Source organism: Echiichthys vipera (assembly GCF_963691815.1).
Source record: "Echiichthys vipera genome assembly, chromosome: X".
NCBI classification, from domain to species: Eukaryota; Metazoa; Chordata; class Actinopteri; order Perciformes; family Trachinidae; genus Echiichthys; species Echiichthys vipera.
In genome coordinates this window covers 41,210,327-41,271,274 of record NC_139825.1, presented here as the reverse complement: position 1 = coordinate 41,271,274, position 60,948 = coordinate 41,210,327, and the positions used below count along the sequence as shown (strand labels likewise).

Below are 60,948 nucleotides of genomic sequence, written 5' to 3'. Positions count from 1 at the left end.
TGTTTGCACAATTTAAAAACATACATGGAAAAATAAATGACAAATGATTAACTCTGCAGGAAAGGGGAAAACCCACAGGGCTTATTTGATTCCTCCACTATAAGCCAATTCACAAAGTTATTGAGATTTCAAAATACACAAAATGCAGAAAAAAACAAAAGTGATGGTAAACTTATGACAAAGCATGTTTGGTAGCAACACAGATAAGAAAGAACAATAATGATTCATTCATCTTCAACCGCTTATCCTGGGGTCGGGGTCGCAGGGGGCTGGAGCCGATCCCAGCTGACATCGGGCGTGAGGCGGGGTACACCCTGGACAGGACGCCAGTCTATCACAGGACACATAGAGACAAACAGAGACAGACAACCATTCACACCTAAGGGCAATTCTTAGAGTAATCAATGATGATTTCCATTTAAAAAAAACTTTATCAGTACCTGGACCTCAGTTTGGGGACAAATGTATGTAACTTCTAGGTAAATACAATCATCAAACATTTCTTATCGTTACACTAACATTCATTTATTTGTATTATTCACATATTTGTATTATTCACATCTGTCTTAAAAAAAATAAAATAATTTTTTTACTGCCCGTTTACACTTTACATTACGGTAAAATACGGGCGCTACACCTAAGAGCTCCCGGGGAAGCTTGTAGGATAATTCAAGTGTTTTTCTGGTGAGTATGTTGTTCTTGCATACTGTATTTTATATGTGTTGTAGTGACAGGACAGTATAGTTACATATATTGGAATAAAAGCTGTAGGTAGCGTAACCTCCAGCTCGCACTGCTGCTGTGCTGTTAGCCCCAACACGAGGAGACCAATCATGTGTTAGCTAGTAGCGAGCTAACCGCACAACCAGACCTCCTCTAAACAACAGTGAAGTCAGTGTAACATCAAGCGTGTCGACACATTTGGTCGCTTTATTGGTCGCTTGTCAATGTCTTTTGATTGTTACAGTGTTAAGTCAAATTCGGGATGCACGTGGGTCAAATAAACAGACTATACACAGCATTAAGGCGATTTTTATGCATTATGAAACGGCACCCAACTTCATTAGAGTTGAGCAAATCTCCTTTAAACATGCATCTTAATGCCGGATATAATCACAGACCATTACATTTACTGTAAAGCGATGTTGTGAAACGTAGATTGGACCGCTTATTATTTTATATATTTTAATTTTTAGGCATCTTTTATATGGTATTTTTATGTTATTGTTTTGATGTGTCTGTGTGTAATGCTGCTGTTACACTGCAATTTCCCAGCTTGGGATCAATAAAGTATTTCTATTCTACTCTATAGACACGTTTGTCAACAAGAAAGCTATTTTAAAATCTACATTTATGAATGCAGTTTGGTTTAAACTGAACTAAACAAAAGAGGACGGAAGGAACAGGTTACAAGCTAAAGTTATGTCAAAGTAAAATACACATTTTGTAACCTGCTGCGGTCAGAAAGGAGTCGTTGTGTTTTACTCAGCTATGTTTATCATTGTGGCACACGTGGGCTGCTTCTTGTGGAGACCTGCTCATCTACAACCACAAGGTGGCATGCTACAGTCAGCTGGGCCGTCATTTAGCCTGGCTGCTGTGGAGTACAATCCAGTACATTGTAACTAGAGCTTGAAATCCTTTCTGTCATTGATGCTACAGGTTTGCATTTGCACAAGTATTCATAATGATAACTCCTGCATTCGACCTGAGCCAAGACCCGGAGTACCTAATCCTCAGCATCCGTGTGCCCTACACAAGAACATCAGAGTTTGACCTTTACATCGATGGATCAGACTTCAAGTTCTACGCCAAGCCGTACTTTCTCAGGTGAGTTAACCAATACACATGAACTGATACAGTAAAAGCAGGGGCAGTGAAATCAGTTAACTCATTCAGTTACGATTTGCAAAACATTTATTATCTGAAAATACAGCAAACAATAAGGTGTTTACTGACTAACAGTATGGGTCTATGTGTTGTTTTCAGATTATCTCTTCCTGGAAGAATAGTAGAGGATGGGAGAGAAAAGGCCAAATTTGACATTGATAAAGGTAGGTCACATTATGAAATGATTATAACCCTGTGGCTCTGGAGGAGATAGAGCAGAAATATCCTTGGGTAAAATACTGAATCCCAAATTGATGGCTTTGCTAATTTAGGAGTCGCTGTGCCGTCAGTGTTTTAGTGTGTATTTGAGTGTCTATCTCTCCTGATGAGCAGGTGTCACCTTGTATGGTAGCCTCTGTCACCAGTGTATGAATGTTTGTTTGGATGAGTGAATGCTGGCTCTTGTAGTGAAGCGGACAGCTACAGTACTCTTAATTTGTTCATTTTTTATTAAATAGTTTGGATTAACAAGTTACTGATCCGCTATGTAAGTACATGTTATGACCACTAGTTCCACCTCTGCTTCGGTTCAAAACAGTGTGAGATGGTAGAAAAACGTGTCTCAGACAAAGCTTGGAAAAAGGTGCTCCCTACAATTCCCTGTTACTTACTTAGTTTCGCTCATGCCGGATCCCGATTATAGACACTCAACAACTGAGCCTGATACCAATGTTTGACTTTACCTTAGACTGCACCAAATCCTGGGCATAAAAATGGACTGTCCTTGGGAAATTATCAGTTTCTGTCTCTGGGAAAGTGGGAAATACAATAAATGACCCACATATACTCTATCTCTGAACTATCTCTTGAACCACATCAAGCCCCCCTGTCTAGAGGGCGGATAGCCGTCTAATTGTTTGACAAATACTAGTTAAATAATTGATGATATAACACATAAAGAATTGCATTGATTGCACAGACAGGGGACATTCTCATTAGACGGCCTGCTTCACAAATCACCAGAGGCAGCAACTTGACAATTGCACAGTAAGCATTAAAAATACTTGCATTTCCGTATACGCTACACGGACACTTTTGGGCTTAACCAATGAACAAATTAATAAATTTTATCGTTTACACTGCACTTTTTTTTTTATAGCAGTTCATGATTCAGTAGATGAAATAACCCTAAAAACAGTCGGACAAGACGCACAAAAACTCCGAGGTCTATGGAAAGATTTGTAAACAAAGCGACGCATCGCGATGACGTCAATCAATGCGTGTGACGTGTTACGGCGTGATAACGTATGAACAGGCAAGAAGCATTTGCGCAAGGCCCAGGCAGTGTGAGTACAAATGGGCTAGCCAGCGGGGGGAGACGGAGGGGGGGGCAAGTACCCTAAAGCCCGGGGCGCGGTGCGGAATGACAGTGTGAGTGCGCCCTTAAGTCTAGTTTATTTGACCAATGTGAGTACAACTGTTTCGTGTCCAGGCACGGCTTGCTTCCCTGCCATGGCCAGGTTGAGAAAGGTGGGGTTTTGTAAAGCAGGGATGGACATGCAAGAGCACGAGCACTAACATCGAAGGTGTTCCCGAGACTATTTATATACGACTGTTCCCCACGACGGACATTTAAAAAGATGCCGCAGAAGGGTTCTCGGTGGTCACATGCGAAGGTGGAACGTTAACAGAATGAGAATCAGAAATACTTACAGTCCCAAAATACTATCCCAGGGGGTAATGGTTTACTGCAGATTTAGTCAGATGAAAATATTCAAGAGCAATTGGACAAAAGAAAAACTCTGAAATGATGACGTCTATACACAAGAATAGACGTCATCATTTCTTGAGCTGATATTTCTTAAACCGACTCTGTGTGGACAGAAACTTTTTAAGACCGACGGAGAGAAAAAAGGTTGTTTTCGATTGTGTGAACGCACCCTTAGTCAGCTCCCATCGTAAAGATTAAAATGTATGGCTGCACAAAAAAAAAAAATCAGGCACAAATAATTTGTCTTAAATGAGAGATCTGTGATCACTGACCTCCTAGTGTGTTATGTTTTCCTCGTCCTCTCCTGCAACACAATGTTAGTCATCATGTCATTGTCACATACTGCTCTCATGTTGGTTAATGATAAGCATTGAGTCATTTCCTTCTCTGCTTAGTATGCATGTAATAATTAATATGTGACTAAGGCACTAAAGTCTTTGCTCTATATTTAGGCAAAAAAGATAAATTAGTTCGTTAACGATATCTGAACAAACCCCTTTGTAAAAACCTAAAAGAATATAGATGGGGATAAAACTGGAAAGTCTGGTCTACGTGGGTGCTACTAAAGTGGAGATTATTGGCATAGAGTCATTTTGTAAAAATCAGTCATGTGAACTTTCATGCATTTGTATTGAAACCCAGTATTTACAGATACAATATTAAAACAAATCCAGTACACCTATGTCCTATGTTCTTAGGAAGGAGAAATTTACAGACGCAAATAGACATTCATTCATTCATTCATCTTCAACCGCTTATCCCGGGGTCGGGGTCCCGGGGGTGCTGGAGCCGATCCCAGCTGACATCGGGCGTGAGGCGGGGTCCACCCTGGACAGGACGCCAGTCTATCACAGGGCACATAGAGACGTACAGAGACAGACAACCATTCACACCTACGGGCAATTTTAGAGTCATCAATTAACCGAACATGTGCATGTCTTGGATTATGGGAGGAAACCGGAGAACCCGGAGAGAACTCACGCAGACAAAAAAATATTCAAGAGCAGTTGGACAAAAGAAAAACTCTGAGGGATGATGACGTCTATACACAAGAAGCATTTGAGCCGAGGCTCGGATCATTTCGAGTAATGTGAGTTAGTAGTCATGGAAGTTTTATTGGGGGATGTAATATCTCGTGTATGTGTCCTAACCTCTAGGCGACCAGGATACCTCAGAATGGTGTTACTTGACTGGCTCTCTTGTCTTTATTCATATACCTTATAAAAACTTGAAGTTTTTTCTTTCTTTTCACAGTTAATGATATCACATCAGTGAGGTGAAGTTAATTCTTGAGAGAGAGACACTGCCATGTTTGCTTAAATATGTAAAGCAAAAATTGTTGCAGCACTTTTCATCATGTTGATGACTTGGAATGATGTAAGTGAAGGTGTCAACTTGGATATGTCAGGTGGTTTACATGTGGATTATTTTCATGTGTTTGCATTAAGTAAAAAGAACAGTGTTGACAGTGTGTTTATGATTAGATTATACATCCTGGTCCTTATAAAAACATAGATTTGAATGATATTGTTGGCAAGTGACACTCTTCCAAGGCACCAACTGAAACATGGTTCTTGTTAGACAGTGATTGATCCCCAAGGTGTCTTTAGTTTGTACTTCAGTCAATCGGGAAGGGTAAATTAACCTACTGATCATGTTGTTTCATCCTACTTAAAGGGCCACTGGAGCCATCTGTACTATCATAATGATCACAGCCTACAGGCTGCCTGTAATATGTCTTTTCATAGTGGCAGTGAGCTCATGTTGGATTTATTTTCTATATATAACGAGCAAATTAAACATTTTAATGACAATCTGATAAACTACTGTCTGTCACTGAGATCTGTCTTTAAATTTGTGTTGCATATAATCGGTTCAAATGAAGTTGTCTCTATGGGGATATGTGCCTTATGGACTCTGACACCCGTCTGTCAGCATGGCCCCAGTCAACACTAAATAAGCCTGTAACATCTGTTTATAAAGCTCAGCTCATGAGTGTCCTTGTTTAGACTTATAATGAGCAATCATTAGGATCCCTCTTTCACGACTCTCCATTCTGCAAGGCCTGCAACTCAAGCAATTAGAGCCCATCCACATGAAGACACGTTTTCCTGTAACTGCCCAACTTTAGTATCGTTTTGGCCGACCATCCACACGCAGCTGGCGTTAACGGAGCCAGAGTGGGAAGATTTGAAAACGCCCCCCATGACAATGTCGTCTGGACAGCTAAACCGCATACTTTGTTAATGATGTTGTCATCGCCCAACCTCGAACCTCTAACCCCTGCGGCGTCACATAACAATAACAGTGCTGCTGCGTGGAGAGAGACACGGACCCACAGACTGAACTGTACTCTGAGTGACATGTATGAGAATGAATTTGGCCGACCAGATATTTCTCCCTTTTCCCTGATGCTCTGAATAAGACGCTAAATTGGTTGCTAGTAGATCTTTATAAATAAAGTTGCCAAGAGGGTCGCAAAAAGTAGCAAGACAGTGCCCGCCTGTGAGTGCTTTGGGATGGGAAAGGGCTCACAGCAGCACCCGCTGTTTGTTGAGATCAGTTACTGCAGAGTGATTCGTGCATCAGAGTCCAAAACACCACAAAAGTCTCCATTACCACCAGGAACAGTCGACAGAGTTCTCTCTAGGATGGATGACGTCTGATACGCTTCATTTAGCGCCTTTCGCTTTAAGACCCCCTACTGAAAGAGTTTGCTCTGATTGGTCATTGTTTCTGGGTGTCCTGCATCTGTTCTCTATGTGTCTCTGCGCTGCCGGGGAATGGCTGCAATGGCACAAATAGCCATGACATACCAACCATAGAGAAGTCCTGATGGCTCATTTAAAGACACGGTTTCTGAATTCAGGCGTTGTTTATTTCTCTGTAGATTGAGCGTTTTGATACTTTTCACAGTATTTATATAGCACCTCAATCTGCTTTATAATAAAAAGACATGGAAATCTGTCTGGACCTTTTTAAAGCAGAGATCTGTAATAGTTGAAAAAAAAAAACCCACCTGCTTCTTGTTCTATCTTGCTGCAGGTCTGGTCACTCTTCGGGTCCCTAAGGAAACAGCTGGAGAGCACTTTGAAGGTCTTCAGATGTTGACGACTCTCCTCGCCCCAAAAGGCTCCCGTTCAGCAAAACCACTGATAGAGGATTTAAGCACAGGTGAATCAAATCTATACATTGTGTAATTTAACTCATAATTCAATTTTTATCTAGAACCAAAAATAACTTCTTACCATTCCAAAGGATGCACTGAAGGTGCGGGAGATGATGAAGATGAAGATGAAGATGAAGATGAGGAAGAATTTGACTGGCAGGTTGAGCAAGAGGTGTACAAGGAGAACTGCGAGGAGGAGCTGACAGTCCTGCAGAAATATGGCTTTGGCAATCAGCGGTCTGGAGTGTTTGCAAGATTACAGGTGAGGTTACAGATAATTTCCTCATGTGTGAAATCCTTCTTTTCTGTTTTCTGTATATCAAACAAGTAAAGCAGGGCTGCATCTAATGATTAATTTCCTATCGATTAAAGTTACGATTATTTTCTCAATGAATTGAAAAAATCCAAGTTTCTAAAAGTCCAAGATAATATATCTTTAATTATTTTGTTTTGTCAGTCCAAAGCCCAAAAATATTCAATTTATTATGATGTAAAACAGAGAAAAGCAGAAAATATTAAAACTTTCTTTGAATTTCCTGCAATTTTTGCATGAAAAGTTACTTAAACGATTCAGTTTAAGATTCAGTTACTTAATCCATTATCAAAAAAAGGTTTTGATTATTTTCCTGCAACTCTAAACTGCAGCTAAATTGCTTTATTGCAGCTTCAAGTAAAATGAAGATGACACTGCAGTATTGACTGTGTCGTATGTCCTGACAGGAGGAATTGAGTGACGTGATTGATATGAAGAACCCAGAAGGAACGACAGCAGCAGAGAGGAGGCAGGCACGGCTGGACGCAGAGGCGTCGTCTTTTTCTCCTGACCATTACATGTGAGTATATCAAAGTGAAAACCTCTAAAACCGTGAAACATTTTTTAAAGCTTTTGCGTACCTCCAAGGCATGTTTTCGGGTTGTCAGTCCCAATCTTGTGAACGCGATATCTCAGGAACCCTTTGAGGAATTCTCAAATTTGGGAGAAATGTCCACTTTGACATTTTAACTGATTTGTTTTTGGAGGTCAAAGTTCAAGGACTCTGCAAACTCACATAACATATTTTTAGCCATAACTCAAGAATTGCTACACTAATTATGAAAACTTTTCAGATAAATGTCTAATTGTATAAAATGGGGTGATGCCATTTTATATCCAAAAGGACACAGGTCAACTTCACTGTAACATAATAATGTGTCTGTCCATTATTCAACGCCATAACTCTGTTCTTCAGGGTTGAAGATGTGTGTGAAGCATCCAGGTTTCACCAAAAAAATACACTTAATACCTTTTTATTAAATTCCTTCAAAGTCTTCACTACATATATTTTGTAAGTCTGGACAGTTTGGATGTTAACTTGAACTCCACTGTGGGTCGGAGGCATACAACTGCAATGCACAAGTTTCCCCCTGTGATTGTCTGCTGACGTCTGTGTGTCATTTCAGGGCTGATTTGTTCGAGGATGATGAGATAAAGGGGCTTCTTAAGGTTAGGCCGTGGTGGGCAAAGCTGAGTCCTTCTACAGAGCAGGAGGGAGAAGCTGGTGAGTTCAAGTTATCCTTTCTTATAATCTTTGAGAATGTCATGTACAATAATAATACATTTTATTTGTATAGTTCTTTGAAAGGTACTCAAAAGCACTTTACACTACTAAAAAAACACAAAAAACAATGACAGAAATAGTCAAAAAGATGGCGAATGTGGAAGGGGACAAGGCAGTGGTTAACATCACGTTTGAATGACAGGGTTTGATCATAGATGACACCAAGGTTAAGGATGTCCATAAAAACAGTTGGAGTGGATCTTTTCCTTTCAGAGGCAGAAGTTTTTTTTTGCTAGATTCAGTGTAAAATTTGTCTTTTTAAAAAAAACAATGGCATGAATTTGCAGAGCCTGATAAAAACACAGCATGGTAATATACATGTGAATCATTTGGGTTATTTTGTGCTGTTAAAAGTAACCAGCAGAGTAGTGACAGAAGGCTACCAGAAGGTGGCATGAAGTTGCAAAAATTGAAAGGGCAATCATGCATTGTTTGATATTATTTGACCACATTTAAATACTTGTTTACCATTTTAACTATCCCCAGTAGTACTATTTCAAAGCGACCAATAGTGGTATATTGTTCCTTGAAATTGTGTATATGCAGAGTTCCATACAGGAATCTGTTGGCTGGCTCTATGCCTGCAAGGCACATTGTGCTCTGACAATATATTAATCCTCAAAGGACACATGAGTCTTTTCACTGCCCCCTTCTAGAGGAAGGTCAGCGAGAATGCACTCCCTGCCAGAGCGCCTCAGGGCTCTTCAACAGGAAAGACACTTTCCATTATGAGAGATTGAACTTGGACCTTCCCTAATCACTAAATCTCTCTCCTGCATGTTGACCAATTTAAAATGTGCCGTGTTTGACCCCCCCCCCCCCCCCCCAGTAGTAGTAGAGCAGAGTTTTTTTTTTGTGATAGCTCAAAAACAAGCAAATCATTTTACCTTCTGAAACGTCTTTTTTTTTTTTTAACAAACTCAGGTTTACCTTTTGTAATCATTTCCCATTCATTTCAAATCAGTGGCTCATTTACTTCGATTGAGAAATGCTGTTTGTTGGCTGCAGCCTCCCAGCTTAATTTATCTGTTCAGCGGTAGCTCGTGGAGCCTCAGCGCTGCGAGAGACTGTTTAATTGTGCCAGCTCCTCTAACAGCCTGCTAATTCCAGCACTTCCACTGCCACAGATTATGTTTAGTGCATGGGTGCCGTACTCTTGAGAGAGGATTTAGATTAAACAGATAGCAATATTGCAGGAGGGAGTGCTGCTGGTCACGGTTGCTACCAATGCGGGGGCCCGATCACTGATGAGCAGCCATCAGTCAGCAATGCAAAGGCCATTAGCCGCAGCCTGAGTTTAGCCTCTGAAGAAAATTACTGCTCCCTGTAGCCCCGCCGGTTCCCTCGCCTCATTCTGCATTCTAAGACAGAGTGCCTCAGTCGGGAGCCCAGCCTTAGATAAATGGGCCAAATTAAACTTAATGGCTTGATTGACAGGTCAAATAGCATTAGCCTCAGCTGAGTGTGAAGAATGGCATCAGTCTGGTGTTTTAAGCGGCTTGCCATCAAATCTCGAAAGCCCGCTCATGGTTTTAACAGTTTGTCTTGTATTTAAAATGGCGACTACAACTCCTCCATGTGGGTCTTTTTTCCCTCTTTACTTGTTATAAGTCTGATATATATGTCACCTGACAGATGGATGTGGACACAAGTGCTAATGAAGTAGAAAGTGGCCCCTCTGTGCTCTCCAGTGTCAGGGTCGGCACACTGACAGGCCACAGCTGTCCACTGGAGGCCTGTAATCACACACTGGTACAGGCTAAATGGTCCTGACAGCTCAGTCTCTCTCTACCTGCTGCACTTTGTTATGGCTGCCTTTAGAAATCTGACCTTTGACCAAGTTAGAGAGTACGACTACACACAGTGATTGAAGAAGTACTCAGATGTTCTACTGAGATCAGAAGTTGCAATACTACAGTGTAGTGATACTCAGCTCCAAGTAGGGGTGCAGATAAAAAAGATGTACTTGCAGTTATTTTGACTGATATTGCAATTGTGATATGTTTGCCTATATTGGAGGGAATGATAACTTTTGCATAATTATTCTTATTTCCATTGAAAATTATATTACAATGTTCCATCCATCCATTGATGATCCTTCTTTGTGAGGATTCATAACAAACAAAGATCCTTTTCTTAAGTCTGATTTGTAGGCAGGGACAAATCTGCACCACAACAATATTTCATTCAAAATGGTATTTTGACACATTTTGCGCCCCTTTTGTGATTTGGATATTGCGCATGTCTATATTGGGTTTTGGAAATAATTGTGATTAATTATGCAGCCCCACTTACTACAACTGGACCCAAATATTTGACTTTTTGGATATTCGTTTGTTAGTCTTCAATTTTGAGATTTGCATATTAGGTTTTTTTATTTTAAAAATTGTAGAATGACTTGAATATAATGCTTTTAATTAAACCAAAAGACAAGTGTCGCAGCAAAGTGTTTCCATTTCAGTCAGTCTTTTCTCCATTTTGCTGTCGTGTAGGTTGCTTTTCTCTCCTTTCTACTCTTCTCTCTCTTCGCTTGCTACTAAATACCAATACTATCTGCTCTTTTTTTTAAACACTGTTAAGCTGAAAAAAGGTGCATGCAGGCTTAAAGTCACTGTGGTGTTCTGAGCAGAGGAAGTCCACTAGACGCTAATTTATTAATTCCATTGAAACACCACAGCGCTCTGCCATCCAGCTCAAGAACAGAGCAATGTCTGGTTGAGGCACATTATAACCGAGCAGTCTGATGTGCGGAGAGCTCTGTGTGGTCAGCCTGGTTTCGTATTTGGTGAGTTAATGAAGATAAATACAGTTAACAGCTGCATCTAGTGCCATGCGTAGTGCTGGCTCCTTCGCGAATAATCCTACCCGCCGACGCCGGCACTGCTCTGATGCTCCGTTCCTCAACAACCTGTATCATAATTGATGCGTTAATGTGTTCACCACTTTAATGTTGCATCTGGTAAAGATGGAGCTCATTTTACCAACTTAATATACTGCTGTGTAGATCTTAATTCCCCCCTAATGTCCAATAAAGTTTGATCTGAGAATAGGATAGGAACTTTATTACCTTTGATAATCCACCTAGAGGAAACTGGTTTACTACCAGAGACATATACAATACAAAGATATAGACACAATATACATGAGGCTTTATTTACACAATAGATAACACCAGGCGGGGTCATAAAGTAAAAGTACCTCATAGTTGTATCAAAGTACAGTTCTTGAGTAAATGTACTCTGTTACATTTTACCGCTGACTACACCAAATTTACATTTTGAGCAGAAGAGTCATTAACTGTCCCTTTGATGTGATACTTGTCATGATCACAGTGTGTGTGCACAAAATTAACCATATCTGCCATCCAAGGTTACACGTTGACCTCTAACATTTGTGAAATTCTGGAAGTGTTTTCCAACCCCCAGCAGTATTTTGACAAAGCATATTTACTCCATGCCATTAAGCCATCTGGACCTGTAGAGAGCAGCGAAGAGCCAGGCCGCCGTTCCAACTGGAAGAATTAGGTCATAAATGAATTTGTAATCAGCAAGAGCCGTCGTGCACTGTGTGCTAATTCCCGATAGAACTGATTGGCTCCACAGCGGAGATGAATGGATGTGGTGTTGGGTAATTCTATCAGGTCTGTTAACCTCAAATCATCGGCTTGGCTGCAGCATCCTACATGCAACCATTACAGTACCCACCGTTATTGTGAATATCAGTTTCTTAATTGCAAAATCTAAGTGTACTGTGCAACATCTTTCTTCAGAACAGATGGCCCTTAAAGCCCCTGAAATCTTGAGGATTATTTTTGTGAGAATGATGAGCCACAAAAACACTGCGTTATGTCTATATTTGTAGATGCATCTTGATATATTATTCCTCATGAGTAGGGCTTTGCCTACATATATGTTTGCTTGTGACTCTGCAAGTTTAGTGTGTTAAATTTTCTCTCTATCTGTGTGTCTTTGCAAGTGTTTGAAGAAACGGGTGCGCAGATGTGGGCGCATGTGGGTCTTTATGACTGTCCGTGTTTGTTCTGCTCAGCTCGGCTCTCACACCGCAGCTGCACTGACGAGGGACTCAGGTAGCGCCTGCAGGGAGGCAAAGGCTGACGTAATGCAGCAGGAACTCCTGCCCAGCAGAGCCAAGTTCCCACTGCAGCCAGGGAGATCATTTTGAAGCGCTGCGTGTGTGCATGTGTATATTGACTGTGTTTGTGTGTGTGTGTTTTATAAGTTTGTGTATGTGCTCTAGCCAATACAAAGCAGTGCTTCCTGCACATCAGGGGCTCAGTGCAGGGACTCTCCTCTCCTCATGCAGAGAGAGGAATTGCTTTCAGCTGTTTTATAAGCTGCTGGGAGAAAGAAAAAAGCAGTTGAGTTACAGCATGTTCCTGCAGACATTCAGTGCGCCTTTCACTACTGAACGGATGCATATAGCTTAAATGGGATTGAAGTCTGTTTGTGTCGCCTCATTAGACTTGCCACAGATCCCCATTAAGCAGATGTCTCTTTCGAAAGGCAACAGTTAGTGCATTTGCAGAGAACAGGGAAGCAGAGTTTTTGAGATATTTTCAGATGATGGAACTTAGCTGTTCAGCTGTCAAACCAATCTAAATGGATTTGGCTTTTCCTAATTTAATGTAGACATGTTTGACCTATTTTTCGTCTGCTCCTCATCAACACCTATCATGTTGCGGCTCAACCAGACACTTTGCCCCTAACTGCTCCAAGATAGCAGTTAGATAAATAGTAGAAAACTGGTTGGGCTGCTGTAAATATGTGAAAATGTGAACCTGAAGCAGAGGTCTCTGGAAAATTCATACAACTACAAAAAACTGTTTAAATGTTAGAACGCTGCGCATCCACAAAAAGGATGGGAATTTCCCTTATTGATTCCTGATCAATTTTCTGTGTAGACTTCAGCCTCAACGCAACTGTTTTATGTCTGAATGTCATCACAGTGTAGAGCACACAGCATTTGTTTTCATTAAGGGTTAAGGTGTGGTGCTAATGTTATTATAACAGGATATTTACCCTCTGTAACAGACGAGCTGCTCAGTTGGGAAGCAGTGGCAGTTGTGTGAAGAATGCCAAATACATGGCATTCCTGGACTTCTGGCTGATGTTGCGTAGAAAGATGTTTAAGCATTTTACTGATCTTTAACCCTTACTTAATGAAATGATCATTTTACAGTCGCAGATGCATTGGTTTAAAATCTTTTTTTTTTCCCAATGTGCAAATGTCAGAAAAACACGCCGACATAAAAGACAGTGTCCGAGGAATCAGGTGTGGACATTGTTTTCCTTTCACACATGTTGCACACAACAGGATATTGTCTGTGTCAGATTTAGGTGAGTGGTGACTCCTGGCTAGAGCAACCGGAGGACATGGCGTAGATTACACTGTGGTGATGATGGAGCTGGTATGTAATTTGGTGATAAACAACCGGGTCTCTTGCTATCCATGAATTTGTCAGTTATTTTAGTTGGCCACTTTGTGTAAACCACTCATCTTCTTCACCATCAAAGGTTTGTTTTGTTCCGATATTGGCCAGGCCGATGATAGAAATGATGATTTAGACATTTGTGTTCTCACATACAGCCGGATAATGTCTGGATAATTTCAGGCTTACAGTACATGTGTGAAAGAGGCTTATGTCAACTTATTCAAAGACATTATTCTGAGCCTCCAAGTTTGATTTAACATAGTTTTATTTTACACTTTTTTCCCTCCAATTGGTTCACACTTAATCTAAACAATGTTTTGCCAGACACATGGACTGTCAGCTGCAACTTCAGAATGAAAATCATCTGCAGCTGGACAGTTGATCCACTTATATTACCATAATAATGGCGTTTCAAGGTCGGACAACACGTGTATGTCATCGTTAATACCATTTGGAGAAGAAGTCTATTTCATTGCTTATGCTGCGCTCCAAGCTTCCTCCAGATTTTGAAAATGAAATCACTGATGTATTGTTGACAGAGGGCCAAAACTAGGAGAAAATGCAGCATTTTCAGATTCAGCCAGTTTAGTGTCATCTTAAAGACATAGGAAACTAAGCCCACTTTATCAAGCTGTGTTAAGTGTTTTATCTTGATACATGGAGGCTCATGTATGCTTAAATTATGATGTTATGGTGGTGTGTCTGTCTTTACAGGAAAAGCTTGTGAATGCAACTAAAGCGGTGTATGCAACTCCCCCTCCAACTGACCCCCACCACTGCTTCTTACACCCACTACTGGATTCTTTGCACTTCAGCGTCCCCGTCCTTGGTTGTGGTGATTTGAAATAGACCACTTAACTGTACATTCCTTGTTCTCTTGCAGCTGTTTCATTCACCGACCATGAGAAGGAGCAGCTGAGAAAATTCACAAACCGCTCCTACCTGCTGGACAAGACATCCCGCTCCCAAGTGTGGCTCGGCCTTGTTGACATCCTGCTGGCTTATTCCTATGAAGTGCGTTCTACCGAGGGAGAGCACAACGTGAGTGTGTGTATGTGCAGAGAGGTACCTCCTCCTGAGCAGCACTTAGCTTTGGATGACAAAGCCCTCTATCCTGAAATCCTTTAGACCCCCTTCCATTTCATTCAGAGCCTTAAGAGATTACCAGCAGATCAGAGAGCTCAGTCCAGGCCTCTTTGTGTCACTCCTCTAAGGTAGCTGCAGAAAGGCAAGGTGAGCGGTGCTGGTTTCATTGTTAAAGACAGTTCATAGCACTTGTGAATGAAATACTAGTGATATTTGATACAACAGAATGTTGAATTAGTACCCAGCTATGAATGATGTGAACATTGATGTGAACATTTTAATTTCTATAAAGGGTATTATAATATGGAGAGAGTCTAGAACAAGTCCCCCAGTTGATTTTAAATAGTTTGTAGTCTGCTCTTTACTGTCAATATTTGCTGTGTAACAGTACACAGAAGTTACAATTCGGAGGGGTCAATTCACGAATCTTCTCTGCCGGGTATCCTGCAGGAGCTGATGGACCTTGATTTCACTGGAATTGTACATTTTGTGATTTCATGTGACAAATAACATTTATTTACACTTTCCCAAAAGGCAAAAGGTCACTATAGCCTTTAAAGCTGAAAAGCATCACTTTACTTCCTCTGGATGCTTAAGAGAGCAAGAGCCCCAGCACCCATCAGGTGCTCTTTCTACAATCATTGCGAATATTCTGACCAGCTGCATCACTCAGTGCGTTTACGTGCAGTTTAAAAACCTGATTATGTTCGGATTAAGGCAATACTCCGGTTTCTCAAACGGCATGTAAACACCGTACACCGGAATTTTCACACCCTGGTTTACAGACCTAGATAACTCCTTCAGTAATCGGAGTTCTCATGCATTTAAACAGCTTACCAGCATGCTCCATAGGTTATAACCATTGACTGTATAAAAAGTGGACATAGCCTCTCCGCTGGGGCCCGTTCTGTCCAATCTGATTCAATCATATTCGCTTCTTGGAGCTGCCATCTTGTCAGACTTTTGACTCCTTATTTCCTCATATCAGGGCATTGATGGGACATGGGGGGGGGGGGGGGAAGGGGGGGATTTGTGCCCACCTGGGTGACGTTTACAGAATTAGCCACATTAGCTCTACCGCTCAGGCTAACAGAACAAGTTACTTGATAAATGGGAGTGAGGGTCCTTTGTCTCTAGTGGAGATTACACCGGCTCAGGGAGTCGAGTGCAGGCACTCCTGTGTCTCTAGTGGAGATTACACCGGCTATGATATGAAATAAAGTTTGAAAAAAAAAAACAACCTGAAAAAAACACCATCTCGTCAAGTGGAGTGCAGGCACTCCTGTGTTTCTAGCGAGGATTACACTGGCTCCGGGACTGAAGTGCAGGCATCCAGCATTTATGATCTATGATTTAAGATGATATTCAACACAGTACCATGCTCATAGACTGTAAAACACAGACCCTCATGGTCCGAATCCTCCTGGGGCTCCAGATTAGCATCTAGTGTAGGTGCCATCGAGAGCAGGCTGTATTGCAAGTCATGGTGCAAATGCAGTTATTTAATTAGCATAACAGAGCTAACGTTTACACGGTGTTTTCCTAAGCCATGTGTTTGTACAGTTGATCGAAGAGCAAACCATCTTGTCACTTATGATAACACCATCACATGAATGACCACAGTCGAGATCGAGATGGCGGAGTTAGTGTGCTAATCCGGAAAATCAGCCTCAAGAGGCTGCGTCCCTAATTATTCATAAACTTTAACTTCCAATAAAATAAAAACTAGTCTGTTACAATAATATTTGTCATGGAGATATGACCTAAACATACAGACGAGAATGTTTATGTAAACAAGCCCTAAATAGGTTTAATTATGCTGTGAAAAACGGCCTGTTTAACATGGGGGTCAATGAGAAACTAGTCTATTGTGCAAACTACTCCTACTGGACACTCTGAGAACTGCAGTTTTTGCACTTCCGTATTGGATCAACGAGGAAGTCGCTGTGGTGGGGGCTTGGTTATGACTTGGCCTCCCCACTCTGCGCCAGTGGCTTTTACCCCGGAAATAGAATATACTAGTGAGCAACAGCGCCAAATGCAACATTAAAAAACAATACAAGCTTTTAGATTTGGGAGCTGCAATGCCTCCAGGGACAAGACCCTGCAGCCAAGCAGCAACTTCAGGGGCTGGAAAATGAAGCCAACACGGAAGTGCCCTGTTCCTTGAAAAGCCACAACAGTTGGCTCCAAAAGCTGGTCAATCCCACCCCATGTTAAAACCTCCAACTTTACTGCAGAAATAAACATGTTTACACAAAAATTATAGGACAGCTTAAATTATCTGCATAATTAATGGCAGGTTGCTTTGAGTGACTTGTGGGAGCTGTGGCTAATGTGTAGGTTTCATTCAGCCTCAGCTCCATACCTGCTCCACCTCTTTGCCCATTTTTGCATTAACAGGGACCAGGCACAGAGGGTAAGGGGTGGAGTAACAGAGTCAGGCACTCCCAAGATGACAACGGCTAGAAATGCCCATGCCTGCCACATTTAGTGTCATTTTGGCTCAACCTATAGGTGACGTCATGGAGACTTCATCCATATATTATACATATCAGTGGTGCCTCCTCCCAGGACATTTGCGGCACCCGCCTTGCCTACAAAACCAGTAGCATTGCGCATGACCCCACCCATCCCTCACACAGCCTCTTCACTCTCCTGCCATCTGTGAGAAGATCCTGGAGCCCCCGTCCCTGGTCCTCTAGAACGGGTAACAGCTTCATGCATCAGGCTGTCAGAATGCTGAACTATCTCCCCTCTGCCTCCAAACAATCTGGACTGTAACTTACCCATCCCACACAGCCACACAACACCAGCCATAATAACTTTGCTTACACACACACACACACACACACACACACACACACACACACACACACACACACACACACACACACACACACACACACACACTACATTCAGCACTAGCTACTTTGTACAGAACACTACAAAAAAATAACTGGAATATTACTTGGACATCCTTTCATTTCTATTTTCTTTTTTGTTGTTGTTCTTGATGTTTTTTTTGTTTTACTTTCTTCAAATCCTTGTTTTTTTTTTTTCCCACACTTGAATAATGTCATCCTCTGAGAGAAACATCATTTAAGTTCCATATGTCCTGTACATTTGTCAGAACTTAAAATTAGGCTGTCTTTGACTTTGAAATTGAAAATACTAAATGCTGGTTGCTTTTTCCTTACATTGTTTCCATTCACTTACTCTACAATAGCTGACTTGGAATCAGTAGGTGGGTCTTCCAGCTCAGGCGTTTTATTTGCACTCACCATAATATGACATATTTGCCAACTATAAACGTATTGTGCTAATCTCACAACATCTTGCTGGCGCCGTATAGCTAAAAGTTTCCAGGGTGGAACTTGCACATGTGAACTCCGGTTTCATGTTACATGCTTCAATCTACATTATGCAGGGCTGCGTGCACCAGACAGTGACCCCCTTACCGTGGCGGTTCGGCACAAATAAATGATTTGTTACAGCCCAGGCTTTTGTCCAAGCAGAATTAATTGCACTGTAAATCCTGTCTTGTTATTGTTGTGGTGATAAGTGGTCCCCTTCCTCCCTGCAGGTAGAGTCACCCTGGACTATCAGAAAACTCAGTGGGACTCTCTGCTGGCTGGAGGTGAGTCATTGTCCTTGTATTGCACAAGAAAATAAGATAAGCTGGTTTCACATACCTATTTGTTTGTATAAAAGGGATGATGTACCTATGTAAACATTACTGTAAATGTGCCAGAGCCCTAGTCAAAGACCTATTTTATCTATGGTTCCTGGTCACGTGTCCACTGAGTCCTTACCTTCAAGGGGAGCTCCACTGAGCTAACACATCGAAGTGTGTCTACAGGTCTTGGGAAAAACTATTTCTTCACTCTTTTTAAAAACTTTTAAACTTTTTAAAAAACTTTCTTAACTTCTATTCTCATTTGTTCATCCTGTTTCTTCACCCTAACTTCTGTGAAGTTCTGCCCTCTACAATGAGGTTACTTTCAATTGTTTTTCGTGGTTTTTGTTGAGTTGTTTTTATCAATGCCGCTTCCACTGGGACACGCTTCCTTTGTTTACTCTGGAGAAAAGCTGATCACACTAATGCTGATATTCCACCCGAACTCTGGAGAAACTCTGGAGAAACTCTGGAGAAAAACACACGGGGGACGCAGAGGTGGGAAGCAACGTCAGAGCAATAGAGGAGGGTCGAGACGCGATGGGCTTATGGAGAGGAGAAGATTTAAGCCATGTCTCCCCTCTGTTGTTATGGATGATGTACAGTCTCTGTACAACAAAATTAATAAACTAACGGCCCTAATGCAGAGCCACCTGGAGTACCGTGAGTGCAGTCTAATGTGTTTCACGGAGACATTGCTGCAGAGGGACATTACAGACAAGAACGTCTCTGTGGATGGCTTCCACACCATTCGGGCTGACCGGGATTGCACCGAGAGTGGTAAGTGGAAAGGAGGGGGGTTTGCCGTTCTAGTAAACGTCAGATGGTGTTATCTGGTCATATCACCATTAAAGAACAGCTCTGTAGCCCGGATGTTGAACTGCTGGCTGTTGGACTCTGTTGGACCATACCGTCTGCCTAGAGAGATCCCACATGTCATCACTGTTGTTCTGTTCATCCCTCCCTCTGCAAACCCGTCATCTGCATGCAGCATCATACTCACCACCATCTCCAGACTCAACACCCCAGTGCTTTTATCATCTTGTCGGGAGACTTCAACCATGTCACCTTGGATAGAGTTCTGCTGACCTTCCAAAAGTACATGAGCTGTCCTACCAGAAAAGGGGAGGACTCTGGACCTGATGTATGCTAACATTAAGGATGCATACATCTCCTCTTCTCTCCCCCCTCTGGGCAGGTCAGATCATAACCTGGTTCACCTCAAACCCTGCTATATGCCTCTGGTGAAGAGGAAGCCTACGACCACAAGGACTGTGAGGAGGCCGTCTGAGGAGGCTTATGAGACACTGCAGGGCTGCTTTGAAGTGACTGACTGGCCTGCATTTTGTGAGCCGCACAGGGAGGACATCAATGGGCTCACTGAGTGCATCACGGACTACATACATTTTTGCGTGGGCTGCAATGTCCCAGCTCGGACTGTAACCTGCTACACCAACAACAAACCCTGGATCAACAAACCCTAGATCACCAAGGATATTAAAGGCGCACTCACACTGTCCGTACCGTGCCCCGTGCTTAACGGTACTTAGCCTGCACCTCCAGAGGATCCCTGTGCTGTGAAAGACATCCTGCCTCGTGTCTGTGCCAAAGACGTCGCGTCCCAGTGGCCCTCAAGACTACCTTGACGTCTTGCATCATGCAGACCATGGAGAGACTCGTCCTGGAGCATGGCCTATGGTCAGGCCCTATATATTTAGTTGCTAGCTGTTAGCCTGCAGCCATATTATCTGCCAAGGGAGTTCAATCACGTGATCACCGTCTGTGTTTACATCCCTCGAGAGCGGACACAGCCACTGCCTGTGACAAGATCCACTCAGTCACTGCAAGGCTGCAGACACAGCACCCTAAGGCATTTATGATCATCTCTGGGCATTTTAACCACACAACTTTGGACTCTACTTAGACTGTCCCACCAGAAGGAACAGGACAATTGATCTCCTGCATGCTAATGTAAGGGATGCATATCCCCCTGGGGAAGTCTGATCACAACCTGTTTTACCTACAGCCACCTTATACCCCCCTGGTCCAAAAACAGCCTATGACAACTCGCACCTTCAGGAGGTGGTCCCCGGAGATGGAAAGGGCCCTGAGAGACTGCTACAACACCACAGTCTGGCATGTGCTGATCGACCCGCACGGTGAGGACATAGAGGGGATGACACATTGTCTGACGGAGTACATGAACTTCTGTGCAAACGTTGTCTCCCCTGTCAAGACTGTCCGCTATTACCCTAATAATAAGCCGTGGATAACGTGGGAAGTTAAGGCTGTCCTCAACAAGAAGAAGGCTGCCTTCAGGGACAGGGACAGGGAGGCCATGAAGGCAGCACAGCAGGAGGTGGGAAGTTGTGAGGACCATCACAGGTCACAACACAAATAAAATAGATAAATATAGAGGACAGAAGGTAAGGAGTGGGAGCCACTCACTGTGCAACTAATAATCTACTCTTACAAACCTGGACACTTATCTTCTTCTTTTTTGTGCAATAACTTTATCCACTACAATATTGCTGCTCATTTCTGTCATATACAGTTGTACATATTTTATCTTATACACTTCCTCTACATTTAACTTATCTGATTTAACCTTCTGTGTAACCTTATTTGACCTGTTTTCTTACATCTACCTCACATATATAAGAGTTTATTTCTTACTGTTTATTGTTTTTTTTATACTTTCTGTATTTATTTACTAAAAGTTTACTGGTTATCCTTTACTGTATTTTTTTTATACCTCCTTTGTGTTTTTTACAAGCTGCTGGAATCTTAATTTCCTTGCGGAAGTCATCCCAAAGGATCAATAAAGAGAAGTCTATGTCTCTATGTAAAAGAGAAAGTAATGAATTCTGCCTTCTTCTGACATTATTCTCTGCAGTTTGTATTTCAGACTTTCAGACAACCTTCATAAAAACATTGTGAGTGCATTGAGCTGTGATTCTTTTAAATTGCAACAATGTGAATATGACTAAGAATGTCATAACAAAAAGCTGCAGATCAGCTCCTCTTTTATTATCCTCTTGTAGTACTCAGACGTGTGGTTGCTTCTGATCATGGCACAGCCATTCACCAAACTTGTTGTGACTGGCAGGTGGATTGGATGTATTACTTCCAGGTTGGATGTGTTATAAAATGATAAGAGACTTAAAGGTTTGGTAGCAGTAATGATGTGTGAAGATGTCTGTTTGACTTTCACACATACACACATGGTTTCACTCTTTGCAAATATGTTGACAATTGCATCAAGGTTTCGATACACATTAGAGACTCAGATTTTCCAGACAACTCCATCGCTGATATTTACTCTGAAGTTAACTGATGGGCTGATAATGGGTGCATTTAGGGCAAGTGGTTTAAAGGATCTCCACAGGTATCATTTTACTTTTTGAAGTATGTCAGTATACCAGACATTAGAATGGGTCTCTACATGCGTCTTGAGTGACCACTTGTGTTCAGATCTCACATCCCCTCTCAGTATATGACTATAAACACATCATTTTGTTTGCAAAAAATCTATTGCAGTTTCTTGTTTGTTTTTTTTACCAGTGGGAGGTCTAGTGTGAATTAAAAGGAGAAGGAAATCCAAACAATAGAGACTGGTCTATTCCTGGGCATGTTCCAGGCAACTAAATTGTCCAAGATGTTTGACGCATTCATAATATTTCTTTTGGCTTTTTCTAAATTTTCAGACATTGTGGACAAAGTCAACTTACACAATTTGAAAATGTCACTTGAGTAGGTTGTTCTTCAATGTTGCCCAGACAACCTCTGAATGGGGTCTGAGCAATCAGATCTCAATGTGTCTTGTTTACCTAAAGCTGTCCACTTGTGATTGGACGCCCAAAACACTTGTTAATGCCAAGTCAGAACAGTTAATGAAGGCTGCACCATGTCTCTTTCTGTAGACCAGTAGTGGTCCTCAATTCCTCTGTTGTATTTTTTCTTATTATTGTTAGTGTTCAAGAGAGTTGTGAGTTGTTGTTGTTGTTGCCAGTTGTTTCATGCTTTCAGTGACAACAGTTGTGCGTGAACACATACATCTGCCTAATTTGAGTTCACGCTACGCTACAGATGTGTTCTAGAGAGTCCTCATTAAATGTAGGGTATGCATACATAGTCACCACTTGTGATCAAATCATTTTAACTACAAACATGTCATAATTTGTACATGACCAAACCAGTCTCTTGCTTTTCCTTGAATTTGCCCAGATCTTGACCACAGTTTGAGGGCGCGCTCACACTATCCTCCCGGACCGAGACCCGGACTTTAGGGTACTTGTCCCCCCTCCCTCTCCCTCCCGCGCCCCAGCCCCGTTTGTACTCACACTACCAGGGCCTCGGCCAATGCTTCTTGCTGTCCACACGCCTTCAAGCCGTAAGACGTCACACGCATTGATCGCGTGTGTGTGGCTTTGTTTACAAATCTTTCCACAGACCTCGGAGTTTTTGTGCGTCTTGACGACTGTTTTTGAATATTTTCATCCGACCAAATCTGCAGTAAACACAACGTGAACCTTTCACCACCATTGTTGTTGTTGTTAAATGTCCGCGCATGGTCCGTCCTTCTATTTACATGTCCGAACAGGCGGACATAACGCTACTGCCGTAGGGCTCGTGCTCGTGCTCGTGCGCGTACACGTGCGCACGCTCGTGCTCGTACATGTGCAAACGGCTCCGCTAAAGCCCACCTCTTTCAAGCGGGCCGTGGCGGCCCAGCTGGCCCCAGTTGAGCGCGGAGCGGGTGCGCTCACACTACTTAAAGGTACTAGACTTTAGCTGAAAAACCGGTTTTGGCCGCGGCCAAAAGGATAGTGTGAGCACGCTCTGAGAGTGTAGTTTTCCTGCTGTGCCGACAGTTGAGTGGAGAACAGTCTCCACCTGCCTAGCAGCCCTTTACTGCTCATCAGTCAGTCAGCAGAGCTGTCAGCTCCTATTGACAAGCCACCTCTCTCTATTCGCTGCACCGTGCCTCCTTCTCCTCCTCTTCCCTTCACCTTGTGCTCTTCAATAGATTCCTTTCTGTCTTTGACTGCCGGTCTGGTCTGTCTGTGTGTCACTGCTGATATCAGCTCTGCGTCCTCACTCCATTCTCCCCCTCTGCTGTCTCTTTTTATGCTCTCAGTGTCTATCTCTCTTCCCTCACTTATGTCTTACACCCCCCCCCCCCCTGCGCGCGCGCGCAACACCACCTTATCCCACCCCTCTCCCTCTCCTCTCTCCATCTGCTGCATGTTTACTTGTCCTCAGTCGACTGCGCTGGTGTGACTGTGAGCCCCCTCCCCGCAGCAGCAGACCTTATTTACACTCCTGCTAAACAAGCCCAAGGGAGAGCATGATCCCAGATGACACGCACACGCGAGCTCGCAACACATCCTTAACAAGACACAAAGAAAAGAACAGAAAGAAACATGAGATAAAAATCTCTTTCTGTCTCCAGGCTGTGTCCACTGATGCAGAGAAACTCTGAGAGTGAAGGCAGTGATTAAAGAGAAGCAGCAATTAACAAGCCAGGGCTGCAGAGGTGTTTAACAGTTGTGAGCCCCTATTTAGCCAGCTCAATAAATGCAGAGTTGTTAAAAGTAATTAGCACACCAGCGCCTGCAATGCACACCAATGGGAGCCAGTCGTAGGAAAAGGACAGAATGAAAAATGATTGGGCCGAAATATTGGCTGAACCATCCCTTTACCGTCAGTTGCTGCTCCATTTCTGTCTCTTATTGAATAAAAAAACATGGTCTGTTTTTGTGCCTGAGAGGTTTCTGAGTTTGATGTTCTCTGCTTTGCAGACGTACAGCTCCTTGCAAGATGTCCTAGTGTCGTTCGGACGGAGGGTTTTGTGCTACCCACTCTACAGACACTTTTCCATGGTGTCCGCGGCTGTTGGTGACACAGCAAAAATTCTGCAGTCAGGTGAGGTGCCAAGAAGCTCCCCCCCCCCCCCCACCAACAAACACACTCAAACACACTTACATTGTGAATGAAAAGCTGTTTTCTTGGTCTTGCTGTTGTCATTGTTGAGGAGGAGTTCTGCTGGACTTGGGGTGGCTCAAGAGCATTCTGTGTTTGAAAGTAACCAGTATCCACTCCTCCAAGTAAGCAAGACAGTGCCCCCCCCCCACCTCCATCGGGAGCCAAATGGGGATTAGTCGAGAACGGACTGTTGACTTTGATATCTCAAAGCCCAGAGTAATCTTGAAATCAAAAGCCCCCACGGACAGATGAAACTTGGCAGTGTAAACACACTCAGGATGTGTGCGTGCTAAGATTATCCAGCTTGTGATGATTTTAACGCTGGTAAATGACAGCAAATTAAAGGCCTTTTAAGCTCCAGATTAGCATTTCCGCGCCTCATTAAGTAGGAAGATGAGCTGATCATAGAGCCAGGCAAACAGCAGTTGGAGTCACTCATTCCCCTCACTTTTTTTTTTACCTCAAACAGTTTCTCTACGAGATTTCTCATTTTAACCATGAGCCTCAAAACATCCTGCCCTAACTCTTCTTCCCGTTTTTGTTAAAACAGCCAACCCATTAGAGGCTATGTTTATTTGTCAATTTATTAAGGGTAAAAAGCTACTATGTCACTATGGTTTTTCACTCACGACTCACAACCTTCATTATTTGTAAGCATTAGGGAAGTATAAGTAATAGGGCTCGTCCTTAATGAACTGTAGCCCCTACAGTAATTCTGCCTGGCGTATGTCTGAGGGTGGGTTTCCTCCCAGCATTACTTTACGCAATAATTAATTTGTCAGGATAAAGCAAATGGAAATGCATGCTCCATATTTGAGGCACTTCCTTTAAGTGGCCGTGAAGGCAAACACTCATAGGTATTAGCAAAACAAACCCATTAACAGCAGCGCACAGGTTAAGGCCTCCGAGGAAATGTAATCCGGGGGTAAATATTTGAACAGCCCTCAGGAAGCAGGTGGAGGAGCTCCTTGAGAATACTCACCACGCTGCCAAAGTGACTGTAACTAAAGAGCTACTAGGCAGGTACAGAAGAGTGAGAGGAGGGGGCCTTGAGTTAAGAAGTGTGGGGGAGGACCTCTGGGTCATGATGCTTTCATGATCATACTGGCAGGACAAGAAAAGAAATGTCAGATGTGGTCCTCTGTTGCAGATCCATCCACCATGCATTTCTGCCGTCATTCATTCAGGCACACTTTGCACTGGTCATGGAATTCTTCTGGAATTGTGATAGGGCAATCACATCTTAGGTCATAAGGACTCATACCTGGTTATGGGAAATGAAAGAAGACCTATAACCAGAGCAGGATGTGAACACTTTAAGTTTGTAGCCCTGTTGGGTGGGATGCATGTATTGTGTGCATGTGTGACAGAGGAAAAAGGAAAAAACTGAGTGAAAGGGAAAGTATGAAAGAAGCTATCTTATTTTGGAGACTACAATATGTGCATTTGTTTACAATAGATGTATCGCACTAGATTGTGATGGCAGTGGTCATGGTTGAAATTCCCTAGTACATTAGACCTGACACTAGCTGAAGATCTGCCTCTCCTGCCTTTTAAAAAACATCAGCAGCAGCAAAATAAGACAAACATGGAACTCTTCCTGAAGAGTGAGAAAAGGGCATACTTCTTTAAAAATGGAGAAATGTCGTTCATCTAAGTAAAAAATAAACAACAACTTTAATTCTCACAAGTACTATTCCCTCTACTATTTATTGCATCAATGGAGCCACTAGGGGCCCTGTCTTCAGCTGAAAATGCTGGGCGCTTTTCTTAAAATGCCCAGCTGGGATTGCTTGAGATGACTTTTTAGGCGCAGTGTTTTTTCAACCAAAATGCTTTGGATGCATCTGGTTGCTATAAAACGGAATATCGGTGGAAGTAAAAATGTCAGCATGTGATGTACTTGCTCTGGCCCTTGCTCTGGATGAATTGAAGGCTGAAGCATATAGTTAGAGAGGACAGACCAATGGGTCTATGTGGCCAGCAGTATCTATTTCTCCTCTGTTGTTGTTGTTGTTCAGCACTTGTACATGTAGGATAAGATGGTTGCGCTTTATGGTATCTGCCCTGTTTTTTTACAAGTCCTGAATTTGAGGGCAGAGTTCCCTGCATACGATCCAGTACTGAAATGAGAACCAAATGTTTGTTTAAAGGTTTTCCTCACTGCAAGTGTGCTGTTTATTTTGATTGGGCTGGAATGTCTGGACAATGCCAACCAGCTCTGCAGAGGTGGAGAGGAGAATTTTCTCGTGCCCTCGTGAATTTTTCAACTATTTATACTGCTGATTTGAAGGAGAAGTGCCCTGGCAGTTTGGCTTGTTGTACGCTTCAGGGGAAAGTGATTTGTCAGAATAACAAATGGAGTTTCTGCTTGATGCATTTGTGGAGTTGAAAGCAGCAGCAAGCTTGCTAAAATGATCTCAAAACATATTTCCAGAGTCTGTGTGCAGGTGTCGACCATAAACAATGTCATATGCATTGTAACAAAAGACTGACAAACAAAGAGACAAATTGAGCAGAAAAAATAACCTTGTTGACAGAGAAAATGATTTGTTTATGTTCTTTATATGATATTTTAGCAAACCTCTTTGATTACCTCCTGTTTTACACATAGATGGTGTTGTAGTGTGACATAGCAGAGTGTCATCTCTTTGCAGTCCCAACATATTTTATTTTCAGCATGAACAATGATAGCCTTACTCAATATCTTAGCAAAACATGTATGTATGTATGTGTGTATGTATGTATGTATGAGTATGTTGATCTAAGTTGTGCTGCATGCGTGCACCAGCATGTATGTGGTATCTACAGTATATAACTATGCAGACAGTTGCAGCTTTTTGTGCAAATGTTTTGAGATATTTATCTTGATTTCTGCAGCCTCCAACCCATTCCCATGCAGGTGGATGGAATGTGGCTAATGATGAAAATAATGAATGAATGTGCTCTCTCTCTATGAATGAATGTGCTCTCTCTCTCTCTCTCTCTCTCTCTCTCTCTATATATATATATATATATATATGTTTAAAGTTTTGCTGATTCAAACAGTATGCTTCAACACAGTAGATTTGTCCATGTGTCATACTGCATACCAACTCCAAGTAGGTTTTGAGCAGCAAAATTAAATGTACTGTGTGTTCAAAGGCTTAAGGTGTGGGTGTCAAATCCATACTATATAATTGTCATTGTCAAGATTGCACCTAAGTTATACGCTCTTGTTTGCTCGACTCCCTCAGGGATCAAAAGAAAGCTTTGACAAGTTGATACCCTTCATTTAAGACCAGATGTGATTTTGAGATGTGCTAGCCAAAAATAGACACATTTAAAAAGATTCAAGCTATGTAGTATAGTGACCTGTATTGGGCCAAATGTCATGCACAATTGGAACAAAACACTCAGGTTCATTACTTTGTTGGTTTGAATTATTGATGTCTGTAAAAGAAATTAAAATCAGTCCCTCAGGTTTATCAGATCACAAGCAAAATGGGCAGACTTGAATGGCTGTCAAGTGGAAAATCTTAAAAAAACATTTAGTGCTATTTTTGACACATCAAGGCAAACACAGTTTTGACAGAAAGTCTGAGCACAACCACCATTAAATTGACAGATTGAATGCCCAAAATAGTTTTTGTCTCTTTTGTCTCAGACGAACCACTTCTTAACCAGGAACTCTTCTTAAACTGTATGGATCAAATTACTCTGCAGCTTGCTGGGATTTTCCTGTGATCCTGTACCATGGCTTTTATGTATGGAACAATGACTGCAAGCCTTTAGATGCACGTGGTCTCTGCCAGCAGCTGGAGTGCATTGTCATCCTTAATACCGAGCGTGAATAACACTGTTTTTCCATTTGCATGCCACGGTGTGTTTCTGTGCCCAGGGAAAGCCTGTGTCCTCAAATGCCTGCTGGATATTCATAAAGTGTTCCGAGAGAACGACCCAGTCTACATACTAAACGATCTCTACATCACAGACTACTGCATCTGGATCCAGAGGGTCAAGTAAGTAAACCATCACACACGCACACTTCAGAGACTTTTTGTTAGAGAATTTCCTTCAGATCCGAGAAAAGGTGCAACTCAGCTCCCGTGATGCATCAGTGCTTTAGAGGAGAGGATTAGACGTGTCATTTGTCACAGCAGGGACAATTGAATGACCAGGCCAGCGAGAGATGCAATCCACTCGTCTCCATTGTCATGTGTCAAAAGTACCATCAGTGAGTCTTAGACTGTGCCCTAATAGCATGCAAGCATCTAACTATCGCATAACACCAGCAGAATGCTAATGTGTTTAACTAGGAGCCAGCACTTCACAGAGGCTTCCATCTCCCCAAAGCTCCACCCTGCATCACATACTGTATACACACAATCATGCACACATGCACTGGTACTCATTTCCTCTAAGATGCCTCTGGTTTTACCTTATTTGCCCCTTTTTAGCTACAACACATTTATTTAGGTTTTGGTAGTATATTGAGGAGGTCTCGTATTGATAACTCTTCATTTCAACTTCATGATGAAGCAATTATTTGTGTATTGTGGCGCTTCCAACATGCTCGACAAGAATAAATAGAAACGGGGCCTCTGACAAAAGTTCAGCTTAAAACGGTGTGCTACGTCAAATTAAATTGTTGCTGTCGCTTGCTCATGTCGCATGCTGTTAGAAAACAGTGTCAAGAGTCAGTAACACTCAGCTGGTCCTCTCTGTATGCAACTTTTAAAGGTTCAATGATGTTCCTCTGCTACCTCCTGTGGGCATGTGCAAAATGGAAAACAACCATTCAGATCAAAAGAGTCTCTGACACAGTGTCAATGGCTGCTTGTGAACTCCGATCAAACTGTGAAACTAGGCAGCACAGATTAAATATGAATCAATAATCTGTTACTGTATTGCCTATTTCTCACCTCAAATGTTTTCAGAAACATCTTTAAGGGTACTGTTTAGCTGTAAAATGACAAAGCTTGTTCGGGCCAGTGGGCAGTTCTTCGTTTCACTGGGTCAGCTACTGCAGCTAAACAGTACACTAAAAAAAAGAACATTTGAGGTGAGAAATAGACAATACAGTAACAGATTCTTGATTCATGTATGATCAGCGCTGCCAAGTTTGATCGGAGCTCATGAGCAGTCATTGACACTGGCTGTTTTCCGTTGTAGGTACAGTTGAAACTTGCAGATGCCATTAGGAGCACCGGGAGGAACAGAGGAACTTAATTTTTTTAAGTAATACTTTCAGGATATAGTGTCAGTTTAGGGAAATAGACAAAAACATATTTTCCTAAAAGTTACCTACTGAACCTTCAAGAGCACACACGTGTGTGCTGGGGTTTCTCATATCTTCTGCACTCACATCGCAAGCAAAACACGCAAAATCTGCACGTTCTCTACAAATGACATTGTACCGATGGCTTTCTCTTTTGGCGAGTATATATTTTACAATTACTTACACATTTCAAATGTGTGCCTGCAAGCACATTACTCAGTAATGAGCTCTGTTTTACTCTTGGCCAGGGTTCAGCCAAGTGGTGTGTTTGCCTTGAAAAAGCCCAGTTGAAAAATGTGTGCCTGATGTTGTAGGCTCGGCGCCCAGATGCAGACACGATAAAAGGTCTGCAGGGATTTAGTGCCCCCACCCCTCCCCTCACATTTTCATTTCTAAATTTTTTCATCAGAAATCTTGATATTTGAACATAAAATATTGTAATCTTAATGGGTGTGAAAGATGGCTTTCTTAGAAGACACACTTGTACTTTTAAAGGCTCTCTGTCGTATTGTGTAAGCACACAGAGCTTCTGAAGCTCTGTCAACTCACTGAAAAACTCAATCAGTCCCTTCTCGGCTGAATCGCACCGGAGCACTGCCTCCTCTCTCTGCTCCTCCTCTCTGTTACCCTGTTGTACATTGGAACTAAATGTCAGCTTGACCTAACGTGCGGACTCCTACTACACTCTGTATCGATCATTAACTGGATTAGCCTGTGCCCCCGTAGTGGCGCCCTGTGATTGAATTGTTACATTTTCCTTTTTTGTTAAGTTTTTTTTCCTTAGTAAAGGAAGCTTGATGTATCCTCTCCTATAAGCTGTCACGTTGTCAAAAACACATTTGAATTTGTAAAACCACTTCTATCTCCAACCACTTGAATGAAATCCATTTCAGTTTCAGTGCTGGTCTTCTTGCTCATACTCAAGAGAAAGTCTATGCAATCTTCACAAGTGGTTTCTGAAACTAGGTTCCCGTTTTTGGAGTATGATGTTGAAAGGAGCCTGCAGTCAACATGCAATGCGGAACATGAGTGCAAGGCCTGTTCTCTGAGGTTTCGAACGATCACGGTTTCCACAGACAAACCTCCGCTATCATACATGCGGTTTGTTGTGTCAACACTTTTGTTTCATCTGACAGGTTTGATGACAGATCGTGTTGGCATTGCTTTCTTCAGTGTGAGATATTCCCCTGTGCAGGATTTGTCATCCTCTGCTAAGTGTGTTGCCTCCTGGAGGTGAGCGGTAAGATGAGATGTAATCTGTACACCCGGTGCAATCCCTGTATCTTGTCACTCTGCGCAGCCAACGAGGCAGACGCGATCAGCTGCACATGATGGACGTGGTGATTAATGGATGTTTGTTGGCTGGGGAGGCGGGTGATTTATTTAATCTACTCGCTGTTCCACATGCATTTCTCCTAAAGTTCCTCTGACTGAAGAGACATTGGTCAAATTTACAACCTCATAAAGATTTCACTGTGATTGAAGCCTCAGGGCAGACATCCCCCTTTACTCTGACTAAGAGTCCGGGCAGAACCATGTGCAATGAAATCAAGAGTGCAACCTCAAAGCAAATTGCTTTAAACAATGACATTTACGAGCAAAAATATTCTGTTTTTTGCCTTGTTCTGAAAAGGAAAATAATCCTACTAGACCGTTTCCATGGCTAATGAAAATTAATTCCACTATTGCCGTTTACATGCAGCTGTCAAAATAGGATTTTTTTCCCCCCCAAAGTTCAGTGGCGTACCTGTTCAACCATGCAAAAGCACCTCCTTGAAATGGTTGAAAAGTAGGTGTGTTACTCTTTTTCCAACCAGAAATGTGGGCTTTTCCTTTGGGCATGCATCTCTGCCCCGGCTTTGCAAACCGTTGGCTGGTTTGTGCACAACGCACAGAGCTCACCATACACAGGCAGGATGCCAGGTGCCACAAACTGTGGTAAAAACCATAACTGAGATAATTATTCAAAATCATAATCAGAAGAATCCGAATCCACTGTATTCGCCATGTATGTGCAAACATTTTTCTCTCCTCTGTGTAAACAATAGACAAAAAATACAAAAAGCACAGAAAAATACTAAATTAAAAACAAATTATTTACCAAAGAAGACAAGATGAAATATATAAATATATACATGTTTAGTGCAAATGGGGATGCAATGACAGGGGGATTATGGGGAGATCAGGGAGACGGGCCGGGGGAAGAAACTGGTGGTCTTGGCATACAGAGCTCTGTAAAATCCCGAACAGGATTGGTGACAAAGCGCACCCCTGGCGGAGGCCAACCCCCACCGGGAACGAATCCGAGGATCCGGACAAAGCTCTCGCTTTGGGTGTACAGAGATTGGATGGCCCACAGAAGTGACCCCCTCACCCCATACTCCCGCAGCACCTCCCACAGTATCTCCCGAAGGACCTGGTCATATGCCTTCTCCAGATCCACAAAACACATGTAGACTGGATGGGCATACTCCCAGGCCCCGTCCAGGATCCTTGCGAGAGTGAAGAGCTGGTCCGTTGTTCCACGTCCAGGACGGAATCCGCATTGTTCCTCTTCAATCTGAGGTTCGACTATAGGACGAACCCTCCTTTCCAGCACCTTGGAGTAGACCAGGGATACTGAGTAGTGTGATACCCCTGTAATTGGCACACACCCTCTGGTCCCCCTTTTTAAATAGGGGAACCACCACCCTGGTCTGCCACTCCCTTGGCACTGTCCTAGACTTCCACGCAATGTTGAAGAGACGGGTCAACCAAGACAGCCGCTCCAAACCCAAAGCTTTCAGCATTTCTGGACGAATCTCATCAATCCCTGGGGCTTTGCCACTGTGGAGTTGTTTGACTACCTCTGTGACTTCCGCCAGAGATATTGACAACAAAAGAGGGCGTGTTAGTCGGATTAAGGAGTTCCTCAAAGTGCTCCTTCCATCGCCCGATTACCTCATCAGCTGAGGTCACCAGTGTCCCGTCCTTACTGTAATCAGCTTGGTCGGTTCCCCATTACTCCTCCTGAGATGTCGAATGATTTTCCAGAAGCACCTTGGTGCAGCCCGAAAGTCCTACTCCATGACTTCTCCGAACTCCTCCCATACCCGCTGCTTTGCCTCTGACACAGCAGAGGCTGCAGCCCTTCTGGCCCGTTGGTACCTTGTAACTGCTGAAGGCCTCCTTCTTCAGTCGGACAGCTTCCCTGACCACCGGTGTCCACCACGGTAGGATTACCGCCGCTTGAGGCACCTAAGTCCTTGAGGCCACAGCTCACCGCTGCAGCTTCAGCAATGGCAGGTTTGAACATTGGCCACTCCGGTTCAATGCCCCCAACCACCACAGGGATGCCAGAAAAGCTCCGCAGGAGGTGTGAGTTGAAGATCTCTCGGACAGGGGCCTCCTCCAGACGTTCCCAGTTCACCCGCACTACTCGTTTGGTCTTACCTGATCCGTCCAGAATCTTCCCCCATCCTCTGACCCAACTCATCACCAGATCAGGTGATCAGTTGACAGCTCTGCCCCTCTCTTCACTTGAGTGTCCAAAACATACAGCCTTAGATCAGATGATACGATCACAAAATCGATCATCGACCTTTGGCCTAGGGTGCTCTGGTACCACGTACACTTATGAGCCTCCTTATGTGTCCGAACATGGTGTTAGTTATAGCCATTCCTCCACTAGCACAGAAGTTTAATAACAGTTCCTCTCCGGAAACCATGACCTTATGGTGGTGGAGAGGTTTGTGTGTCCCGGTGAACCTGAGGGCTGTGTTGTCTGGCGCCTATTGCTCCTGGTAGGGTCTCCCATGGCAGAGTGGTCTCATGCGAGGGGCTGGACTAAGAATGGTTCACAAAGACTCTATGGACAAAAAAGGAAGAGGAAGAGAGACCCTGCCTGGAGGAAGCCCGGGGCCCCCGTCTGGAGCCAGGCCTAGACGGAGGGCTCACAGAGCTCCGCGGCAAACCCGGCCAGGCACAGCCCGAAAAAGTGACGTGGCACCTCCCTCCTCTCCATCCTGTGGGCCCAAAACTCGCAGAAGGAATCGCTGGGGTCGGGTGCGCTGCTGCACGGTGTGGCAGTGAAGGTAAGGGGCGTTGACGAACCAGACATGGGCAGCAGAGGCTGGCTCTGGGGACGTGGAATGTCACCTCTCTGTCGGGGAAGGAGCCGGAGCTTGTGCGGGTGGTGGAGCGCTACCAGTTAGATCTGGTGGGGCTTACCTCCACATACTCCTGGATAAGGGTTGGACCCTATTCTTCTCTGGAGGTGCCCAGGGTGTGAGGCAACGGTTGATTTGACCTGTTAATCATGATAGATAGATGATTTATCCAATCAACAACCAGTATTTCCACCTCTTCCCAAAAGATCTCCAACCCAGATGGATATGCAGAGCAAATGCGAATTAATCAAATCAATCCATCTGGCAGAGTCAGGTTTGTCCGCATCGGGGCGGAAAATTGTTAACGTGCGACAGAAAGAACAGAAAGGACATGCGGTCATGTAAATAAGATAAATAACATAAGACTATTTAGTTTTAGGGCAAAATATAGACCTGTTCTATAGTAAAGGTATCCTTTATAGATATCCTTGATAGATATCCTGTATCCTCCTTAAATGACTTCTGTTGTGATCTGGCGCTGTTGGGCCCCTGACAACAGTTAGTGAGATGTGACTGTTGCCCCTACAGGGCTCCAGTCAGAGGGTCCCGCTCAGAGAGTCATTGGTTGATTTAAGTCTTATTCCCAGATTAATAGTAAATACACGCAGTACATAGGATAAGCTTGACAGTGCACGTACAGTTTATGAAATAAAATACAAATAAAGAAATGCATGAATTAGTCATTTCTTACATCTAGCATTATGTATGCATTTAAGGATTAACTTAGATCTGCATCCTCTCTGCATCAGTATTAAACACAAAAGGTAATAATGTCCCCTCTTATAATGTTATAAAATCACAGTGAACCACATTACCTGAACATTTACAGGAATACAAGGCAGCTATAGGAGCTAGCCATTTATCTTATCACTTGTTGCAACTAGTTTGGGATTAGACTAATTACTGAAACATGTGTCTTACAGCAACACAATGAACAGACTTAACCCAGTGCAAACACTTAAGTAAAACAACATAACCTCATAAAATAATCACGTTATTGTGCTTAATTAATCTTTTAACATTAACATCATAACTTGGATCATCAGTGACTACAGCACCGTGACTGTCGGCAGAAGAAGTAGCGAGATGCGCACATTAACAGGAAACGGAAGTACAGCGCGACTTCGCAACAAACAATTTCAAAGTAAAAGCCTCTGACTATGAGGAATTCACAACAGGCGCTGCATAGAAAATAAAATTAACTTGACTTTCAGGGGGCTGGGGCGGGGGGTAATATAGTGGTGGTATGGCTATTCCAGATTTGAACTCAAAATTCCCTTGTGGAAACTCCTAACTTCACCCTCACACACCCATCCTCTCCCAATTATAGTTAACAGAGAGTGGAGCAGTCTCCACTCCATTAGTTTCAGGGTATGCTTCTGGAGGTCCTTAGATGCCAAACCCCCTGCTGAGCTGCTGGACTGCAAATAAAAATTAAGTCGCCTTGCTTTCACTCTCTTTGTTGCCTTTCCCTTTTATCAAAAAGCTTGGAGAGAGGCCAACGTAGATTCATGGCGGCAAGCACAGACAGAGCTTATATGTCTGGTGTTGTGTTACAGTACCTCAGTTAAATCAGAAGGGCAACAACTTCCTTTTTCAGTGCTGGTTCACTTGAAACCATCCACTCGCCCTTATTAAGTGGGTCAATTAGATTTGAACAAAATAGCATAGCAGCACACAAGTGCAGTGCTCCAGGGTTCGTCTGAGAGGTGGGAAGTGAGGTAAATCATGTTTACATATGAAGTCATTAGTGGAAAGGGGGAAAAATTGATCTATGCATGTGTTGTTTTTCTTTTGTGGAGCGAGTCTGTGACTTGGACTCAATCACAGTCACACTATGCTCCAGAGACTAAGGGCACACTCACACTGTCTATCCGTACCGTGCCCCGTGCTTTAGGGTACTTGTTCCCCTCCCCCTCTCCCCCCGCGGGTCAGGCCTGTTTGTACTCACACTACCTGGGCCTACGTCATCGCTTTGTTTACAAATCTTTCCATAGTCCTCTGAGTTTTTGTGAGTCCTGTCCAACTGTTTTTGAATATTTTCATCTGACCAAATCTGCAGTAAACACTCTACCTCCGCATCACACCAACGTGAACCTTTCGCCGCCATTGTTTTAAATTTCCGCGCATGGTCCGTCCTTCCTTTACTATGTCTGAACAGGCGTAGGCCTCGTGCTTGTGCTCGTGCTCGTACACGTGTGCATGTACGCACGCTCGTGCTCGTACTTGTAAATGTGCAAACGTGCTTTACAAAAGCCCACCTCTCCCAAACGGGCCGTGGCCCTTACATTACCATATAGGAGATCAATTGTCCTGTTGTTTCTTGTGGGACAGTCTAAGTTGAGTCCAAAGTTGCGTGATTAAAATTTCCAGAGATGATCATAAATGCGTCAGGGTGCTATGCCTGCAGCCTTGCAGTGACTGAGTGTATCTTGACTGCTCTCGGAGGGATGTAAAGAAGGACGATGATCACATGATTGAACTCCCTCTGCAGATAATATGGCCGCAGGCTAAGAGCTAGCAGCTTGAGGTCCCGGCAACATGAGAATTTCTTTAAGGAGATGTGTCCTGGGTTACACCAGCGTTTTTTTACATGCATGATGAGTCCCCCACCTTTGCTTTTTCCACCCGCTTCTGTGTCTCTGTCGGCTCTCATGGCAGTGAACCCCGGCAGGTCCACGTTAGCATCTCGTACGAGGCGGTTTAGCCATGTCTCCATAAAGATGAACAAACTGCTCTCATGGTAGAGCCGCTGGTTGTTCAGCGCGGACAGCTCGTCGATCTTGTTCGGCAGAGAGTTCACATTCGCCATGATTACGGAGGGAATCGATGGCTTGTAGCACCTCTGATTCTCGGCTCGCTCGCCCTTCACCTTCGCCCCGGCCTTGCAGCCCCTGGTGCTCCTCCTCAGCTCCCCCGGGGATTGGGTGTCATATCCCCGCTTGTCCCTTTGTGCGTAGAGCCAGCAGTTCCTCTCTCTCGTAATTGAGAAAACTTGCCCTTTTTTGCATTTTAAAGTTAGAAATATCCATAGGATATAAATAAACACACAATTTCTTCACAAGAAGAGTAAAAAAAAGTAGAAAAAAAAGAGGTCAAAATAAAGTAAAAGAGCTAAAAACCAGAGAGCTACTGGAGAGGCAGCTGTCTCCTACAGCAACACCATGCTGTGCCTAGGCGCACACTGGTCAAACGAATTAGACTTTAGCCGTGAAGCAAGCTGGGGCGCGGTACCAATGGACAGTATGAGTGCACCCCTGAAAAACTGACAAGAAATGGTTGAGGGATAAACTGAGCCTTGCAACATAACAGCTGAATGGACGGACTCAAAGTGTTTTCAGTGGAAGGTGTGGAGTGAGCAGTCCCCCCAAAAAATAATGGGTTTTGTTTTTATTGAAGAAGTACAATGAAGAATAGAATGTGTGCAGCACTGCAGGAAACTGTCAAAAATGAAGTTGTTGATATTCTTCTTTCTGAGACCATCCTTTTATTTCTGAAGGATGAAGCAGCCCTCTCGATTTCCACATATTCTCCCTCGTCTCATTCATCCTCAGTATTGTGTGCACGACAATGGCTACTGGGGAGAGTCGGCAGCTCTGACAGCAGCTCCCCCGCAGGGAATAGCATCTGGGAAAAGCAACTGGGAACGTTTCAGGGCAACAGGGTCAAGCACAGGGTCACTGTGTCAGCTGAGACCTGCGGTTAAACGCCTTAAAAATGCACTTGTGCATTGTGGCATTATGTCAACACCCATCCCCCCTGTCGCGCATGGCTGGTCAATTCACCTCAAAACACCTCTTTGTCATTGTAAAGCACTTTATTACCCAGATTTAACCATCGTTTGCTTAGCGTAATATGTGTTTTCATTTTACTTTTGCTCCTGGCCATTTTTACCAGAGAATTAAAATTAGGTGTTGCAAGCTACCTCTGTGGTGTGATGCTCCTGTGTGGAGAATTGTCCTGTAGCCAAGCCTGGCTGCTTCCTTGTGCCCCCCCCCCAAACAACACAGCTGATGTGACAACCAGATGCAGGGAACCACCAGGCAGTGTCAAACAACTGTCAAACGCCGTCCTGAAGGCTTTGAAACAGATAATGGAGCTGCTCTATCAGCCACAGTGCTGAAGAAGATCCTAGAGGCCCCCGCTGGGGAGAACAAAGATGCAAATGTCTCCAGGCTAACAAGGATAAGTAGTACAGCTTTCCTCCCAGCATGAATTGCATGAATTGCCATTCCAGCTTCTTGTCTTGAGTACACAGGCTCATCTTAAACACAGACTTACACACTGTATTTGCATAATTTCCTCTGTTCATGTTTGGAGTGCCCACTCCAGTAACTACAATCGATTATAATGAAGGGATTTCTTATGTCTAAACAAATGCTACTTAAACAATAGAATAGAAATATGTTATTGATCTCAAGCTGGGAAAAAAAATGAGAATGAGATTCTACCTTAACATAAGTTTACGTGTTTATTACAGCCAAACATCGCTGTGAGCAGGGCACACAACATCATTATTGGTCACTTTTGGAGGTATGAATAAGATATCAACGGTTGAATATATAGCAGACTCTGAAACAACTATTAATACAATTTAGGGATTTAATGTCTGAGTGACTACATATATCAAAAAAGATCGAGGAGACAGTGCGAACAGATAGTTATGGGCTGAACATAGTTTGTAATAAAGATCCCACAATCCAAGCAGTGTGACTGAAAATTGAAACTATGCCAAGCTGCATTGTTAAATCCAATCCAAGCCTGAGGGTTTGAGTTTTTTGAGCACAGACCAAACCAAAGCCTGCAATTGTAAAGTCACTGATGATAACATTTTCAACTCAACTTTTAAACTTGATGATGTGGGAAACGGCACAGACCCTTGTCAGTTGAGGCTTTTTTAGAATTCTTCCACATTCCTTCATATGCGCCACCACACCCAAAGCCTTAAAGGAAAATGCTTTTTGTGTTCATTCTTTCTATTCGTTGTGGTAACATATCACTCACCAAGGTAATAGTTGAGATATAGGAACATGGCTGGACATGGATCATCAAAGTTATTACAGTTCCTCCTGGGGGGGAAATGAATATCTGTATCAAACAAAGAAATGGCATTTCATAGCAATCTATCCGATAACTTTTCACTCAATGCCCTGAATGGTGCTAAAGGAAAAGTCAGGGGATTCACTCCAATTCAATTTTATTTATAGTGCCAAATCATAACAAAAATAATCTAAGGACATTTTACAGAGTAGGTATAGACCACACTCTATTCTTCATTTGTGATTTACATAGACCAAACAATTCCCGCATTGAGTAAAGTGGCACTGAAAACCTTCCCTATGACAGGCAGTAACGTCAGACAGACCCAGCTCTATGGAGGACGGCCATCTGTCTTGACCGGTTGGGGAGGAAGAAAAGGAGAGAGCAAGAGAGAAAAGATGGACAGATGTACAGAGAGAGACAAAGACAGACAGACAGACACAGAGATGCAAGCAACCACTAAAGTAACGGTGACTATAGTGATAGCTAAAGCAATGTGAATATGACTTACAAGTTATAGCAGTTAATACAGCAGAACAGGATTATACCCCGGCAGACTAGGTCTATAGCAGCATCATTAAGCAGAACAAACTCAGCTTTAAAAATAACAACATTGCTAAGGGCTCGTAAGCCCTAGCTGTAAGCTTTATCAAAGAGGAAAGTTTTAAGTTTACTCTTAAATATGGCGACAGTGTCTGCCTCCCGAAAAACACTTGGGAGTTTGTTCGACAGGAGAGGAGCTTGCTAGCTGAAGGCTCTGCCTCTCATTCTACTTTTGGAGACTCGAGAAACGACAAGTAGCCCTGCATTCTCAGAGCGCAGCAATCTAGTCGGATAATACGGTACTGTGAGCTCTTTAAGATACGACGGAGCCTGACCAATAAGAGCTTTGTAGGTAAGGAGAAGGATTTTAAATTCTATTCTAGATTTTACAGGAAGCCAGTTCAAAGAAGCTAATACAGGAGAAATGTGTTTTCTTCGATTTGTTTTAGTCAGTGCTCCTGCTTCACTGAAGGCATCAGTGTGGCAAAATTTTGCCTTCTGCATGCGTTAGGTAGACAAGGGTTATGTAGACAAGGAACGAACGGTAAAGTGGCTGGCTTCAACAGGACTTCATGGTGCATTCGGGTGCACCTCTCAAACTCTGAGGGCGCACTCACACTGTCCATTAATACTGTGCCCTGTGCTTTAGGGTGATTGTCCCCTGCTCCCTCTTCCCCCGCGGCCCAGGCCCGCTTGTACTCACATTACTTAAAATGATCTGGCCGACGGCTCGAATGGGTATTGTTTATACGTAGTCACCCCTTGGAGATTTAGTTTTGTCCGACTGTTTCTGAACATTTCATCAGACCAAATCTGCAGTAAACACTTCAGCTCTGTATCAAATTACCGCAAACCGTTCGCTGCATCTTTTTAAATGTCCTACTGTTCTGGGCGCAGTACAGTTGTACTCACACTGGTCAAATGAACTAGACTTTAGCTGTGAAGCGTGCTTGGGCACGGTACGGATGGACAGTGTGAGTGCGCCCTGAGAAAAACTCAAACTTGTTGTAAAGTAACCTTCTGGCATTGAGGAGTGAATGTTCTGGAATATTTCTTTGTGAGCTTTTCCTTTTTCATGGTACAAAAGAGTATTGTTTTTTAGGGTTATTGCAATGGTTTGTACAGTACAATGAGTCTTTCATTGGCAGCTATAAGTCTGAACTCGATCATTGGCGCGTTGAATAAATACATCTGTGTTTCTCATTTCTGAAATTGAAGTGGCATCCAAAACTTCAAACCCTTCCAGTATTCAGTCACAGTGACGGATCACATCTCCCGGTGTCGGCTTTTATCCCCATCAGCTAGCGAATGGTGCATTTTACACTGAGGAAATCTAGTGCTCATATTACACAGATTTATACATCTGAAGACAAGCTTTATCCGGGATGTTTTCAAGAGCACAGACATGCTGAATGAGTTGCTGTTTCAATGAACACAAGCCTGATGAAAGAATTGTCAGATTGTAATTTAGCTCAGCTCTTCAACACACACACACACACACACACACACACACACACACACACACACACACACACACACACACACACACACACACACACACACACACCCTACCCTCATCTAAAGACTTTTGCAGATGGAGGCTTCTTTGTCTCGCCAGAAGTTTTCCAACCTTGAAAAAGCCACCCCTCCTCAGTTTAATGAAGGCAAGCCACAACAGCAGTGTAGTAATGACTGGATTGTGTACAACATTATCCCTCCCCCTCCTGGACACAGCCTTTGTATTCACCGCAGGCCGAGCTTCTCCAACCACAGAGCAAGGGAGGGGAGAGAAAACAAGTGCGCCTCCCCAATGCTAACTCAATAATGACTTCCCACGGGGGAAAGTGAATACGGGGCAGTCTTTGAAGTGGCTGTGTTGCAGGAGGCTCTTCTGCCGCAGTCTTGCTACAGGAAGCTTTCACATGACTTTTATAGAACCAGGACCTAAACAAGCTCCATACATCCTGCACACACTCATCATCATTAGTCAAGGTTACATTAATGTCTTGATGTCCTGTAGTCACTGTGCAAAAAGACTATTTGTCAATGTTGGAACCGGTTGTGCAGGACTTGGTGATCTTAGCTCAAGTTGTCTTTAGTGGCTTTCACACATGAAGACCACACCATTGCGAGACACAGTTATCTAAAGAAGATGCAGTGGTTTTTGTTGTTCCCATTTCAAGACAACTTAAGTATTGACATGATTGTGTATGGAGATTAAGCTAAGATTGTGTTTGCCAGTGTTTGCATGCTAAAGGAATGAATTTGAAGACTTGCTGAAACATTTCATAGCGTCTTATAATACTCTCAACCAGGATTTTACCACTTTTTAAATATATCACAGCAGAAACTATTTCATCTTTCATTGCAACCAATGCGAGGTAAACAGAAATACAACTATATATACAACAGCATGTATATGATACAGCACCATGCTGCATGACATCATGTTGCATTACAGCAAAAATTTGCCGGACAATGCTTCCCTGTTTTGTCGGAGTCCTTCATGTTGGCAACCCTATAGCTCCGCCGGAGTGGCCTCATTGAGGTGGATGAGAGGGCTGTTTTTTTTCACGTAAGGCTGAATTTAGTCTGAACACAACCTATTTGCAGCCTTAAAGCTGCAAGCCTGGTTGAAAACGTTTAGTCCTTTTAAAGGATAAGTCTGGCATTCTATGTTTTTCTTCGTGTCAACATAGCCAATTAAACCACCAACTATGTGCTGGTGACGTAGGAAACAATCAAATTCCTCTACACAATGTAAATACCTTTTTTTTTCTTTTAGGGTGTCTTGTGGATTTCCTTCAATAGGATTTACAGATTTTGGAGCTTGAGAATTTTCTGTGTTTCAGCCGCTCTCACAGCTTCATGACTGAAACCACAGGGGGATGTTTCAAGAATGTTTTTTACATTCTGAACCGGCAAGTTGCCCGAGCATCTTAGCAGTAAAATGGACTCCGGCTACTGTTTTCAAATTCTGCCACATTGTGACAGAGGAAACTGACAAAACATTTTTGGATTGAGGTGCACTTGAGAAAAAGCATCTTCCTCCTTTCCCACATCCCTGCGTTATTCCTTTCTCAGTGCACAGAGGAGAATGTGCTCAACTATAAGATCTGTTTACATAGTCCCTCCTGAGGTCTTAAATTAATACATAGCCCCTACACGCTGCTTCCATAAACACTGTGCTCGCCAGAATAGGAAGCTCATTAGGGCTGTGCTGTAATGAGGAGCCATCCTGGTGCTCAGCAGTGGGTTAATTGGGCCAGAGAGGGCACCAGGAGGCGAGTGTGAAAATATGAATGGCAGTAGAGGAGTAGCCCCTCGAAACACACACACACACACACACACACACACACACACACACACACACACACACACACACAAACGCTTTATCCCACCCTGAATGGACATAGTCTGAATCGCAGTGACCCATAGAGGTCACCTTGTAATCACCATGGCAATAGGGGCAGCACACACGCCCTAACCGCGCCGGGGAAGGAATAGCAACCACTTAAGTTTTTGGCAGCATTGCAAGTATTCCCAGCGTGAATAATGTGCAGACGGGGGCCTCCCAACAATCTGATGGCTTTACACAAATGGGGCCTTGTAGAAGGATATTCATCAGCAATAAAACACCTTCTTCTCTGTTGTGTCTTCTGTGGTGACACAAGTATAAAAGTGAAGCTAGGGACAGTGACATTGTTTAATGTAGTGCTTTATGAGGACACTCTCTTAATCTTAATCTGTGGAGACATTCAGCTGAGAGGCTACAGCTCCGAGCCATTCTCTGTCCAGAGTTTTATTGACTGTATTGCAGGCAGACTGCAGTCCTCCGTGTTGCTGTGCATCCACTCTGCAGGATTTATTCTCAAAATAGGCTCATGTTGGTTGTAGTTCCTTCTGCAGCCTGATTGTTGGGTAAACTATCCAGTTTAGAATTCAAATCACATTATGAGGATATTTTTCTGTCTCTGGCATCCGTAAGATTTTCCTTATTGTTGGCTGAGTTTGAAATCATAAAAAAGCACAAACAAAATCTTTAAAATATTAAAATTACATCCTGCGTGCTTGACTTTTCGTCTACCTCTTCTACTGCACTGTTTGCAGCCTCTAACTGTTGGCTTAGCCTGTCAGAATGAGGAGGACTGAGCGTGCGTGTTTGTATGTGCGGAACGGGGTGGAGGAGGAGGGGTCTGCCTCTGGGGGTGGGGTGGTGGGGGGGGGGGGGGTTGTGCCCTGTGTATTAGTGCAGCTTATCTCCATACATTATTAAACATCCATATTTCATTGAGACCCCCACGCCTCAGCAAATCACGGTCTACTTAGCATTCAGATGAGAATTGGATATGGTTAATGGGTATTAGATTTGTGGATGGTTATCCTGTGGCTATGTCTTTCTTACGCAGAGCCAGTCGATCAGTCAGTCGCTGTGCCGCTCTCTTGGGTACCACTGATGAAGTTGGTACACCAGCTTTCTTGAGGAAAGTGAAGGAAGGAACTTTTTGCTTTTCTAACTCGTGCCCCTTTCACACTCTTTGTCTTCACAGGTCCAAGAAGATGTCAATCTTGGCCGCAACATTACAAAAAGCCTCCCTGCAGAAAAAAGACTTGGAGCTTGAACTTGAGGAACTAGAGGAGGCAGCAACAATGGTAGCGGAAGAAGAAGAAGAAGAGCAGAGCGCTTCTGACTGCGCTCCGATATCCCACAGTGACAGCGGCAGCGCTTGCAGTGACAGCAGCAGCAGCAGCGACTCATCCGAGAGCGAGGAATATGAGGCTGAAGGGCAAAGCTGCACCGAGTCCAATGAGGGAGGAGGAGGGGAGATGTGTAAGGACAACCCTCTACAGCCCCAACCCATCTCGACTGCCTCTTCCATCTCCCTGGAGCCAACAAGCACACTCTCCTCAGCGGACGGGAAGGTGGACGCCCTCCCCCCAGTCTCAGAAGGCTCCAGACAGCTGATCCAGGAGCTGGGGGAACGGGTGGCAGAGGAGCTGAAAATCTCTCAAGACTCCAGCTCCAAAGCAGAGAGAGAATGTTCACGGGCGAGCAGCTCTACAGCAGAAGCAACATCTGCGAGGAGCAGCAGTGGGACTTTATTAGAGCTGAGTCCTCGTAGAAACCCTCTGCTCATCGTCGAAACACAGGAGGACAGCGACTTCATCTGCTGATAGACAATGTTGTGGAATCTAAAAGCCACTTGATGAATTTTCAGTTTTTACAGACTCTTTGTAAGTGATGTAAGATGTTTGACTATTTGTTTTTTAATGACTATGTTTCTGTATGATTATTAGTGCATTAGTCCTCCTCTAAATTACTTTATTTTCCATCAAGAATTATATTCTCTTACTTTATGACCTTGCTAAGCCTCATTAAAATCCTGACTTCATGTTGATGTGGTTGTTTAATGAGCAAGTGTGTACTTTTAAGATTTTAATCATTTCAGTGGAAGAATCAGAGGCAGCTTTTTATTCTTCTGTTTTGCCTTGTGTGTTATTTGACTGTCTTGCTACTGCTGCTTTGTATCCAAGATGTCTACATGCTATACAAATATATTTTAACTCTCTGAACATATTGTTTTTGATTTAAAAAAAAAAAAATACATATATTTCTATTTCTTTTTAATTATGGAACGTAGTTCGACAGTTTGTGAACTAGACCTCCACTACTAGTGTAGAACTTCTCTCCTACACGTGTATATTTCCATACTCTTATTAACAAATTCAGTCTGAATATCCATGTTTGGCTCAAAAAACAAATGTCATTCCAGGTAGCTGACAAACATTTGTCATTGTCTATTGCTGTGTTTCTCTCAGCCAAAGTTCCTGGCAGAGCAGAGCTATTGGGTATCTTTTCTTTTCCACATTAATAGAAAGAAAAGCACCAACCTCTTCCTAAAGCACCGATTGAAGTGGAAAAGAGTGTCTGCACTAAACAGTGCTCCGGAGCACGCAGGGCTGATTGATTCATCTGGCATGAATGGAGGAGCGCCGTCAACACAGCTCAATATCATCGGCCGTGTCTAGCAGGCGAGAGAAAACAAACAAGGAAGCACATGTCAGGCAGATAGAATAGATGAGGGCTGCAAGTGAGGCTGCAGCACTGGAGCTGTTTGTTGGAAAGATAAGAGCACCCCAGGGCCCGAGGCAGCCGCGAGAAAGAGGAGCAGAGGGCCAGCAGAGACTAACTTGACACTGGCCAACTCAGGCGTGGATATCCAAAAGTCCACATACAGTGGCAGCAGCAATACCCACCTACACTGCAGTAAAACAGATTTAAAAGTGTCCCTTGACTGGACGTTGATTATTGTAATTGACGGAGCAAAAAGAAATAGAGGAATGACCAAAGTTAGCAGAAATTGTCAGGTTTTGTATTCCTAATGGGTCATAACTGGCTGAGGGAGCGATTGCTCAAGCACAGCCACAGTGTTGCCTCAGGCTTTTTCAGGGTGAATTTCATCCTGCATGAATGAAGGCAGCTCAGGAGCCACCGGTGATGATGGTTCCTTAGGTAGGCAGTGTCTGTAGCATTGTGTTACAGAGATGGATGGTGTTGTTAAGCACCTCCCAAGAAGAGACAACCTCCTTGCAACAGCCCCTTGGGAGCGAGTGCCATCATTGCTGTGACTGAGATGAGTTACAATGTGAGAGCCTGCCCATTTAAAACCCCCTTTGTTCCGAGGGACATGAGTCCAGGGACTGGGAGGGCCCCGCAGGCGATGTTTCCCTCGCCCCGCTGGGGTTTAACATTGATTAAGTGACACCAGGCTCTCTTGCCGTTTTTCATTTTAAAGTGGCCTCCATATTCTCCCATTAGTGCAGACATCTCGGAGCCTGACCGGGGGATCGGCAGCCAAGCTTAGCACTTCACTTGGTTCTTCTGCAATTAATACTCTTCGCCGACGAACATTTTTCAAAGGACGAGGCCATGTTTTAATGAAGGTAGCTAATAAATTATACATGGCAGTAAAACGTGATTGCTATGCTCTATTTTGACTCAGATTTGATAAATCAGCCCCTTACTCGTGTAGTGAGTGTGTCCTTTGACCCTCAAGAGTCTCAGAAACTGGAGTAATGTGATCAGGACTCGTGGGCCACCGTGGTAATTAGCCCATTAGCACATGTCTAGTTAGGGCGCACTCACACTGTCCATTTGTACTGTCATCATTTAGGTTTATTATTTTGCTTCGCTCTCTTGTTGAGCAATTTATCAGTCAATTCCATTATTTTAAAGATAGAGTCAGGCTAGCTGTTTCCTGTCTTTATGCTACGCTAAGCTAAGCAAACAATCTCCTGACTTTATATTTAACAGGCAGATATGAGAGTGGTATTCATCTTCCTGTTTAACTGTTGCTGTCCACATCGGCACTATTGAAAAAGAAAATCCCCATCCATTTGTAAACTTTCAAGAGCATACCAAACCAACAGGCGATGATGAAGATGTCACCTCTCAAGACAGTGGAGGTAACAAATGATAGTCTTCAGGAGGGCGGTATGACGATAATCTGAGCTTTTCCATGACCACAGTAGTAAACTTGAAAGTTTTGAGGACAAGTACTGCTGTACTTTCAGCACAAAAACGAATAAGGAATGGCTGTCTGAATGAGGAGATGCACGATAAAAGTGCCAATGCATGCGGACATCAGCTCAAGCTTTGTCAATTATTTTGAGAATAAGTGAACACAAAACAGCAGTGGTCAGCTTTCTGTAGAGGCAAAGCTCACACATTTCAGGTGACACATTCCAGGACGCAACAACGCCAGAAATTGATCGTAGCTCAAAGCATCTGTTTTTGCGTACATGTTTGAACCATGTTTCGGCCCCAACTTGACATTTATGTGTAATCATGTAAAAAGTTATGTAAGCAAGGTTAGAACCAGTGCTATTTTGGGCTCGTCCGCCATTGCACAAAATGTCACCTTATTTATTTTTGACGTCTCACAAAGGATGAGAACACTGAAAGTGGAGTTTCTAAAGATCTTCACCTTGGCCAGAGTTTTCAAAAAGATCTATTTCCAGTGCCCTAAAATGCAGTTTATGTGTGGATGAAATCCCAAGACGCATAGAAAAAGCTATGTTTACAGATATATACGTACTGTATGTGTGGACAGGGCCTTAATTGCATCTTGTGGATGAAAAACGTTCAGAAGAGACACACAGTAATATGATTTACCATTCTGCACAGGAATGCATAGCTAAAACCGGATAATATATGAGAGGCTTATTTACTTTTACAAATGCCATCTGTTATCATTCGGGTTTATGTCTGTGAAGATTAAGTGAACCATTTGGCCGTGCAATGTGACCTTGCTTGCCCCACTGTGTATAGAAATTAAAAAATTGTCTTGTTAATGTGGTAATGCATTCCCTCCCTTGTTTTGGTTTTAAATGGGAAAGGCAGCAGCAAGGACAGTGCAGTCGCTGCCCCCTGGGCCTCTCCACACTGCCTCTGGTTGATTGTAATAGAAAACTCAATCTCCTCTCCCGTTCCTGAGAGGCAAAGTAATTCTGGTGCTTGAAATGATTAATAGCCCTCAAGAAGAAATGAATCAGGTGCTCTCCAGGGCCCGGCCCCTCCAATGGGCGTGCAAATAGAAATCCTTTTGTGCACCCTCTTTCTCTCACGGCCGTGTCGCCTGGTGCGACTCAGCGCTCCCTTTTGTAGCCTTCATACTGTGTCATGTCGCTCCAGGCTTGGCCAGGGAAGAGACGACGAGCGTCTCTGGCGCTTGCGAAAAAGGGAAGCAGGTGGCCGTTCTCTTCAGCTCATTCTTTCTGGCTTTGTAGTCGGCCCCCTTGAAATGACTGGCGTATGGTAATGAGGAAATGAGTGTATGGGATGTGTCAGTGTCTCTCAGGTTGACAGCGCTGACAGGGAGGGATTATCTAAATAGGCTATTTTCATGCTCTTAATCACAAAAGAAAAAGTGAAATACCCTCTTTCCGCAGTGTGAGGGAGCGTATGTGTGTGTGGCTGCGTGTTGACAGTGCCGGCATCATCTTGTCGTCAGTACTGTTGCCTGGCTGATTCACTCTAATTGGTGTGAGCAATGTCCGTTAAATCACTCCCTAACTCTCAGTGGACATGTGCTATCAGGCATCTTAATGCTGCAAATTGCCTCTGCCGTGCTAGAGCTGTGTGGGTGTGTGTATGTGTGTGTGTGTATGTGAGAAATCCTCTCATCGTTATACTGCCTTGTTAAGTGCGCTGGAGTCGCAGGCATGTTGGTAAGTGTTAAGGTTGAGAAGAGTCACCTGGATGAGCAGCCAAGCGTGAGGATTCTTCACACCTTGACCTGCTGATGTACATTTTAAACCATACATTCTTCCGCTTAGTACATTACAATTCCCCCTGAGGACGTGACAACTGAGATACAGTACAGCTCAACATTATTTCCCACTGCTAAACAACATTTGTAATTAGGCTGCTTCCAGATTGTGCTGTCTCCAGCCCGTTCTCCTTTTGCCCACGACAGTTGTTCCTTATCTGAGCCAGTCCACGCTCCAGCGTATGTCTCTGTGCTTTCCCAAAAAGCTCCGGTCTTATGTTTGTTTTTCGTAGCTAGAACAGCTGTCAAACACGATTAATATTTCAGCGAGAGAATGTGCTGGAGGATCCTCTAAGTGCTAGGGGAGTTGGAAACAACAAACCAACACTGTTGCTTGCACCGTCTCCCTCTTCGACTGCGTCTGCTGTTTCTATTCACCTCTATCCAGCCCTGCTTTTGTGGAACTGACTGGCTCTTTTATGACTCCTGAAACAAAGCAGAGCAGGATGGAAATTGACACAAAGCTCTCTTGGTTGATGTCAACAAGCTTTTGGTGTATCACTTCATTACAAGACGTGGTAGTTTGAACAATTGTGCTGGCTCTCTTGATGTTTCCTTCATAGAGGTGAACGCATCAGAGCTTCCTCAGGAGAGAAAGGGGAAGCCCCTGGTTTGGGCCTGCGAGGCGGTGCCTGTGCTCTCTCTGCCTTGTGTCCACAGGACAGTGCCCTTTAGCCTTCATGTTAAGGCCAAATCTCTTCCCCTCTTGGTTCAGAGTAGAGCAGGCTAAGCCTCAGACTAATGATGCCTCACGGATGTTAGTATGTTGCAACCAGACAGTGAACAAAGGTTTCCCATGCTCGTACTCCCCAAGTGCTCTGCAGACGAGCTCCCCTGACACTACCGACACATGATCTTGACACACATAAAAGCTTCTTCTTGTGTGTAAACACAGAAACACTCTTCTCCTCTTCTAAACTCGCTCAGCAGTGTCAGTTCTGGTGCTTCTGTTGACATACCCTGAGCAAACAAACACAGACTTTCCACCCTGATCATCCTACCATGTTTTATCTACGACACCTCCACAGCTTTCTTTCCACTTAGTCCACCCTACTTCCATTAACCTGCTCTTTCATGCCCTGTCTCTTGCACACTCCCCTCGCACTCTCACTTGTGGCATTCCTTCTTATCTCTACACAGCTCCTCTTTGCAGATCTCTTTAACGTGGTGTCAGCCAACCCATGTACGTCCCACCCAGTCGTGCAGCGTTTTCCAGCACCTCTTCTTTTCACCCCTACACACATTACAAGAGTTGGCCTCCTACCATATTCCTCCCACTCTGGGATGTGTTACATGAAAGCAGATACCCACACGTGTCGCTATGCTGATCCTGTCAGCATGTCACGGATCGGCCGCCCGCCACGATTCAATCGCTGTTCTCTGGCACAAGGAGAGGTGTAGATTACATCCACATGGTTCAGCGCCGTGCCTCCCAGCTGACACACAGCATCAGCGAGGAGGGTAAAATATGGGGGTTAGGGGGGGGGGGGAGTGGGGAGAGGGGGGGGGGGGGGGGGTCCACTGTCATTGTAGCACGACTTTAAAAAGGCAGCTGTCTGAACTTCCTGCCCACACTGTCTTTCTAGTTTCTTGGGAAGAAAATACGTCTGCTGATTCTCATCAAAGAACCAGACTTGGGGCTAATGAAACATTCCAGCGAACGTGTTAACAAGGAGTAAAAAGCAGAAAATGACTAAAGTGTCATTAAGTTTACAGAATGTGGGGCCTCAGCTCTGCCCTCGACATGACTGGCAGCTCATTGGATTTTCCTGACATCAGAGCAGTGGAATATGCATGTTGTGTGTTAATGCTGTGGGAACAGTGTCAGATCAGATAAGAACTGATAATGTGGAATAAAAATCTGCAGGCTGGCTGTGAGCTGAGTAACTTTGCTCTTTAAAAGAGAAAGGAAGCTATCAGATAACCTGATTACACTTGGATAACTGTTGAAAAGGTTGGTGGATCCATTTATTTTTGACGAGAGCTGTTGACCTGTGAACCCTGGCCGAGGGGCTGCTTTAACTAACCATGAGCAGATGACTGTGTGTGCGGGGTGGAGACTTGCCCGAGACTGTGCCCGACAACATTTCTCTTCTGACAATCTGATAAGCATGCCCACTCAGTGACTGGTCTAGTGTGCTCTCTTTTTCACTCTTCACACAACTACTTCCATCACCCATGTTTCAACAAAGTGCAACACCATGAATGCCTTCGAGGAAAGAATGTGTCAAAGTGTCTGAGGTTATCCATATCCATGATGAGTTGGTATAAGAACGGATTGAATATGGCTTTTCATTCAACAGAGAATTATACTTGATTCAAGATATCATGTGCAACAGCTGTGGGAAACAGAGTGTAACCCATGGACCCTTGGCAACAGACTAAATGAAGCAACTGTCACTGAACACTAGATCAAAACTGATCAGTCATCGACCAGGGGAAAGTCAAGAAAAACCAGCTCCATTTGCTGAATAAAGATCAAAGCTCCAAAAGATAGTAAGTGGAAGTTGTCCTTAGAGTATTTTGTTACATATAGTGTTCCCAAAGAAATCAAATACCTAATTTGAATTAGAAACATGTGTTTTAATTTCATCCCATATTTGCTCACTTGAATATCTTCAGTGTTACATCAAAAGACTTTAGATGCATAATTTTGGTAAAACATCTGTTTGCAGCTTGGTTCAGCCCATCCTCTGATCTCTATGAACAGAGAGGGAGGAGATGATGGGAGAGCAGGATTTGCAGTCAGGGTAAAAGTGTATGTTCCCTTTTAATATAACCAGGCCCTGGGTGCGTAACCCTAACATACACTAATCTCTCCAACACAAAAATCAATGAAGCGCCCTCCCACACAACATTTATATCTGCAGTTGAGTCAGCTCACTACAAATGTTTCAAAAACTAACTATCTGTACTTACATGGTGAGTATTATTAAAAGAATAGTTTGATATTAATAATTGAATTGCAGTCAGTTGGGTTAACTTAGCATAAGAAAGGGCAAGGGCAAACAGTTTCTGCACGTAATTCCCCATAAAACCACAACTTGTTGTTTCCATATTAAATATTTTGTACCGGTTAAACCAACAAGTTACCATGCTAACTAGTAAGCGGCTGGTAGGCAGATTTTTCTTTTAATTTCAACAGGTCTTGGACTTCTGGTTTCGCTGAGATGGAGTTGACACATGCTGAATCTCGCTCCCAAAACCTTTAGAAAATTTTACGTTTCAGGACCCCAAAAGTGACGACAAATAGTAATATTGTCTTGTTAGATGGATACATCACCGAAATATGTTGATGTATGCGACCAGACGGACTGTAAAAGACCAGGGGACGAAGGTTAGCACCGCAGACAAGGCAGGCGGCGAGATTATAATGGCTGATATTGCTCACCTCTGGGCAGGGCATTGTACAGTCCTCTCCTGTCGATCTCAAAGGCTCAATTTCAATGCTCGAAGCAAAGCTGGACCACGTCCATGCCACTGTGTCCAACCACTCTCAGTAGATAGGCTCCCTCGAGGTAAATGCAAATTTACAAGACAAGCTTCTGCTAACACTGGAGGCCTCCTGTGCCACACTAACAGAGAGCAACGCTAAGCTGCTGGCTAAAATCAGTGACCTGGAGTCCCACAGCCAGCGCAATAATCTCTGCGTGATCGGGCTACCTGAAGTAGTGGGCCGCGGCCGACTGCCTTCTTCATGGAGCTGCTCATGGAGATTTTCGGCGAAGACTTTCTGGAATCACCAATGTCATGTTATCTGGATAATCGTGAGTCGATGTGGTGCTAACTGTATAGCTGTGCTTTAGCCAGCCCCAGACTCTTTGGAGTTTATTTTTAGACAGCAGCACTAGTAGTGAAAGTCTAAGAGTTTTGAACAGAAATCGCTAAATGGACATTTTAACACACTGTCCTCTCTCCCCCTTGTTGTCTGACATAGCCATCGAGCCGTTAGCCATCTGGCTTAGAAACCAGATTGATAATGAATGCATCACTTGTTTTAGAATAGAATAGAATTACGTTAATGATCCCAGACTAGGAAATTATTTAATTTAATTTTGGTCTAGTCCACAAACTTTCCTTACATGCTGATGACCTTCTCTTATTTATTTCAAACCCCACATCCTCCCTCCCCCCAGTTTGATCAATTCCGGATCATTTGCGCACTTGTTGGGGTATAAGTTCAATATCCAGAAGAGTGAGTTATTTTTTTTCAACAACTTGGCGGGATCACGCCCACAATCCATATTCCCCTTTAAAACAGCTGACAAGGGGTTCAAGTATTTGGGGGTGTTTGTCACCAGCTCATTCAGGGACCTTTTCCAAAAGAACTTCCATCCACTATTAGATATGTGCAAGTTAAACTTGTCTACATGGGCGGGCCTCCCCCTGTTCCTTGCAGGCTGGGTTAATCTTATTAAGATGGTCATTTTACCAAAGTTTCTGTACCTTTTTCAACATCTCCAAATCTGTTGTTTTTAACTAAATGCCTTTATTTGGCGGAAAAAAAAGCAGCCCGTATCAAAATATATATTCTTCAACTCCCTAAACCTGAAGGGTAGCACTCCCTAATTTCCGCCACTACTTCTAGACTTGCAACATTAATAAACTTCTATATTGGCTCTGTGGTAGAGTTGCAGATGTCTGCCTGCCCTGGGCTCATCCTGAGATAACATCTTCCTCCTGCTCTTTGCACTCTACGATTTGCTCACAGCTCCCCATAACCGCTAATAAGGTTTCACCCAATCCGGTTGTCACCAATACAATTTACATTTGGATCCAGTTCAGGAAGCAGTACAGTTTGCAAAGTGCTTCGATCCTAACCCCAGTTTTAAATGACTGTGCGTTTCTCCCAGAGGGACATTCTAAAACTTGTCCACTCATCCTTGATTTGTGCCAGGCACAGCCTATTACAGTAGAAGGTGCTTCATAGAGCCCATTTCATCAATGCTAAATTGGCTAAGATATACTCTTGTCACAGTGATGTTTGTAACCACTGTAAGCAGTCCCCAGCCGACCACGCACACATGTTCTGGACGTGCCCGAAGCTTGCTGAATTTTGGTCCAATATATTCCAAACCCTCAAACAGGCCCTTAACACAAATTTGGAGCAAAATCCCCTGACTGCTCTTTTTTGGCTTCCTCCGTCTAAAAATCTGCCCATTACTATACAGTGTGTCGTGGCATTTACCACCCTGGTCGCCAGACGTAACATTCTCCTTAAATGGAAACATGTTTCTCCACAGACTCATAATAGATACGTGGAATTTTACAATGTCTAAGGTTAGAGAAGTTACGGTTTTCACAGAGGGGATCTTTGACAGCATTCCACAAAACCTGGGAACTACTGCTGGCTCAGATGAGTAATAGTCTTACTGTTACTCCTGATGATGCTGAGGACACTTCCTAGGGCCTGGAAGGAGAGACAGACACCCCCTCTTTCACCTAAATTACCTTTTTCATTTTTGCTATTAGATTTTACTCTATTTAGTTTCATTGTACCTTATTTATCTACTTATGTTATATGTCATTCAGTTATTTAGTTGATTACTGTGATCATGTCTGACATGGGTTGTTGGGATGGATAGTGGGATTTATGTTGGGTTTTTTTTGTTTTTGTTCCTCTTTCTTCACTTGAAGGCAGATGCATTGACACACTATTATACTTTTTCTTCTTTGACCATCTGCAAAACTCAATAACGAAAACGTGGAGACAGGGCTGCTTCTAATCTTCATGCTAAGCTAACTGCTGACTCTAGCCCAATATTTAGGATACAGACACAACAGTTGTATCGATCTACTCATCTAACCCTCTGCGAGAAAGTGTATTTCATAACTAATTTGGTGACTGTGTCTAAAGACTTACTAGCTAGTTTCTCATTAGTATGTAACTTTTAAACATCTCAGGTTATCTACTCTGCATGTGAGAATTTTATGTCTTGTTTTCTTTGTCATTTCCACATGTTTTTCCACATTTCCATATAGTAAAAGAAAATTAAATGATTCTAAAAAGCAGGTTTGAGTGACCTCTCTTATTCTACTCTTACTGCATACATGTCAAGGAGATCATTCACACCGACACTTCCCAGGGGGTCTATAAAGCAGCAGTGAATAAATCACAAAGCAGATGAATCTCAGAGGGAGATGGAGAACAACATATAGTGGAGAGTCTAGTGCCAACAGCCCAATTTGTAAAAATGTCTGACAACCATCCAGCCTGTTGGAGGAGGCAAGCATGTGGCAGAGTAATCGAGAACAGACCTTGATTCTGGACACCAGTGTAGTGACAAAACCAGCATCTTGTCATCATCCAAACTGTGAGATCATGTCTATTTAGGGAAAGTATGTGCTGCTGTCAACTTGTAAGCTATTGTTTGGTCAGTATGGCATCATTAGTACATATTTTCCCCAAGTTTGTTAATTACGTATTTTGTGACCTTAAATCAAGTTAATGGGGACGTCTTACTCAAGGAAATTCACACTGTGAACAGTTCAGTTCTCCCTGATTTGTTTCCCTCATCCCACTTTATATCTACTTTGTCTATCGATTTTCATTGTAGAAGTGTACATTGCCTTCATTCTTTGACTCACAACAAGTGATTACAGGTTGAGTCACAATGACGTAGTGTGAGCTTTGTAACATATTGTACATACTGTGCCTCTAGAGCAGTGGTCTCCAACCCTGCACTTGGAGAGTTACTACCTTTCTCTCCCTACTCTAACACAATCAAGTATGATGATCGGCTCATTATCCAGCAGGTTAAGCTTATGAAGTTCTAGATAATGACTAGATCATTAGGATCAGTTGGGTTAGAGCAGGGAGATACCTAATCCATGCAGGGCAGTAGCTCTCCTGGAGCAGGGTTGGAGACCACTGCTCTAGAGGAATACAAATGACAAAACACATCAAATCCAAACAACACTAGCAACAATACCAAGAAAATCAATTTGCCTTTATGATTCAGCCATGTTCAAGTTATGACTAGTGCAGTAAAAGATTAGACATTTAGAAGTTGTCTGTTGACTTGGAACGGATCTTTCTTCAGTCTTGCATTGCCGTATCTCCAAGTGTGGTCTGGCTGCAGAGGAAGAAAATTATTTGTAAACGGTCAACATGTCATAGGAGTCACCAGACTCTACTGCTACTGATTAGCTAGGGGTATTCTCTGGCTCCAGTGATGGTGGTGTCGATCATCTGGGTTTTTGGATGTGGTGGTTTAACTTTTTTGGTTTCACAGGCCACTGAGCAGCTTTCACGGGAACAAACGGGGCTCTGCATCAAACACTGTATCCAGTTCTCTTAATACATCCATGTCTGATGCTCCAAGCTCTGAACCTCCGATGCTTCGAGCTCTATGCAGTCACAGAGGGAAGCACTGTTTATTTGCACACGTTGCCCACACTACCATAATACAGAGCTAGTTAAAACAAGCAAAATATCGCCATAAGCTTCAGGATCAGTTTACAGGACAGCCTTCTTGCCTTCCACAAAACCTGAGTGGACAGACTCTAATCCTGACCCTAATGAACCCTAACCTGGCCTGAACCTTAACCTAAATGCCTTAAACCTAGTGGCTAGGAGATTTCCGAGATTACTCTAGTAAACATGCTCTCAAATGGTCCCCCATATTTTTCTTGTGCTATGATGTCTTCAGTCCTCAGTTTTTCTCCCTTGTGACAGTATGTCATCTGCAGGACGAGTCATATTTCATGTACTGCACAAAAGCAATGACAGCGCTGTTGCATCTGTCCTGATTCCACTGTGTTACCATGATTACATCTCAGCCAAAAGAGCACTTACTCACAAGACAGAGAAGTAGAGGCACTGTGTTGTATTTTATATGTTACAGTTATATGGATGAGCGCAGCACACATACCCTGCCCTAGGCCTTGTTTCCACTGTGCAAACACTCGCTTCAGTGGACAAGGACTAGCCACAACCTTCTCTGACATGACAAAGGAGTGGGCTGTGTAAGAGTCTGATCTGACACAGCTGCTTAACTCTTAATGGTGTGTTTCTTCTCACATGACAGCCCTTCTCAAAATCTTATGACCGCAAATTGTTCATGCTGTTTAGGACCATTAGAGACATGCACGTATAGGATTGATCTGGCAGTGCTTTGACCTCTTTGGTGATAAGCTATATGTCTGTCATATGTGGAGAAATGTGTGAAAAGCTTATTGGTGCTTTCCCCTGTATATAATCAGTAAGAACAGAATGATGGCTCCTGTTCGTTAACATGGTTAACAGAGTTATCTTGATTTGATTGTTGATGATTTGACACAAATTAGATTTATTAGTCATGCTCTAAGGTCTGGCAATGTACAGTAGGTTTATGTGTCTGTCAGTCAGTCTACCACTCGGGTGCAGACAATTATATCTCATAGCTTTCTTGGTTGATTGCCATATTTTGTACGGACCTTTACGATTCCCAAAGCACGAGTTCAAATGACAACATTTCCTCTAGCACCACCATGAAGTTGACTTTTTGTGTTTTTTTTAAATTGAAATGTCTTGACAACTATAGGTTGGATTACCATTAAATGTGGTACGGATATTCATGTTGCTCAGAGAATAAATCTAAATCACATCCTAGACCTACCCTCTGGTGCCACCATCAGGTTGACATTAGGTTGGTATTTGTCACGATGATTTTTTCCTCCAGCGCCATCACCAGGTGATTCAGTGAGCTCACTACACTATCGAGAAAGCAAAATAAACTCAAGGGCATTCATTTTCTTACATTGATTCTCCTTATTAAAAAGAAAAATACAACCGTAACCTTCTGAATTCAAATTTCTCTCTTTCACCGAACTAAATTGTTAGCTTAATTGCCTTGTTAACTTCATTTAAACTGGACAGAAATAAAATAAAACTCACCAAAACTTTTTTAGTTGTTTTTTCCACTGTTGTACAATCACCAACTCTGGATTGGTCGAAAAAATAAACCCTTAATTCAGAGTAACGTGCAAATCTCTTTGTCTGCTGTGGGGCGGTGGCCCACTCAAAAAAGCATAAGCAAAATAACGTTACGTCAAAAAAGTCACCCAAAAATTGCCCCATAAAACTACCCTTACAACCCTTATTCCAATTAGCCTCAGCTGTGCATTGTGTTTAGAGCTAATGGAGTTGGAATTAGAGGGGCTGCATCCAACAATTAAACTGTGACTGATAATAATAATAATGTGCCAATAACAGCATGTTAGCATGGGTTTGTTCATCCACATTGAAGAACAGGGCCCCGTTTTTAAGGCTATTCACATATAAAGTAAATATATTTCCATCATTTGACCATGTGGCTTACAATATAATGGTAGGATTACCATAAATATAAACTGCAGCCTCAGGCAGCAGTCAACATGCCAAAATCCACTATAGTGCACTCTGGATATCCCATATTGATTTGTTTTGCTGCTTGGTTCGTTAATGATGTTGATCTTATTTACATGCTTGTTTAACTCAAGTGTTAAGTGGAAAGTACCAGTAGCCTCTTAATTAAATCAAATGAATGACGCCCATGTGGTGCACTCTTCTCTCCTCTGGAAGACAGCAAAGGGCAAACTGTCACCCTGGGCAAGGAAATCAGGTGTATTAACAAGTCCATGAGAAATTCATGTGTGTATAATTTCACAGTGAGCACATCTGACCTTTGTTAATGATGCCACTCAAACCTGCAGGTGGTGTTTCTCAAATGAACTCCCAGGGGAGCGGTGTGCGTGGCTGCTGCGCTAGAGCAGCTCATTCCTCCTGACTGGTAGGAAAGGAGGGAAGAACACACACTCGATCAAAGGCAAAACGTGGAAATAAAAGAAAATCATTGTCCAAATGGCTTTACATCAAAACTAGCTTTTTTTGTTGCTCCGTCAAAATGGATTTGATGTCTTGCACCACATTTCTGTTTGTTGTTGGTATGCAAACATGTTTTCATTGGTGAGCACTCATCTGTGAATACTTTTTTCTCCCACCAGGCAGCTGAGAGAGTTCAAGGAGGGGGTTGGGGGTGACTGGCTTTCTTCTCCACCAGCTAGTAGAATAGAAACAGAGAGACACGTGCTTTTAGGTTCACAGATGCTTAAATTCACTTATGTGCTGCTGCTCTGATAGATCACTCTTAAGATCTTTTTTTCCCTGTCTGAAAATGACCCTTATATTGGGTCTACTCTACCTGCAGCACTGTTGGTTTTTGAGGGAGAGCTCTGTTTTAGGGGGTGGTGACAAACCTTGAAAAGCAATTTATCCTCTTCCATCCACAGCCACCTTCTCCCTGCTCACTCTTCCAGCTCTTTCCCACCATCTCCTCTTCTCATCTCATGGAGCCCTTTTACTCCATCTTAATTTTCTGCCGTGCCTTCATCACTTGCTGACTCACCCTCTCCACCTCATACCTCCCGTCGTACTCCCTCTCTCTGTGCTGCATCACACACTTATCACATCTAGTATCGTAAGAATCAAATGTGAAGGCCGGCCGCGCTCTCGTTGCTTAAATCTCCCCATAATGGAGCCCAAGGGTATATGAAATTGAGTGTGAAGACTACATCAAGGTCATTTACTCCACCCCACCAGGATAGTGATGGATGTCTTGTCTTATTGCTCGATTTGGCTGCCCTACTTGAGGAGGGGGGGAGCATATCCCATTGCACTTTCTGAGTGAGGGGAGAGTATTGCTTTTGCGCAAAAGTCATTCCTATCAGGAGAGAAAAGATGGAGGAGGGAGGGGAGAAAGTGTAAATGGAAGGCGGAATAATGTGTAATAGCGACTGGAGCCTAGGGAGAGAGGCGTTCGTCATCCAGATTCTTAAGTAAACAGTTGAAGGGATTAAAATAAAACATATTGATTTCTGGATGGATGGCACACCATCTGTCAATACTCTAATCTGCCAAATTGACTGCGCGTCTCGGAGCATTGTGTGGCTCCAAACAGCTGGATCCAGTCATAGAAAACACTAAACATGGGCCATAGTCAGCTGAAACCTTTCCCAAGTGCCTGTGATTTATAATACCCTGGATTGTGTGTGTGCACTTGTGGGAATTACTATAGGCTGTGCAGTCAGGCCCATGTAGGGCTCAGCCCATGCACTTGTATTGTAGGGGTAAGGAAGGCTCATACACTCAGAACAGCACGATCCAAAAGTGGACTAAATTGTGTGTCTCGGTTCATCCATTTTATTAAAAGGAGCGTTGCAAAGTAGAAATAGGTGACCCATGACGACCCTTTTATCCAATCTCATTTGTCACGTCTCTTTATGCATTATTGTTATGAAGATTAGACTCATTATCTCATTTGATTCACTGTAATAAACTGTGTAATAAAGTAGAGCGCCACAATGAGTCAAGAATTTAAACTATGTAATTATATTTGGGTAGGAATTCTGAGCATAAGATGGGACATTTTGAACACAGAAAAATATAGTTTCTCAAGCATATTAATCATATTTAATGAAATTATTATCTGGCAAAGAAGAATTTGAACTGAGCAAACATGCTCTGTAACTGGCACAGAAATTGAACTATTTCCCTACTGACCGATAATCCTACCAGCCATTTGATTGGAGACAAAATGATTTTTTAAAAAAACGTATTAAGCTTAACTTCCTTAAAACACAGCTTCGAGAAAATGTGTCGGACCATGTCATCCTGCATGAGGCAACAGTGTCATGTAAGAATCCTACGTCTGAGGTGTTCAGCTGTCAGATTTGTAATCAACAGGCAGGTAATTGGCAAGTGAGGCGTGATTGTCTCAGTCTTTATTCAGTGTAATGTTTGAGAGTTAACAAAGCGTGAGATTGGGCCGTGCCTCTACGCTGCACATTCTCAGCTTGCGGGCCTTTTGTTCTGCAGCCCTTTGTGGAAGCTGCCCCGGATTCATTGAAACTCTCCACTGCTGAGAGAGCTGAAGGAGCTGCTTTTTTTGTCACACACCCTCATTCTCTACTCAGCACATACACATGCACATACACACACAGACATGCACAAAGACTGAAGCCCTGCCAGCATTTTGTGGGATAATCTACCTTCCTGAAGGTTTACTAAAGCACCCTTCCCTCCCTCCCTTCC

General features: G+C 43.3%; 1 protein-coding gene across 1 annotated transcript; it reads left to right on the top strand.

Moving 5' to 3' along the window:
- The first annotated feature begins 632 nt into the window (after positions 1-632).
- Positions 633-45,023, top strand: shq1 (SHQ1, H/ACA ribonucleoprotein assembly factor). The gene is made up of 12 exons (XM_083938744.1): positions 633-684; positions 1,663-1,830; positions 1,990-2,054; positions 6,647-6,775; positions 6,860-7,032; positions 7,491-7,603; positions 8,211-8,308; positions 14,704-14,861; positions 18,493-18,546; positions 24,390-24,513; positions 28,454-28,574; positions 44,115-45,023. The coding sequence occupies exons 2-12, from the start codon at positions 1,688-1,690 to the stop codon at positions 44,737-44,739; spliced, it is 1,803 nt and encodes a 600-aa protein (XP_083794870.1). The 5' UTR covers positions 633-684; positions 1,663-1,687; the 3' UTR covers positions 44,740-45,023.
- Positions 45,024-60,948: the final 15,925 nt, after the last annotated feature.

What these genes read in the sequence shown, in the direction of transcription:
- shq1 (XM_083938744.1), top strand. Translation starts at nt 1,688, where the DNA reads ATGATAACTCCTGCATTCGACCTGAGCCAAGACCCGGAGTACCTAATC. An exon ending in GAGTGTTTGCAAGATTACAG is followed by an intron (nt 7,033 to 7,490) that starts GTGAGGTTACAG and finishes ATGTCCTGACAG; the next exon opens with GAGGAATTGAGTGACGTGAT. An exon ending in ATCTGGATCCAGAGGGTCAA is followed by an intron (nt 28,575 to 44,114) that starts GTAAGTAAACCA and finishes TTGTCTTCACAG; the next exon opens with GTCCAAGAAGATGTCAATCT.